At 37.9% G+C, this 71,204-nt stretch overlaps 3 protein-coding genes, 5 long non-coding RNA genes and 2 pseudogenes across 19 annotated transcripts; 2 read left to right on the top strand and 8 right to left on the bottom strand.

Annotated features, from left to right (window-relative positions):
* The first annotated feature begins 527 nt into the window (after positions 1-527).
* LOC112202375 lies at positions 528-5,185 on the top strand (annotated as a pseudogene).
* On the bottom strand, positions 4,912-10,519 carry LOC112202377 (katanin p80 WD40 repeat-containing subunit B1 homolog KTN80.1). Of its 7 annotated transcripts, none has more exons than XM_040507223.1 (15): positions 10,367-10,519; positions 10,071-10,187; positions 9,790-9,976; positions 9,437-9,552; positions 9,131-9,243; positions 8,744-8,807; positions 8,314-8,454; positions 7,900-7,956; positions 7,554-7,815; positions 7,068-7,193; positions 6,635-6,709; positions 6,407-6,519; positions 5,797-5,913; positions 5,643-5,711; positions 4,912-5,037 (listed from the first exon to the last, which is right to left on the bottom strand). In XM_040507223.1, exons 9-15 carry the CDS (start codon positions 7,701-7,703, stop codon positions 4,929-4,931), a joined length of 759 nt encoding a protein of 252 aa, XP_040363157.1. In that variant the 5' UTR covers positions 7,704-7,815; positions 7,900-7,956; positions 8,314-8,454; positions 8,744-8,807; positions 9,131-9,243; positions 9,437-9,552; positions 9,790-9,976; positions 10,071-10,187; positions 10,367-10,519; the 3' UTR covers positions 4,912-4,928. The 7 variants fall into 7 exon arrangements, with proteins under 7 accessions (XP_040363157.1, XP_040363160.1, XP_040363158.1 ...); XM_040507226.1 differs by having other exon boundaries at positions 9,123-9,243; XM_040507224.1 differs by having other exon boundaries at positions 9,384-9,552.
* Positions 10,520-11,285: 766 nt separating this feature from the next.
* Positions 11,286-12,538, bottom strand: LOC121049556. 2 transcript variants are annotated; one of them, XR_005800725.1, is made up of 4 exons: positions 12,418-12,538; positions 12,141-12,294; positions 11,438-11,527; positions 11,286-11,315 (listed from the first exon to the last, which is right to left on the bottom strand). It is a non-coding gene; the product is annotated as an uncharacterized LOC121049556 (long non-coding RNA). The 2 variants fall into 2 exon arrangements; XR_005800724.1 differs by lacking the exons at positions 11,286-11,315; positions 11,438-11,527 and adding an exon at positions 11,665-11,749.
* Positions 12,539-14,697: 2,159 nt separating this feature from the next.
* LOC112202952 lies at positions 14,698-17,571 on the top strand (annotated as a pseudogene).
* A 534-nt stretch (positions 17,572-18,105) lies between these two features.
* Positions 18,106-20,268, bottom strand: LOC112202953 (UDP-rhamnose/UDP-galactose transporter 2-like). 4 transcript variants are annotated; one of them, XM_040507228.1, is made up of 3 exons: positions 19,791-20,024; positions 19,360-19,424; positions 18,106-18,474 (listed from the first exon to the last, which is right to left on the bottom strand). In XM_040507228.1, the coding sequence occupies exons 1-3, from the start codon at positions 19,908-19,910 to the stop codon at positions 18,213-18,215; spliced, it is 447 nt and encodes a 148-aa protein (XP_040363162.1). In that variant the 5' UTR covers positions 19,911-20,024; the 3' UTR covers positions 18,106-18,212. The 4 variants fall into 4 exon arrangements, 1 of the variants encoding a protein (XP_040363162.1); XR_005800718.1 differs by lacking the exons at positions 18,106-18,474; positions 19,791-20,024 and adding exons at positions 18,544-18,945; positions 20,031-20,268; XR_005800719.1 differs by lacking the exon at positions 18,106-18,474 and adding an exon at positions 18,544-18,945.
* A 7,398-nt stretch (positions 20,269-27,666) lies between these two features.
* Positions 27,667-28,912, bottom strand: LOC121049555. The gene is made up of 4 exons (XR_005800723.1): positions 28,825-28,912; positions 28,472-28,587; positions 28,164-28,276; positions 27,667-27,841 (listed from the first exon to the last, which is right to left on the bottom strand). It is a non-coding gene; the product is annotated as an uncharacterized LOC121049555 (long non-coding RNA).
* Positions 28,913-31,056: 2,144 nt separating this feature from the next.
* LOC121049554 lies at positions 31,057-33,789 on the bottom strand. Of its 2 annotated transcripts, none has more exons than XR_005800722.1 (6): positions 33,672-33,789; positions 33,475-33,587; positions 32,930-32,959; positions 32,058-32,236; positions 31,781-31,934; positions 31,057-31,166 (listed from the first exon to the last, which is right to left on the bottom strand). It is a non-coding gene; the product is annotated as an uncharacterized LOC121049554 (long non-coding RNA). The 2 variants fall into 2 exon arrangements; XR_005800721.1 differs by lacking the exon at positions 31,057-31,166 and adding an exon at positions 31,322-31,389.
* A 411-nt stretch (positions 33,790-34,200) lies between these two features.
* On the bottom strand, positions 34,201-36,046 carry LOC112202381. The gene is made up of 2 exons (XR_002937321.2): positions 35,864-36,046; positions 34,201-35,249 (listed from the first exon to the last, which is right to left on the bottom strand). It is a non-coding gene; the product is annotated as an uncharacterized LOC112202381 (long non-coding RNA).
* Positions 36,047-58,008: 21,962 nt separating this feature from the next.
* Positions 58,009-59,128, bottom strand: LOC121049553. Its single transcript, XR_005800720.1, has 2 exons — positions 58,968-59,128; positions 58,009-58,303 (listed from the first exon to the last, which is right to left on the bottom strand). It is a non-coding gene; the product is annotated as an uncharacterized LOC121049553 (long non-coding RNA).
* Positions 59,129-64,608: 5,480 nt separating this feature from the next.
* Positions 64,609-65,955, bottom strand: LOC112202954. Its single transcript, XM_024343996.1, has one exon. The coding sequence runs from the start codon at positions 65,953-65,955 to the stop codon at positions 64,609-64,611; it is 1,347 nt and encodes a 448-aa protein (XP_024199764.1).
* Between the last annotated feature and the right edge of the window lie 5,249 nt (positions 65,956-71,204).

Raw genomic sequence — 71,204 nt, forward strand, 5'->3', positions numbered from 1 at the left:
ATACAAGTTATGGTTAGGTTGCTTGTTGAAAAACATTTTATTTGATAGATTTTTAATAGTGGAACCCACTCATAAGTTGACTATGCATGTCATCTCAACACCACATTATAATAAATAGACCCCATATGAGACACACCAGCCAATAAACGGACTCACTTAACACAAAACTAACAGATTTGCTTGTTGTTTTTTTATTAAATTAGAAAATGAGTAATTGAATTGATTTTAGATCCGAACCACACGATATTAATCAGTATTTAGCCATAATAGCTATCCTCTTTGTTCACGAAACACTCATCTAAGCATGATTAGAGAAATTATGTGGACTCCAAAGTAGATTGTCAGAAAGCAAATGACTGTCCCCAAAAATTCCTCATTTACGCTCCATTTAAGACTAGAGCACAAAGGCCCAAGCCCAGTAAAAAAATAAAAGATAATCCCAAACTGTCGTGCAATGTAACCGCGTTATCCACCTATATAGGGTCATCATAGGGTTACCGAGATACAAGTTCTTTCACTAACCCGATGGAAGGAAGGTGGCGCCTGTGCGAGCTTACTGAGCCTCCTCCTCAGCCCTTGCCTCATCCCGATCAGCCCTTGCCTCATCCTTCTCAGCCCTTGCCTCAGTCCGATCGGTCCGCTCCTCATCTTTCTCAGCCCTAGCCTCAGCCTTCTCAGCCCTTGCCTCCTCCCTGACAGATCAATGAAGGCTGAGGCAAGGGCCGAGAAGGCTGAGGCAAGGCTGAGAGGGATGAGGAGGAGCGGGCCGATCGGGCTGAGGCAAGGGCTGAGAGGGATGAGGAGCGGGCCGATCGGGCTGAGGCAAGGGCTGAGAGGGATGAGGAGCGGGCAGATCGGGCTGAGAGGGATGAGGCGGCTCAGAAAGGATGGTTTGGCTGGGGAAAGCAAGTGGAATAATGCATTAACTGTTGAATGTAGTGTTAGCTGTGCTATTGATTGGTATTCTTTCATTTAATCTTCTTGCAGGTCTGAGAGTGCTTTGAAGTACGGATGGTTTTTCATGTTTCTGGTAATGTTGTCTCAGATTTCTTTGAAGAGGAGGAGGTCAATCTGTTCTCGGTGAGGGTCCGTTTGCAATTTTCTGGTTCTGGTTGTGATGTATTTGGATGCGATGATTTGGTTTTTGAATCTAGTCAAATTTAGATTTGAAGGTAGGTTGACTTGAAAGGTTTTGTGGTTTTTAGATAGTCTTTGCAATTTTTGGCTGCGATTTAGTACATCTTAAGATCTGCGATCCTTTCAGTTTTGGATTCTCAGTGAAATTGAAGTGAATCGTGTTAAGTTTGTAGCTATTCAGTTTGAATTGGTAGAATCTCCATGGATTTGAAGTCTCTGTAATTGAATATGTGTTACAGTAGCTTGCGATAGAAATTTGTGATCTAAATCTCTACGTGTAAAAATAATCAGTCAGGACTTCATCTGAGTTGCTTGTAGAAACTGGTTTTTCTGTGTTCACCACCTTAGGTTTATATTTAGATTGAAAGGAAATGTTACAACATTCATTGGAAGATAGTTTTCTGAATATTTCAGTTTTCATGCTTCTTTCCTTGGTTGTTAGATCGATTTTGGTGAGTCGTAGCATGGAATGTGAAGTCATTAGGCACGGAGAAAGCCGTTGGTTTTGTATGTATAAACATAGAAACTATACCTGTTTGAGCTCTAATGCATTTGTATTGACCAGAATCATGGAAGCGTTGCTCCTGCCAAGAACTCCAGACTATCACCTCTGCCTCCAGAACGTGCTGGTTTCAATTATGGTATTGGTGAAACCGTTGATATACCTATTGATGGAAGTGGGGTGAGTTTAAATTTAAAGGCTGTTAATTAGATTACTTGTATTTGGCATAGTGTTTTTCTAATTTTAGTTGTTATTATTTGATTTAGGATTTGAAAAAGAGGGAGAGGGAACTCCAAGCTAAAGAAGCTGAACTGAGAAAGTGTGAAGAGGTACTTGAAAGAAATTCTAAAGTCTGATTGCATGGAAATTTAATACTCAGCTGTAGAGCACTGATGTTTGTCAACCTGTTTATCAAATTTTTATTTATTTATATATTTTTTTATAAAGAGACTGAAAATTTTCATAACTATCCTGAACATCAAGGATGTAGAGCACTGATGTTTGCCATTATGCATTTTTTTTTGGTGACTCTAGTTACAGATGAATAGGAGTATCTTGTGAGGACTAAATTTTCTGGGAATGATTTCTGAGATATTTACTTGAGTATTCTTAGAGCAGATTTTTTTTGTCTCTTGTTGATCTTTTTCTTACTTTACCTTTCCTACAAAAAAAAAAAAAACATGGCATCAAATGTTCCTGTAAATTTGTATTATAATTCTTTATTGGTCCATACAATACAAATTTCAACATTCATTTTTTTTTTTTGGTGCTTCATGTAGATTGTAAAACAGAAGGAGGATGCTGCAGCACGAGGTATTATGCCTTGCCTTTATTTTGCTGAAATATCAGTAGTCTTCTCATTGTTTGGGGTTAAATGAATGTGTTCAAAACCTTACCTGAAAACTAAGAAAGTGGATGTCCTCTGAAAGTTGATCACCTAGAGTGTTGACATGCTCTGTTTTGTTTTGCAGCTGGAATTGTTCTGGAGGAAAAAAATTGGCCTCCTTTCTTTTCACTCATCCATCATGATTTTGCAAATGAAATACCAATTCATTTACAAAGGGTGATGTATGTTGCATTTACAACATGGTTAGGTATGTCAACTGTTGCTTGATTTATAAATTGTCTGATAACATGTGTCAGGATTGTAATTGCATGCAATTGAAAAAAAATAAAAAAGATGTATACATGCGCTGGCTATAGTTTTCTCTAGTTGAAATCATGGCTGTTGGTGCCATGATGGTTGGCCTTGTAACATGGTGTTGAGGCCTCAATTTTGATGGCCTTAAAACTATAACGGTCAAAGATAATATAACTGATGTTTAACAGTTCTTGTTATTCTGTAATCCATATATCATTGCAAAAACTTGTCTTCTGCTGTCATGATTAGATTGTCAGGTAGACTGTATGAATAAGTTTTTCTACTATATACTGAAGACTTGATATTTATTGATGAATGGTGATGTAATGCAGGAATTGTTGCTTGCCTATTCTGGAATATAGTAGTTGTGACTACTGCCTGGATTAAGGGTGAAGGTGAGTACAGAGATATACTTTGTGTCTGTCCTGCAATTGCTTGAATATTAATTTTGGATCTGCTGTTTCGAGTTCGGTGAAATTGATTATTTCCTCGTATTGGTATAGGGGTGAAAATTTGGTTCCTTGCGGTTATATATTTCATTGCTGGGGCCCCTGGATCTTATGTGTTGTTGTACCGTCCTCTTTACTGCGTGTTCAGGTATTACTTTCTCTTGTTGATAAATTTGGTTGTTGATATCTTTTGTTGTTAACTACCAAGCTCCAGTTTTACTATTCCCCTGTTAAAAAGCCACAAAGAAATTCTCTGAAGCTTGGACATTGTGTTAGAGTATAATGAAGCAACTGTTCTCAGAGTGAACATGTTGCAATATGACACTATGTTCTGTTATTTATGATCAATCAATGTGTTTCAAATAAGTAATACATGCATTGTAGAATTTCCTCTCTCCTGACAATTTATGCTAATGCATGCGTACGTTTTGAAAGCAAGTGGAATAATGCATTAACTGTTGAATAGTGTTAGCTGTGCTATTGATTGGTATTCTTTCATTTAATCTTCTTGCAGGTCTGAGAGTGCTTTGAAGTACCGATGGTTTTTCATGTTTCTGGTAATGTTGTCTCAGATTTCTTTTTGTATTAGGTTTTGTTGTCTCAGATTTCTATTTGATAAAGCTGTCCTACATTTCTTGTTGCAATGTAGGTTTGCAGTTTACTCCAGGAATTTTAGCATAGCCCTTTACTTATATTTTCTTTTCCGTACAGATCCACATTGGCTTCTGCATCTTTGCTGCGGTTGCTCCCCCTATAATGTTCAAAGGAAAATCTCTCATGTATGTCGCTCGAAACATTAATTTGATTACTGAATTGCACAGATTTATACACAATAAAATTATATAACTAGTGGATGCCTAAGGAATTAAAATTGGGAATATGCTTGAACATTGTTTATCTACTTATGATTTACCTGTTGTGTGCTTTTGGAACAGTGGCATTCTGGCTGCAATTGATATTCGAAGTGATCATGCTTTGGTTAGGGTAATACTATAGAAGTCCGCTTATGATCTGACTGTCCATGTACCCTTCACTCATCTCAGATGCCTTCTTTTCTTTTAATGGTGTATAAAACCTATAAGCAGTTGGCAATATAATTTTGTAGTTTTCATATTCGTGTTATAGTATTAAGATCTGATGGCTGATACTGATGAATTTGTTCTGTTTATAGTTCTACTGTATTGGATTCGGCATGTTCTACAGAACCAGTGCTTAGCATCTGGATTATTCAGGTCTTGTTCTCCTTGTCAAACTGTCACGAAATGTTATGCATCATCTTTGGTTCTGTTGCAGCACTTGCTTCTTGATTTCTTTTAACACCTTTTTCTCTTTATATGTGCAGCAAGTATACATTTACGTCCCGGGAAGTGGTAAAGCTGCTAAAATGAAGTGTAAGGGAGCATGACAAGTTGGTGAGGGCAGCAGACAAGTTGGTGAGCAGCAGTATAAGGCAAAATTCTTTAGCTCTAGTATACCAATATTAAGTAATGCCGAAGATGACTCTAGGAAGGGATGACTACTGTCTTCAAGCTCCTCAGGCAAGACTGATATTGCTTTAATCTTTGCCTCACAAAATTCCTGAGCTCTAGTCTATCAATATTAAGTGACTTGGTGTATGACTAGAGGAGGTAGAGAGCATTGAGACAATTGTGATAGGAACTGTAACTTGGGATGAATGTGTATGCAATCCTGTTACACATTATATCAGCCAAGCCACCTTTTTGCAGTTCTGACAGACAGTATCTGTTATGACTCTTAAAGAATTAGATTCAATTCTAGAGCACATCATGCCAGCACGCCCCCCCTTCCTACAAACAAAATAACAGGATAGACTTTCTGAGCGGCCAAATGAAAGTGATATAAGTATGCAGAGATGACCCCCCATATGTTCAATAAACGAATAAGTACCATCTGTACTATCTAATTGAAAAGGAATGGCAACAAATATTTCCTTAAGGTCATTCCACCTCCAAAACTTGCACGTGCACAGAATAAGATCAGAATATCAGAACTTTTATTCAGCAGAAATGAAGGGGTATGGTTTGTTCACTTTTACAAATGCATGATTTCATTAGACAAAAGGGTCATTCCACCTTCAAAATGGGTTGTGTGCATGTGGAGAATTGTGTTTGGAACTTAGTTCTGCTGAATAAATTCTCATACAAGGGCTAGATTTTGCTTGCCATTATACTCACATGGGCTCATAAGTGAACATCCATCCACATGGACATCCTTAAGGCTGGTGGATTGAGGTTACCTTTAGAAGAAGCTGCGGAGTAGTTTTGGCACTTGCACTCCGGTTTGGAAGTAGTTACATGTGGAGTGCAAGTTGGAAAGCCAAAATCACTCTCAAAATTGTATAGAACTATTAGTATAGAAGTCTACTATCACATCACTGGTGTCAGGATCTAACCTTACAAAGACTGGGAGAATTTTCTGGATCTTTTGCAGGTGTACAGAGCATTGGTTGCAGCACTCCAGCCTGTAATCAGATTAAATATTGAATCACAACTTGTTTTACGGTGAGACATTCATTCACGACTTACAAGAAGAGTGTGTGGTAATACCTTTGCTCTGCCTGAAGATTGACTCCGACAGCTGGAGGTGCTGAAATGGTAGACCGTATAACTGGGCCAAAGACTGCTACTAGCTTCAACAGCATCTCCAATGACACATTTGCATGCCTGTACATTTGCAAAATTATAAATTTCTGTAAGAAACACAATCCACCACCAAAAATACCATCATGGGAATTTGACAGACCTTTTATCATGAAGACCATATCAACAGGCACATGATTCAATTCAAGTATTAAACTGCATGACTCTTATTGGTCAGGAAGATTTCAAAATGGTATTTACAATATATCATCAAGAATAAATTCTCCCAAGAAATAGTATAAAAGACAAACTCCTAACAGCCTCATTTTAATATTAGTTTCTTTCAAAGGTAATCTCCCTATAATCATATCATCTAAAAATGTTAGGAAGCTACAATATGACTCCCATATTAAAATGGAGTCGTCCTTAATTATTGGAAACAGTTAGCAGAGTAATTTCGTTCCTCTGTCAGTACTCACTATTAACCATACATAGTAGCAATTCTCATGTGTCAGATTTTTACCACTTCCCCCAAAAATTCCTACACTTAAGAGTATCTCATCCATTAAATAGTTACCTCTCAATTTTGCTATCAAGTAAGCCCAGAAGCACAGGCAGCAAACAAGAAAAGAGATCTAATGTCAGAATATCCATTTTCTCCAGGAGAACACTAATCACATCTGCTTGTACCTGCACCATGATCAGATCATTATTAGAAAACCAAATATGGAGAGAAAAACACCGGACCTTTAAGACCACCGGAATCAGTACAAGTAACACACGAAATTATCCAATAAATACCCACCGAATGATCTGGCAGCTTTCTGATAGCACTGATAGCACCTTTAATATCATTTCGTTCCCAAAAATGCCTCACCACCTGCAGTTTGCACAAAGGGGGCAGCAACAGAGAAATATTCAAGTAATTCAAATATGACTCATTACAGCATAGAAAGATATGCAATACTATGACATTGCACCTATACATTAGCCCAGCGTAAAATCATTACGATAAATGAAGCAATTCACATGCCATTAATAGTACGCATTAGTATAGAATACTAGATTGGAGCAAATCTGAAAACAAAATACAGGCTTCCAACACTTTACAAGCATATGTGGTAAAGTTATCGTTATTAGGTTGCAGTCTCAACAAAACCTGTATTTCAGAAAAGTTTAGTAACAGGTTGTGTCATTACTCATAAATGACACGAACATGCACCAAAAGATATATGTACCTGCAGTTTTGTCAGGCTGGATTGAACGGTACTTAGGAATGCATCATGAGTTTGCATCAGATCTTCAGCAGGATCATTGTTTGCAGATGACATGTGCCTCCCAGAAATTTGAGGTTCTTCTTCTCGCTAACCAAACAAGAAATACAGATCAAGTTCCAGATTGATACAGTAGCGATAAGCACATGACAATTAATATTAAGGTTCTTATTCTTCTGCATTTCTCTAAAGGTCTAAGCTAGTATACTAACTTCATATATTCGATACCATATACGATAGTATTTAATAAACAAACTTTATTATGTTTCAAAAAGATAAAAATAAACAAACTTCATTAATTCATGATCTGACTAAGTGTTCGTTTTCAGCCTAAAGCTTGTATTAGGTGCTTCTTCTATATTAATTAGAAACTGAAACTTCAAATGTTCTCGATGCCACTACCATGGACAGTTGCAGTTTAGAAAAGCGATGTTTAGGAATAGAAGATACCTGCATGGTGAATGCTTTATCCATTTCATGTATCACAGGACTACATATGCTAGTTGCTTGATCATCAGGCATCACAGGACTAGATATGCTACTTGCTTGATCTTCAGGTATCACAGTACGAGATATGCTGGTTGCTTGATATTCAGCCATTCAGGTATCACAGGACCAAATACGCCAGTTGCTTGATCGTCATTGCTACTAAATCTCTCTCTCCTTTCAAATCTCTCAACCAGGGTGCGAGTCCTTCCTGGTACAACGGCAACTGCCAAAAGTGGAATCTTAAGAAATCAAGTTGCATCCACTACTATGTTACATACAACCAGAAGTAAGGTAAGCATTAACAAACCTCCATTGACAACTTTAACGGGGCTCACTTCCTTGCTGTTATTGAGGGATCTATTTCCTGAAACATTAACAAAATAAGTCACTACTCACAATAGAAATGTTAAAAACTCAAAAAATAAAGAATAAAAAACTAAAAAAGAATGAATGAAATAGTAACTGGACTTCACACATAAAATTGGGGAAATTTACAGAGAAAGCAATACTAAGGACCTTAGGAGAATAAAGGCTCCGATAGCAAAACAAACTTCCTGAGGCCAGTTGCATAATATATTGTTCAATCTAGATTGTTAAAATGAGTATAGCTCAAGTAGGCAATGGGCGAATTGTCAGCTAAAGGCTTTGATAAGCAAGAACAGATTAAGATATTTAAGTTTGGTTTCTAAATAGATGACTTTATAAAAGAACCATAACTTACTGGTTTCCTGATCAGAGGGCCCCTTCAGTGATAATACTGCTTCAAATTTCTCTTCTACACTCTTGACTGCAGAATGTTTTTGCTTACAGGCCTCTCTATCACTATCTTCTGATACAGGTTTGATTTGAGAACTGAGACCCACTGCACCATCCAATTGACTCGTCATACTGCTGAAAGTTTCAGATTCAACGGCCAACGGTATCTTATTTTTCAGAAAAAGTTGGAAACTCCTAACAGGCAGTTGGAAGATTTCAAAATGGTATTTATAATATATCATCAAGAACAAATTCTCCCAAGAAGATAGTATAAAAGACTAAAACTAGGCGAAATATCCATTAGTAAATAAATTAGAAAGATAATATTTAGTAGACCTCACTAAGTAACTCAGAGTCTTTCTAAGTCATTTAGATTACAAAGATATGTCTTGTACCGGGCCACAGTTGGCACCATTTGTAATTGTCTTCAAAAAACGAGGGGGATCAGATGCCAAAGAGCTGCAAAGAAAAAGTAAGATTAACCAAAGAAAGTTGCCAATCAATACCAACAATACTTCAAGGACAAAATGAAATCAAATAGTCATGAATCATTAGTACCAGCAGTCAGCAGCCTTTCCTAATCACAAATAATTAGAGGTCGGAACTGAATTCCATATGGGAATATCCACATAAATATGATCTCTTTTTTCTTTTTTGGTCTGACAATGATACAATCTCTTACAAGGCTCAACATATACTGCCACCAGCAACCCTTCTATTGAAAAAATAAGGCAGGGAAAGGGGGGAATCGAAGAAGATATATAAGATCCATACCTACATACCTATACTGAAAATGGCTTTGGAAGACATTCAGCACATGTTCCACTAGTGGAAGTAACATGGTTATTAACTGATCTCTATTCCCCGGCACATTTCCACCATCGTGATATACCTCCTATATAATCAACGAATCAATTAGAAAACAGATGCTTCATGATCAAAAAAATAAAAAATAAAAAAGCATATAATTTTACTACTCCAGAGAGTGTGTGATTTAAATGGTGATAGACATAGAACATATGGCTTCTAACTGACATTAGCTCATTACTTTTGCCGGGGAAAGTTCATGAAGTCGTTCTTCTTCTGACCTTACAAAATTGGCAAAGCTTAATGCTCAAAATATCTAACAGCTAAGCACAAACGGTATCAGGAAAACTATATCCTTCCAAATATTTCGTTCAAGGGGATTTCCATTATCCACAACCTGCAGACATAAAAACAAGTTATTCCTTTCAACATAAAAACAATGAGAAGATAGTGATGTATCATTGTATCCTCTGCGAAGAGTGCTAAAAGGTATCAACCTAACAATGGCAGGTTCATGTTGGTAGGCTACAGGTAGAAGTAAACTAAACATGACCAGAGAGACAAGTTTGAAACAAGTCATGGACTTTGTCTGCTGCTGATTTTCACCTAATCAGAAAAGCTTTTGCACACAAACCTTTTGAAGGACATTCAAATAAGCATCACCCTCTGGGAGTTCCAGTAACATGGCACCAGCAAGGGACTGTTTAAAATTTCTCTTTATAAATTGACAAGCTATCAAACAAGGTGCTCCACCCAACAGAACGAAACACTTTGCCCTGAAGTAACTCCAAAACCATTGCAGCACCTTCTTGACTAGAAGCCTGAAATGAAAGTATGATCATGGACATCAAACTATTTCGTGACAAAGCATGCTTAAAAGTATTAACCAGCTCAAACATGTACGTCTTCACACACCAAGGTACTCAGCATATTCAAGAGAGCCACAAGAGTTTGAAAATTTGTATCGTCCTCTCCAGCAAAGTTCACAAATGTCCACAAGACGTCATTGCCAGACAACTGCTCTGGGTCCTTCTGGAAAAAATTATTTACAAAAGAAAGTACATATGAGGTCCAACGGATAAGCAAAAGCAGAGCCATGGATGGTAAAAAATAAAAAATAAAAGAGCATATAAACTGTTAACTTGAACTAAACTATACAAAACTAGACAGTTCCTCAGCCCTCAGGTATTTAATTTTTAGTTCAAACTTACCCGATAAATTCCACTCACAAACTCCAAAAGAGAGACAAGTGGTAGAGGACCACTTTCAGAGGCTTGTGCAGTTTGGTTACTATCATGCGAAAGCTCATGTGACCCAACCAGGCAGTATGGACTAAGCACGCTCATAGTCCTCTCCTTTAATTCTTTGATTCTTTGACCTGAAAGGAGTTGAAACAGAAAACTAAATTTTGGAAAGGAGGGGGTAGAAGAAAATAATCCAAATACACAGGTAGAACAAATTAATACAAACTAGATTGACTTTATACTGAATGAAAAATATAAACTGACCTTGTCTCTGGCAAGTGGGTGAGTAAGAAGCAGGTGAATAGGTGATCAACTTCTGAAGACAGGCGTTGTACATATTCTGCACATGTTACACCATCCTTACAGGAATGCCAATGAAAAACAATAAAGGGTTGTTTCTATTCAAAAGGAAAACAATGTAGGAAATGCAATACTGTAGATTAACCCCATTTGACACCATCCACTAGAAAAAGTAGCAATCCCCTAAAAGGCGTCAAACAGCCAATTAACCAATCATAGAAAACCAACTTATTCAATGGGACTAGATGTAAGGCTACTTGGGTAACATGCTAGCATTATGACATTGCAACTGGAGCACCGGGGTTAGGATTTAGGTGACAAGAAGACGAAGCAACATGTTAAGCATTTGTCGCAACTATTAAAAAAACAGAATTCAAAGCATAAGCCAACCTCATATGCTGCAGTTTTAAGAAATTTATCTAATATAAACTGGAAGACGTACGTTCTTTGAAAAAAACACTTCCAAGCACAACTGTAGATAACCCAAATCACTTGATGAACCACTTGAAATAGAATCCCTTCCAGTAAGAGCATCTTCTATTAACATCTAGTGTACATCCCAAGCCGGCCTTATGGTAAAGCCCTCAAGATTTGGATCATTTCCGGCTGCCATTACCTGAAGCTCAAATGATGAGCAGCAATGTCCAAACACAAGGTTCATAAACAACAAGAAGAAAAAATCACAATATTTTTTTTTTTTTTTAACAATTTCATGAAATTTATGTCAAAAAGAGGCACCTGGGACAGAACAGATGCTTTATCAGGTGCTGCACTCAGAGTGTCTGGTACGAAAGCGATCACAAAAGAAAAAAGAAGACTGAATGTAATCTGCAAAAAACGTGAAATATATGAATAGCAAACACTAATAGACAAAAACATACTACTTGATAAATGGATACGCATAAAATCGTGTTTGCGAGAAGAGAAGCAGAAGTAAATCATTCAACATAAAGGATGGAACATCCCGCCATTTTATGGTGTCATTAGTCCCACTAAGTTCAGAAGCACTATATTTATAAACGAGAAATTTATCCTTTACATTCTTTGGACCTGCAAACAAGATATAACAAAAGGATATTAACATGAACTGTCTCAACAAAAGACAGCATGGGAAAGTCATTGCTTAGTACCGTCACTATCCTTGGTTTTGTTCAAACAAGCATATAATACATATGATTCCAACAAAAGCTATATATAGCCAATACAACAGAAAACTAATTTAACACAATATACACACACACACACATCGAGTCAATCAAAATGCATCCAAAGTCCTCTATGCAATATGTAATCTAAAAAAGGTCAAGATCTAGCACTGTAGCCATCAATTAGGCAGCATTAAGCATAAAATTGGAACATCCCATCTGTGGAGTCAACTCTTCGAATGTTGTAAAAAAGCAATGCTATACTGTAATAACAAACCCATAAACATGTTGCTTACTTGTCTGCACAACCAGAATAGAAAAAACGAGGCAATGTCCAAGTATGAGCCTTCACAGCTTGTCGTACAACAAAAGCACCTCTAGAATCGAGAACATATCGTTCAGAATGAGGCCCACCCAGGCCATGCCAGCTGGTTCTTCTCGATTAAGTTCCTACAATGAAAACCAATAAAGTTCCTTAAAAGTACATCAAACAATGACAGTAATTGTGAATTTAATCAAAAGAAACTAATCACGGTGACATTTGAGACAAATTCAGAGTTGCTTCCATATTACCATATCAATGATAGAAGAAGATTCCTTTTTGAAAATTGATAAATACTTTTGTGAAGTGATGGAAGAAGATTGGCAGAAGAGTAACAATAAGTTGCCTTTGATAATCTCAGCAATACATAAACGTCAGAAGCAATTGGTAGCATAATTATCATCTCAATTGGGAAAACCCAATGTTAAAGAAAAGACATGACAAGAGACATCAGTACGTTGTCAACATATTCCTCAACTCTAATAAAACTAGAGTAATTCTAGATGTTATGCTAATTTCAATATTTTGACATCCCAGTGCAAGCAGATTGGACTAAATCACAGACACAAGTAAGACACTGTCGAACAAATTCTCGACAGAATATCCAAAACCCAAGACAGAGGGAAAACCATTCCAAACCTTATCTCTAATATTAACCTCTGTCTAAGCCCACGACTGATAAGATTTTCCAAATATATTTGAATGTCAGATACAACCATCAGGTTCAAGTCCCTGACCAAGCACAACAGCCTGTGAAAGCAATAGTATGTTAGGAATAGAATGAAGAGATCAAAGTAATAGGTAAAAGGATAGGTAGGATCAGGAGGGAGATACCCTTAAAAGTGTATAGAGACCTCTTCTCTTAGTGTAGCAGAGCAACACTTGAGCTTCCAACTAGGAATGGATCGATTAATTATGCAGAAATACCTCTGGAGTCTGGACTATAACATGATAAATGATAATATTGGCAGAGTGTGGTCGTCCTGTTCTCTTTTCTACCTTGATTTGATAGTTGAACAACAGCACGGCCACTTAGCAGACTGAACAAATAATATGAAGACCCCTCTATTGATTCAGTTACAGATTGGTTTTCAACAACCATACTTGATCTAATAAGAATGTTTTTTTCTTGTACTCCTCATTTTATTTGCTTTTCCAGTTTACCTCTCTTTTTTCTTTCTTTTGTGACATGAAGAGTGATGTTTTTTTGATCTGGTGAGAGACTTGCAGGAACTTCCACTCACACACAAAACATTTTGCAAAGAAATAGGTGCAGGACCTCCATATGGGACTAATGCTTAAACATTCAGATTCAGTAGTATATAAATAGTGATACTTTAGAGTCTCAAAATAAGACCATTGAAGACATACGGTTACATACATATGCGAATAATGACAACTACTCAGCATATTACATTAGACATACGTGAATAATTACAACTACTCACATATTATTACATTAGATTAAGGGCACCCTTAAAATAAAACAGCAAAATAAATTCACTTGGATGCTTAAGGCCTCTGTTTCTCTTCAGTCTCTTTCCACTCTCCAGAGAAGAAGGCTTCCTCAAACCTGCAATAAAACCAGAAACAATGGTGTAAGTGAGAGAGGGGGGAGGGGGAGAGCAAGAGTTTAAAAAATCAACAGAATATATACAGTTGTTAAGGATTGAGAGCAAGAGTTACAACGCATAAGGTGTCCCATTCATCATATGAAAATCATAGATATTTTGGTCCAAGACTCAAGGTGCCTCATTTATCAATTGACATGATTAAATTTTCAACATAGTAAACGGATTCTTATATGAGAATTAGCAACCCGCTCGGATTGAAGATCGATTGGTCCTAGGGTTGTCCTTCCTTTAATCTTTCCTATTTTCTCGTGAATTTTTTGTTCAGTATTAATTTTGATGGAAGCTAAGTAAACAGTAGCCTAATTTCAATGTCATCAACAGCCAAAATATACGAATACAGAACAACAACAACAACAAGAGGCCACCGCCGAAGAGAGAAAACTAAAGATTGCGTGTGATTACACAAAAATAATAGATCAATTCAGCAGTAAGAAACGATAAAATTGAAAAAACACTAATAATAATTATCAGAAATTCTTAAGGAAAGAGATTTAGATCTAGAATGAATGAATGATAAAGAAGAAATTCTTACTTGGCGACCTCCCTTTCCGTTTTGACGACGCGTACGAGCAAGGGGGTCGTCCCCAAAAAAAAGATGGCAAAAGATGCACAAGTTGCGGCTTTGACAGCGAGTTCCACCTTTGCACGAAAGGAGGGATCCGCCATCGCATAGCCCTCTCTGAGAGAGAAAACTTTTGACCACATCGTCATTCTTGCCAACATCTATCTACTGGGATTTTAGGGTTCCACAACGTTTATATAGCTTCCCACATACCACTCAGATATACTTGGGCCCCAAATCTACAACTACTCCGTTAAAGGGCCCAACACAACTACTTCATTTGTATACCTTTGATATTAAGATTGTTTTGACTGTTAATATGTACTTTCCAGGTGTCGGATGCAACTGCTTTTCTTTCTGAAATTGTATCGGAATACTGTACTGGAGCCAAGGCATTGGTGCCAGAACAGGAAACTTCTACAGGTTAGTGATTCGCTGCCATGTTAAAACTATTTATTAAAACGTGGATGCATGATTAATTGGGTATGGTTAACCTGATAGGATTAGTAAATAGGGTATGGGAAGATCACGTAAATGAGGTTTCTTTTATATCTATAGACGTGGTTATTGCAGGAGAGCGATGTGGAGCCTGGACTTGTAGGAGTTTGGTAAAAGGCACCCTTGATTGATTCATCTTTTTATGTATCTGCTAGTGTTGATTCGTGATCAAGGCATAATTAGGGCCCCTGTTTTGGGATATTCTTAGCATAATGTACATTTTTTATTTATTTTAAAGGTGCTGGTGTATCTGCTTTGAACTTTCATAATGCTCAGTGTCGGCGCTCATCTATAATTTTAATATATTTAGACTGCTGATTTGAGAGTAGATCTATTACTGGTATCTCATACAGACTGGATTGATTTTGCAGGGTAAACGTGGTACCGGAAAACAACCGTTTCAGCTTCCTGATTTCATTGCTGCAACTGGAATTGAGAAAATTAGACAGGTAAATTGGTCATGGGGCTTTTTATTTTGATTACTCGTATTTAGGTCACCTATTTGCTTGTTATATTTAAGTAATTTGTCTGTGTAACTCGTTATAATTAGGTCATCCACACGTGTTCGTACAGCTGCTAGTATCCATTCTAAAAGTTCCCGTAGTCATGAATGGCATTTCTGTTCTGTATTATTTGAACCAATCATGCATAACATTGATCTGTATTATTCTACCTAGATAGGTTTTGAATGCAACATCTAGGCAACTTTGGCATCATGCTAAAATATAATTGTGGTTTCTTTTGTGCTCTTCCTTCTTTTATCTGGCAGGGTTGAACTTTTTAAAGATTCCCACTTCGATATTTGTTTGTCTACTGCAGGCATACATTGAAAAAGAAGATAGTAAGAAGTCGAAGCAAGTGCACCAAGAATGTATGCAGCCAAAGATGGCAAAACAGATATTGATTATCAGGTTTGCCTTTAATATATTTGGCATCAAGTCTTTGGACTCTTATTTTAATGCTCTTCCGTAATGTTTTATTAATAAGATTATGGCTATCTGTGTTTTAGGCTCTTTATGATGCCTTTTTCAAGTACCAAATATGCCAGAGCTCACAACACTTGGTGATCTGTACCATGAAGGGAAAGAGTTTGAGGTATTATCCGTGCTTCAATAATATTCTTGCTCAAGAATATGTCTCTGGTGTTGGTAAAATTTATTACTCGTCTTTTTGCATTCTTATGATGGAGTACTCATGCATAACCAAGTAAATGAAGAAAACACTTCAAGCAAATAATTCCTTTTTCTATAATTGTACTATTTTTCCTTGTGAAACTGCAACTTCATGTTGTTGATTTTGTTCCCTTTTTTCTTTTCTTTTTTTCAGGAAATATTAAGAGCGATGAAGCCAGAATTGCTGTCATATGAACTGAAAGAAGCTCTTCTTCTCTTTAGCTCTGGTTTTTGAACTGTATGTTAATGCTGGGTATTGTATTTCTATTCCAGAGATATGGTCCCCCTCATTATATCCACATTTGAAAATCCCTGGACTGAATGCTCCATCCCCGCCGGAGCTAGCTTTGGTAATCATGTAGGTGGCTGTGGAAAGCCTCTGTTTAAGAAGTTTTTTTAAGTGCTCGGCATTTCTATCATATGTACGGGATCTAAACTTCTTTATTCAATTATTGATTTTTCACTAACAGCTTTTCTTTGGTTTCTTAATACTATGGCCAACCATTGTATGGAGACGTGTTTGGTGTTCAGCAACAAGATCAGCCTAATTATGAGGTATGGCTTGTGATTTGGACAATCAGGTTTCACTAGTGCCTACAAAGTTGTAATTGGCATTAGACTGTATCATTTGCATGTTATATAACGTTACATTTCTGTTCCTTCTGAAATTTAGGAAGAGCCAGTTGATAAGACAAAGCATTTGGGTGATTTGGAGAGAGAGGAAGAAGAGGAAGAACCGATGGAGGGCAAAGATCTAGAAGATGGTATTGAATCTGTAGATAGCCTTTCAAGGTATCCTTGTTTATTTCCCATTTTCATTTTGTTTTAATATCGTTGTAAAGTTCCTTATTTTGTAGTTCCCTTTGTAGTTTAACATGCTGGTAATTTTGAGAGAACTCCTTTTTCCTTGGGTCATTTGCACTTGAGGTAATTTTCTGAGTTGGTTCAATTTTTCTAACAAACTTCCGCACTTCCTTCTCAGTACTCCCACTGGCAATGAGAAACCTGATGTCATTGACCTTCACAAGCAGCAGAGAAAGGAGCCTGAAAGACCTTTATACCAAGTAAGTACGATAGCAGACACTTTCTTTAACGACTAACACGTGTTGTCGGTAGCAATCTAAAAGGATGGATCTTCTGAGAGGTCAGAAAGCATATAAAGTGGATGTTACTACAACCTGAAGAGTTAGAAGCTATGGAGAACGTCTTGCCTGAAAAGTAACTTTGAGTTTCAAATTTTTCCACTTTGAGAACTAGTTTGTGACTTGTAATGTTTTCCACAGGTATGAACAAGCAAGGGGGGAGAAGAAGCTGCGAAGTCAGCGAGAGGATTTCAGTGACATGGTTGCGGAGGTGGTGTGTGCCTCTCGGGTGAGGTTTGTTTTCAGTTACCTTTGTTTTCCATAAAATTATAATAAGATCTTTTAAGTTTGTTTTCAGTCGAAGATGTCATACATGAGATATCTGAGTTCTATCAAGTTTTGCAAGAAGCCAAGCAGATTACAGGTGACGGTTACAAGAATAGCGGGGAAGTGAACAGGTACCAGACGACATTCAGGGATAGATGTAGACGTTTTGGGCAGGGTGTGTTTTGAGATTTATATGGTGTCTGCGTCCTAGTTGTATTAGATAGTAACGAAAATGTGATATTAACCTTTTTGGGGTATGATCTCTAATAACCAGCAGCTAAAGCCCATATTCTATTGACACTACTCAAATAGTTTCAACGAACTTATATTTCTACTGTAAAATTGCGGCAGGTGTGTGATATTTCATCCGTCCAGTACTGCTGTTAAGTTTATTTCCCGCATAGTAGCAATTTGTGTTTTGTGTTTTTTTTTTCTTTTCTCCATAACCTTTCCAGTTGATGTGGTTTCTAGTTTCTACATCTCCTGGCTGTAATTAGTCATTTTTCTTCAAAAGAAGATATAGAGTTAAATCTTTTTCATATGATTCTAAGATGATGGTCACTTTTTTTTCTTCAAAAGAAAATATAGAGTTAAATCTTTTTCATATGATTATAAGATGATGGTCACTCAGCCAAGCTGGGAGGCTCATCCCCACGCCCGACATTTTAATAGAATCATGCATCACCATTCAATGGGATTTCCGCAATTCCCTCATTCAATGGTTTCAGATCTTTTGTGAGAGTGCTTAGCAGGGATGTCCTAGTTTGCTTCTCAGCCTCCAACCCAACTGTAAACTATAATGCCGCCAACTGCAAGAGCCATTCCCATCAAGTTCTTAAATGTGAGCGCTGAATCAAAGAGAAGCCACCCCAATGTCAAGACACAGATAGTCTTCATGTGGCCTAAAATGAATAAAACCTGGAATGACACGGCTGAGAATCTTCCATGCAGAGGTACCGACTGATGTTGCAGAATACTGCTAGGGAGCAAGAGAGCATTATGAATGCAAATGCACCAGACGTCATCTTGTAATCTGTTAAAAGTTTTCCAGTAAGAAAGTAAACAACAAATGGACCAAGAATGAGAAGGGAGATAGCTTGATTTGGAGCCGTCTTTCTAAGCAATCAAAAGAGCCTACTGAGTATTTCTTCTGTAATGAACCTATTGACATTTGTTGTAATGATGTACACAAGATGGCCACAGAAGCACAGAGAAAACCTTTGGCATTAACTTTAACATCGGTGACGGTACATATGCCAACATCTATTATCACCACTGCCACAGCAGTCTTGACTTCCCTTGAGAAATTTTTACCGTGGATAATCCAATCCATCACAGAGACCACCGGACTTCGATATCTGATAAAAGCCGACAGAGTTAAGCATGAGACTCAAGTTCATCCCTGTAATTGAGGCATTGGCTACAAGTGAGAACCAAATAAGTTCCCAAAGAGGAACATGTTTCGATGCTGAGTACCCAGATGCATTCGATATGAAACCAACCACTGCAGTAACAGAGAAGTGGCTCTCAGTCAAAGTTGTAGCAAACAGGGGCGGATCCATTCACAGACTAGGACGGGCTTGAGCCCGTCCGAGATTTTGAAGCCCAAAAAAAAAAAAGATATATGTTTTTTTTTTTTTTAATTGGGGTTTGTCCAGACGTCGCCCAGTCTCGCTGCAAAACCTCGGTCTCATCGAGACATCGAGACATCGCCCACTCTCTCCCGCGACGGACTCTCACTCATCGAGACAAGGCAAAACAGAAAAGAAAAGGAAAAAAAAACTAAATTAAACCAAACATCAGATAGATTTTGATACTTATCCAGACAAGTTTACTGTCTTACACAACATTCCCATAAAATTAGGGTACAAAACAGAACAGTCTAAACTAAGCCATGAGATATCCCCACAACACTTACGTAGTTATAATTACATCAAGCCAGAAGTACTCAGGTTCGTTTGCGAAGCTTACGGATATCCAACGCTGCAAATCAATCAAAAACCAAATGTAAGACAAAGAAGTTAATGTCACATAAGAGTCATATCCTCAATGTTGAAATAGAAACAGGTTGAAGAGAATAAAACAAAAAAAAAATGAAAATAGAAACAGTTGATTAACAAATGAATATGTAAAGACTAGGACTTTTTAACACAAAATTAATCGGACCAACACGTTTGGTACACAAGATAGGATTAGATTAGTTAACCTGTTTGAATAGGATTGGATTTGTAAGAGGTTAAGATAGCTAATTCTAATCTTATCAGTTGTTTGATACAAAATTGGATAAGGATATGTGACAAAATTTAAAAATAAATAATAAAAGAAAGAAAATCAGAGATCGGCTCAGACATCACCGCCGGCCGTCTTAGTCACCACTGCTCTCTCATCGACGGTCAACAACCTAGACCATACATCCCACCACCACTGTTCTCTCTCTCTCTCTCTCTCTCTCATGGCCTCCATCGCCATGAAAGACTCAAAAAGAATTATATCATTACAGTAATCTGGAAAAAAAGAAAAGGAAAAGAAAAATAACAAGGAAATACAAGATATCTGAGATCTGATCTCATCAATCTTTCCCTAACCGACCTCCTTTCAGATCTCTCTCGTTCATATCTACCCAGTCTTTTAGCACGATTCGACCCATATGTGTGCAGAATACAGCGTTGGCTAAAATCACGAATGCGAAAGCGGAGCCTTGGAGAGCAAAGACCGCGTTGTTGGACCATGCCATGATTGTCGCAAATTGGGAATTTTTCTGGAGTTTAGGGTTCGTTATAGCTACGAGGCCTTTATAGAGAAGGAAGTGGGCCGGGGGTGTATTATATTTTTAGAAGCTTAGCTCCGCTTGGAGTGAAACTTTTCTCCTTTTCTTTTGGTATTTAACCTTGGAGTGAAACTTGGTACACTTATAATAATAAGTAGCTCATCATTCTTCTTCTTTTTCTTCCCTTAGTTTCATGCATAATAATTTAAGTACATTTAAATTGAACCTAATGAGAGGCGACCGTGACAGTGATAGTGACCGTGATAGATTGACAAGGAGGAATAAAGAAGAAGATTAGATCACCACTTGGACAATTGGCATAGCAAAATTTCCCTCAAAGGCTCAAAAGCAGGGAAGATGATTTTTTAGTGAAAGCAGTGGCCCGGGCAATACCCCTCATAGGCTCATACGATGACTGTTCTCTTTTTTTTTTGGTAAGTATATGATGAGTGTCTTTATATTGCCAAAACTACCAGGTTTTGGTGGGGAACGGGTGGAGATAAAAAAGGGGATGCATTGGTGCATATGGGAGAAATTGCGCTTTGAGTTTTAGAGATGTTCAATAAAGCTATATTTGCTAGCCAAAACTTTTTGGCTTTTAATGTTTTTCCCCACACTCGTCAGCGGGTTGATCAAAGCAAAACATCTACCAGGAACAAATTGGACGCTCTAGCAAAAAAAAAAAGGGTTTTTGTCTATTTACCCCATTTTAAGAGATTTTTTTCCCACTTACCCCATTAAGTTTTTGAGTTAATTAGATCTAAGTCCAAAATTCATACAGATTATTAGATTTAGTCCGGTTGGTTTTTTTTGTTATTCGCAGTCCTATGACTCAGCTGCCATGTTGGATTCTTTTCCATTTCTATTTTGCTGACTCAACACCGCCAATTTTCATTTTCGTGGATTCCAAATATACCCTTATTTAATACCGTAATAGCTGAAAATAGTATTTTTAAATAGAGGTAACACATTCATGTCTAATCCAATTGAAATTATGACTGCCACAGTTAATTCCATAATTTGAGCGTCTACAATTATGATATAATTTATATATATATATATATACACACACGTACACACACACATATATATGCTACATATGTAAAGATTTCAATCACTCCTTGAATTGAGGTAATCGTTTTATTATTCAGATCTAATTTTTGTCTACCATATAGAAAATTATAATCAAATAGCTTAATCCAAAGTATAATTGAGTGTGGACCGTCTGGAAAAATAAAACATTAGACACAAGTTTCAAACTCAGCAGAACAAAAAAACAAACACATCATCCGATTATGCCCAATTTCAAACTCAATAGATACCCAAACACCTAGACCAGAGGCATAACTGTACACCCGATGAATTCAGACAAGAAAGAACCCAGACCTTACCTCTGACAGCGGTACTTTCAACTTCAAGGCTAGCAGGTAAGTGAAGTAACCTAAATGTGAGGTAACCTAAACAGCTGGTAAGAGTTTAATGAGCTTACCATGACTCTTGATCATAAACTCAGAATGTAAGATTCACTATCCCAGGTGAAGGAGAGAGATGAGGATCAGAGTACAAATGTTATGCCTAGTGGTGAGAAGCAGTTATTTGAAATTGGGACTACAAGCGGTACAAAATCAAGAGAACAAAAACATGCGACTGATTTTGATCCCAACAAGATGTTCCAGCTGTTACCGACCCAATTCTACTTGGAAGAAAGCCAAGAGGGACCTTCAAGCAATGAGGAAGATGTACCTGAATTGGAGAAAAGCGTTCAAGAGTTTGTTGATTTGCTTGAGGTTGAGCGAGCCAAAAATGAGACTCTTAGTGCGGAAAATTTGAAACTATGCATGGAGATAGGATTGTTCAGGCAAGCCATTCCTAAAGACGAGATTCCAAATGTGAATTCAAGGAAGTTGAGGACAAAAGAATAATGCAAAAAACCATCATTCCTTGAAGGTTATATCATTGGCGACATTAGAGCCAAAAGAGGTAAGGAAAAGATCATTGATGAAATAGGTGATGCTGTTGTGGAAGAACCAGCTGTGAAGAAGGGGAAGAAACAGACTGTTGCGCAACAAATAATTGTGAGAAGGTTGAGGGTTGGAAAGTTTATGTCCCAGGTAAATGCAGAAAAGCTCAAGGAATATTTGTCCAAAGCTAGCAGGTAAGTGAAGCCTTGAAGATTGAATTTTATGTTTTATTTTTTGTTCTAATATTGCCTTGCTCATCCTCGGGACTCCGCCCAGTTGTCTTGTCCTGAACCCGTCATCCTCTTTCTTCTTCTTCTTCTGATCTAGGTTAATTTCTTCCCCAATGAGTGTTAAGCCAAACAACTCAGAGATGTCTTTGCTGGTTATAGTACCGGTGAACTCCCCAAAATTAAAACTTTTGTTTTGCTGGTTAAAACACTTCAAGAGAGCCACTATTTCCAAATCAGATTTTTTGCAAGCAGATTCTATTAATGTACCATTGTAATACGCCATAAACAAGCTCCCAAATGGTGTTCTCTGGATCAAAACTAGTTTCTCTTGTGTTATGTCTGCTCTAAGCTCATCCGTCATCACACGTCCAAACTTCAATAAATCACACCTATACTCTAGATAGGGATACTCCTTCTTTGCCATAAATCACCTGCAAAACTTGAAAGTTAAATTGATCCATAATCGGATAAACATTTGATAAAGGCCATACTGAAGAAAAAGAAAACCTTTGATTACCAAAGCAACCTCTGTACCATGCAACAACATTAACAAAATACAAAATAGGTCATTGATTTCCACAAGACCCAATACACCCAAACTACTACCTTTGTTAGTGAAGCTACCTCTGCACCAGGCAAGAAGCAGAACAAAAAAACAAACACATCATCCGATTATGCCCAATTTCAAACTCAATAGATACCCAAACACCTAGACCAGAGGCATAACTGTACACCCGATGAATTCAGACAAGAAAGAACCCAGACCTTACCTCTGACAGCGGTACCCAGATGAATTCCAAAAAGCCCCAGGGGAGGAACTAGGTAGGCGAGTAGGATTTGTTCTGCGGCCATCGTCAAATTAATTTCGAAATGTAAACCGACTCAGTAATTATTGTCCCGTAATCTCTTCTCCGAAATTGAAATCATAACGGTGGCTTGCAATTAGGACGGAGATAGTTTACATTGATGATCAATGGGGTGGCCGGACGTTAGGAAGAAGGGAGATGGCGTGAAATCCTCTTTCCCAGTTTTTGGATACGTTATAAATCCCTAAATTAAAATGGCATGCTCTGTAAATTGCGGGATAAACATAGGTAAAGAATTTGCTTACCTGGCTAGTAGGCTGACTAGGTGGACCACAAATAGTAAAAATTTTGTTAGTGGACTGCATCCAATATTGTAGGGTGGAAATGGACCTATAATCAATTAACTCTAAGTTTTTTTATTCTCTCTTACCCAAAACACTCTAAGGAGGTCTTCCCTAATACCCCATTAAGAAATTTTTTTTTTGTTTTTTAATTTTTTAATTCCATTTTACCCTTATCCCTTTGTTACTTAGAGAAAGAGAGAGAGAAACCATGGGAGACTTCGCCTGAGTACGGTCACCGGCCGCCTGAGTCCGGTCACCAGCTATCGCTCACCGGAATTTGCTGAAAATCTCACTGGAAAGTTTTTTTGCACCCAATAGACATCTATTTCCCCAATAGTCTATTGCCCCCTAATAGACATCTATTGCCCCCAATAAACGACTATCAGCCATGTATTGCCCTCCAACAGACGACTATCAGCCATGTATTGCCCCCCAATGGAACTTTCGGTAGCTGGAATATGAACTAATCTTCCTAAAATTAGACATATAAAACTTTGATTAAAGAAAAAAACGAAGAAATTATATCAATTTTAAAACGTCTATTGCCCCCCAATAGACGTTTCGAGAAAGATAGACGACTATTACCCCATTAGTTCATTACTCATTTAATCATACTTTCTTTTCTTCTTGCCTCGGCCAATGGACTATGGGCATGTCGTATACCATGATCTAACAAGCTACCTAGGTATAGCTGCACAGAAAATCTTAAAATTTCAATCAATTTTGGAAACAAGCTCTTATTCTCTTGACATACAGACACAATTGCTCTATCCTCTTCTCCCAATTTAGATGCCTACCAATGTGGTGGACCTACGCATTAATAGCATTGCCACCCAAAGCAGTCGGAATTGCTTGCATCTGGACAAGTGTGGGCATCTCATAACCTGTAGCCTCTACACCCATCTGAATTTGTCTGCACCATGACAACCATGCAATTCGACTCAAATTGTTCAAATCTAACAAGCAAGGAGTAATTAACAATAACAGATCACCAGAAAATACCATCATAAAGTGAATTTTACCTAAGAATAGTAGCAAACTTTAGATTAGGCTACCTGTTTCGGCGACGGACACAAACCAAGGAACACACTGACGCATCAATGTCATTGTTACCGAACTCGCCGGAGCTCAAAGTCGGCGCCGAAGCTAGATAAATCCAGCGTAGAATGCGCGGATGTCACCGTCTCAAATGTCAAATGCAGGGAGGAGATCGGAGGATTAAGACGAAGAGGTCAAGGTCGTGGACGTCAGGGTTCGGACCTCGTCGGTATCGCTCGAAGAGGAGACGCACCGTTACTGAGAGAGAGGAGAGAGCGAGAGATCTGGGAGTAAGAAAAGAGAGAGTGAATGGCAGTGTGTAATTTTTTAATTAATCATAGCCCAAAATCGACTTTTTGTCTCTAAATGGGTGAATGAGAATAAAAATTTCTTACTGGGTTAAGTGGGAGTATCTTGACCTAAATTTGGGCATTGGGTCAAGGACCCTATTTTTTATTCTTTATTCAAAAAATAAAGAATAAAAAACTAAAAAAAGAATGAATGAAATAGTAACCGGACTTCACACATAAAATTGGGGGAATTTACAGAGAAAGATGAGCTCACTAAGGACCTTAGGAGAATAAAGGCTCCGATAGCAAAACAAACTTCCTGAGGCCAGTTGCATAATATATTGTTTGATCTAGATTGTTAAAATGAGTATAGCTCGAGTAGGCAATGGGCGAATTGTCAGCTAAAGGCTTTTTTTTTTTTTTTTTTGGCAGTGGAAGGATAACCTTTATTGAATAAGCAAAACTTTACAAACAGAAATACAAGACGCAAAGAAAAAGAACAAGATAAACACCAAACACAAGATAGACATAAGAGCAAGTCCACCGGTGTAGTTTTGACCAGGCACCAGCAAGGATTGATGATGTGTTGACCGGGCAAGGGGAAAATCATCCCTCCACCGGTGTAGTTTTGCCCAGCCAAGGTTTGGCTTTCCTTGACCGAGGCCAAGAAAAAAGGCAAAGCCCTGACTAAAATTATGACCAGTCGAATGAGACGCCAGCTCGGCCCAAAGCCGGACGTGGCCGACGTCAGCGATAGACAACCCAGAAATCTACCTTCGAGAATCGACTGCAACTCATTCTGCTTCCCAGAATTTCTTACCGAGACCAGGATGATGATGAACTGGTGATTCTCACGCCAGTAACTCAACAAGCTTCTCAATTGTTGGTATATGTGTGCAGCCCAGCAAGAAATGAAGCCCAGAAAGGCCAGAGAAGTCGTCGGCGTTGAAGAACACGGCGGAGCCGAAACCAACCCAGAAACGGAAATCATTAAAACCTGATCGAATTCGAAAACTAATTAATCATACAGACATATGGAGGATGACGAGAAGATCGATTTTCATACCACATGCAGCCCAAACGGTGGCCGGAGTCGTCGGAATTCGCTGAACCCCCCGGCAAAGTTTCAATGTTCTCACTATCGATTCTCCCTCTATAGCCGACGATTGAGCGAACAGTGACCGAAAACGTGACGGCGACGACCATAGGAAAAGATCGGTGGCAATGGGCCAGCCGGAGGTGGCCTGATGGTGGAGCACCGACCGGATCGCGGCGTCGGGTCGCAGTCTCCCTATTCACCGGTCGAGGCTTCAGGTTGCTTCTGGAGTGATCTGGAGACTTGATCAGATCAAGGGCTATTTATACACAAAGCTTAATTTGCTTCAAGGGCTGAGATTTAGCGGTGAAGGATTGGATGGCTCAGATCGCTACACGTAATTTTCTATTTTCCTTTAATAATTGCCAGTGAAATTGAACAGTGAATAGTCTTGACCAAGAAAGAAAACGGGTGGAAACCCATGTTCAGTGGCAGTGAACAGTAACTTGACTGGTCGACGCCTCGACTTTTCTTGACTACGGGTGAACTTGCTCTAAAGACTAACAACCCATCATAATCCAACAAGGCAGCAAACCCTCCTAGGGAGGAAAGCACAACAAGTGCCAAAACTGCCACATGTCTAAACTTCAGGTGACATAGAGACATCACCCAGTTTGCCGGAATCACAAAGAATGCCCAAAACTGCCCAACGCAAGAACACCACAGCAAGTTCTGCTCAATTGCAGACCCAATGGAGAAGGAAAGAGCTTGTGCCGACACCGCCACAAACTGATCCACCGCGTGACACAGAGACGTCACGAAAACTGCAACCAATAGCTTTGAACAAACCAGATCCCATTCAGACTCCGACAACCAAATCCTTGCCAGACACCTGCCATCAGCAGATTGCCCAGCAAATCCTTGCCAGACAGAATAGTAACCAAAGAAAAAAATAAAAAAGAACGGAATCGAGAAAGGCAGCAGCGGGATCGCCGATGTGCCTTTGTAAGATATACGATACAACACCGATTTCGGAGTACCGAATCGACGAACTTTCGTTGAAAATACTGATTGGTGAGGAAGATGTGCACCTAATGTGTGCGGAATCATAGATTTGAAAATTAAGAGAGAGATAGGGATAGGTAATCTGAGATCGAAAGGGTAGGAAGATATGGGTGATGGGAGAAAGGAAGGAAAGCGAAGGAGAAACAAACCTGCCACCGCCGGGGCAGAGAGCGACCACGAAAGCGGGTCGGGAAGGGTAGAAGACTACTGAGGGATTTGAGGAAAAGGAAAAGAGAAGCGAGAGCCTCTCTCTCCTCGGAAGTTGAGGATCACGTCAGCTAAAGGCTTTGATAAGCAAGAATAGATTAAGATATTTAAGTTTTGTTTCTAAATAGATGACTTTATAAAAGAACCATAACTTACTGGTTTCCTGATCAGAGGGCCTCTTCAGTGATAATACTGCTTCAAATTTCTCTTCCACACTCTTGACTGCAGAATGTTTTTCCTTACTCTCTATCACTATCTTCTGATACAGGTTTGATTTGAGAACTAAGACCCACTGCACCATCCAATTTACTCGTCATACTGCTGAAAGTTTCAGATTCAACGGCCAACGGTGTCTTATTTTTCAGAAAAAGTTGGAAACTCCTAACAGGCAGTTGGAAGATTTCAAAATGGTATTGATAATATATCATCAAGCACAAATTCTCCCAAGAAGATAGTATAAAAGACTATAAAAGACTAAAACTAGGCTAAATATGCATTAGTAAATAAATTACAAAGATAATACTTAGTAGACCTCACTAAGTAACTCAGTCTTTCTAAAGTCTAAATAAGATTACAAAGATATGTCTTGTACCGGGCCACAGTTGGCACCATTTGTAATTGTCTTCAAAGAACGAGGGGGATCAGATGCCAAAGAGCTGCAAAGAAAAAGTAAGATTAACCAAAGAAAGTTGCCAATCAATACCAACATACTTCAAGGACAAAATGAAATCAAATAGTCATGAATCATTAGTACCAGCAGGCAGCAGCCTTTCCTCATCACAAATAATTAGAGGTCGGAACTGAAGTCCATATGGGAATATCTACATAAATATGATCTCTTTTTTGATTTTTGGTCTGACAATGATACAATCTCTTACAAGGCTCAACATACACTGCCACCAGCAACCCTTCTATTGAAAAAATAAGGCAGGGAAAGGGGGGAATCGAAGAAGATATATAAGATCCATACCTACATACCTATACTGAAAATGGCTTTGGAAGACATTCAGCACATGTTCCACTAGTGGAAGTAACATGGTTATTAACTGATCTCTATTCCCCGGCACATTTCCACCATCGTGATATACCTCCTATATAATCAACGAATCAATTAGAAAACAGATGCTTCATGATCAAAAAAATAAAAAATATAAAAGCATATAATTTTACTACTCCAGAGAGTGTGTGTGATTTAAATGGTGATAGACATAGAACATATGGCTTCTAACTGACATTAGCTCATTACTTTTGCCGGGGAAAGTTCATGAAGTCGTTCTTCTTCTGACCTTACAAAATTGGCAAAGCTTAATGCTCAAAATATCTAACAGCTAAGCACAAACGGTATCAGGAAAACTATATCCTTCCAAATATTTCGTTCAAGGGGATTTCCATTTTCCACAACCTGCAGACATAAAAACAAGTTATTCCTTTCAACATAAAAACAATGAGAAGATAGTGATGTATCATTGTATCCTCTGCGAAGAGTGCTAAAAGGTATCAACCTAACAATGGCAGGTTCATGTTGGTAGGCTATAGGTAGAAGTAAACTAAACATGACCAGAGAGACAAGTTTGAAACAAGTCATGGACTTTGTCTGCTGCTGATTTTCACCTAATCAGAAAAGCTTTTGCACACAAACCTTTTGAAGGACATTCAAATAAGAATCACCCTCTGGGAGTTCCAGTAACATGGCGCCAACAAGGGACTGTTTAAAATTTCTCTTTATAAATTGACAAGCTATCAAACAAGGTGCTCCACCCAACAGAACGAAACACTTTGCCCTGAAGTAACTCCAAAACCATTGCAGCACCTTCTTGACTAGAAGCCTGAAATGAAAGTACGATCATGGACATCAAACTATTTCGTGACAAAGCAAGCGTAAAAGTATTAACCAGCTCAAACATGTACGTCTTCACACACCAAGGTACTCAGCATATTCAAGAGAGCCACAAGAGTTTGAAAATTTGTATCGTCCTCTCCAGCAAAGTTCACAAATGTCCACAAGACGTCATTGCCAGACAACTGCTCTGGCTCCTTCAGGAAAAAATTATTTACAAAAGAAAGTAAATATGAGGTCCAACGGATAAGCAAAAGCAGAGCCATGGATGGTAAAAAATAAAAAATAAAAGAGCATATAAACTATTAACTTGAACTAAACTATACAAAACTAGACAGTTCCTCAGCCCTCAGGTATTTAATTTTTAGTTCAAACTTACCCGATAAATTCACTCACAAACTCCAAAAGAGAGACAAATGGTAGAGGACCACTTTCAGAGGCTTGTGCAGTTTGGTTACTATCATGCGAAAGCTCATGTGACCCAACCAGGCAGTATGGACTAAGCACGCTCATAGCCCTCTCCTTTAATTCTTTGATTCTTTGACCTGAAAGGCGTTGAAACAGAAAACTAAATTTTGGAAAGGAGGGGGTAGAAGAAAATAATCCAAATACTGATGTAGGACGAGAATGGACCCAGTTTAGCTGAAAAACCATAAAAGTAAAGAAGCGGTGTAGAATCAAGAAGAGTGATTGGAAAATAGGTAACCCACGCGTAATCAGGTTACTAGCCGCTAGAATATTCAAGAAGATTTGGTTTTGGACTTTTCGGGTTTCTCGTGCGAAAAGTTAAGTTTTGATTTTGAATCAGATTTGACTAACTTTTGGCCAGAATGTCCATTTGAAACGCATGATACCTTTCCAGAATGGGAACGACGAGATCTTCAAGACTCACTTTAGTGAGCCCTATCAGATTTAAGCCAAAATGTATCATCTTAATATTTTTAGACTAGTTTTACATTATTTTTATTTTAGGTTTTCTAGTTTATTTTGGATTTGTTTTGTTTTAATCCGTGGGCTTTAGGGTTTCATTGTTAGTCGCCCTAGGGTTTCTTTTCCCATATATAAGCAACCTTAAACGGCTGCAGAACTATCTTTTATCATATTATCAATCAAAATTGAGAGTTTTCTCTTTTATCTCTGGTGGACTCCAGAATCTTTGTTTTAGGTTTATTGCTGGTAAACCTAGGGTTACTTCCGCCCTCGTCAAATACACAGGTAGAACAAATTAATACAAACTAGATTGACTTTATACTGAATGAAAAATATCAACTGACCTTGTGTATGGCAAGTGGGTGAGTAAGAAGCAGGTAAATAGGTGATCAACTTCTGAAGATAGGCGTCGTACTTATAGCTTATAGCCTCTTCATCATTCTGCACATGTTACAGTGTTACACCATCCTTACAGGAATGCCAATGAAAAACAATAAAGGGTTGTTTCTATTCAAAAGGAAAACAATGTAGGAAATGCAATACTGTAGATTAACCCCATTCAAAGGCCTCAAACAGCCAATTAACCAATCATAGAAAGCCGACTTATTCAATGGGACTAGATGTAAGGCTACTTGGGTAACATACTAACATTATGACATTGCAACTGGAGCACTGGGGTTAGGATTTAGGTGACACGAAGACGAAGCAATGTGTTAAGCATTTGACGCAACTATTAAAAAAACAGAATTCAGAGCATAAGAACCAACCTCATATGCTGCAGTTTTTAAGAACTCTATCTAATATAAACTGGAAGACGTTTTTTGAAAAAAAAAAAAACACTTCCAAGCACAACTGTAGATAACCCAAATCACTCGACGAACCACTTGAAATAGAATCCCTTCCAGTAAGAGCATCTTCTATTAACATCAAGTGTACATCCCAAGCCGGCCTTATGGTAATGACAAAGCCCTCAAGATTTGGATCATTTCCGGCTGCCATTACCTGAAGCTCAAATGATGAGCAGCAATTTCCAAACACAAAATTCATAAACAACAAGAAGGAAAAACTACAATCTTTTTTTTTTTTTTTAACAATTTCATGAAATTTATGTCGAATGGAGGCACCCGGGACAGGACAGATGCTTTATCAGGTGCTGCACTCTGAGTGTCTGGTACGAAAGCGATCACGAAAGAAAAAAGAAGACTGAATGTAATCTGCAAAAAACGTGAAATATATGAATAGTAAACACAAATAGACAAAAACATACTACTTGATAAATGGATACACATAAAATCGTGTTTGCGACAGGAGAAGCAGAAGTAAATCATTCAACATAAAGAATGGAACATCCCTGCCATTTTATGGTGTGATTAGTCCCACTAAGTTCAGAAGCACTATATGTATAAACGAGAAATTTATCCTTTACATTCTTTGGACCTGCAAACAAGATATAACAAAAGGATATTAACATGAACTGTCTCAACAAAAGACAGCATGGGAAAGTCATTGCTTAGTACCGTCACTATCCTTGGTTTTGTTCAAACAAGCATATAATACATATGATTCCAACAAAAGCTATATATAGCCAATACAACAGAAAACTACTTTAACACAATATATACACACACACACATCGAGTCAATCAAAATGCATCCAAAGTCCTCTATGCAATATGTAATCTAAAAAAGGTCAAGATCTAGCACTGTAGCCATCAATTAGGCAGCATTAAGCATAAAATTGGAACATCCCATCTGTGGAGTCAACTCTTCGAATGTTGTAAAAAAGCAATGCTATACTGTAATAACAAACCCATAAACATGTTGCTTACTTGTCTGCACAACCAGAATAGAAAAAACGAGGCAATGTCCAAGTATGAGCCTTCACAGCTTGTCGTACAACAAGAGCACCTCTAGAATCGAGAACATATCGTTCAGAATGAGGCCCACCCAGGCCATGCCAGCTGGTTCTTCTCGATTAAGTTCCTACAATGAAAACCAATAAAGTTCCTTAAAAGTACATCAAACAATGACAGTAATTGTGAATTTAATCAAAAGAAACTAATCACGGTGACATTTGAGACAAATTCAGAGTTGCTTCCATATTACCATATCAATGATAGAAGAAGATTCCTTTTTGAAAATTGATAAATACTTTTGTGAAGTGATGGAAGAAGATTGGCAGAAGAGTAACAATAAGTTGCCTTTGATAATCTCAGCAATACATAAACGTCAGAAGCAATTGGTAGCATAATCATCATCTCAAGGGGAAGTTTTCGATTTATAATCTGCACTTATGGTACAAAAAGAAAAAAACAAGAAGTTGGTGAGTAAGAAGCAGGTGATCAACTTGTGAATGTAGGCGTTGTACATATAGCTTATATCCTCATCATCATTCTGCACATGTTACACCAATCCTTACAGGAATGCCAATGAAAAACAATAGAGGGTTGTTTCTATTCAAAAGGAAAACAATGTAGAAAATGCAATACTGTAGATTAATCCATTTGACACCATCCACTAGCAGAAAAAGTTGCAATCCCCTAAAAGGCCTCAAACAGCCAATTAACCAAGCATAGAAAACCGACTTATTCAATGGGACTAGATGTAAGGCTACTTGGGTAACATTATGACATTGCAACTGGAGCACCGGGGTTAGGATTTAGGTGATACGAAGAAGAAGCAACAGGTTAAGCACTTGACGCAAGTACGCAACTAAAAAAAAAAACAGTATTCAGAGCGTAAGAACCAGCTTCATATGCTGCAGTTTTAAGAATTTTATCTAATATAAACTAGAAAACGTTCTTTGAAAAAACCACTTCTAAGCGCAACTGTAGATAACCCCAATCACTTGTTGAACCACTTGAAATAGAATCCCTTCCAATAAGAGCATCTTGTATTAACATCAAGTGTGCAGCCCAGGCAGGCCTTATGGTAATGATAAAGCCCTTAACATTTGGATCATTTCCGGCTGCCATTACCTGAAGCTGAAATGATGAGCAGCAATTTTCCTACAATGAAAACCAATAAAATTCCTTAAAAGTGCATCAAACAATGACAGTAATTGTGAACTTTATCAAAAGAAACTAATCACGGTGACATTTGAGACAAATTTAGAGTTGCTTCAATAGTACCATATCAATGATAGAAGAAGATTCCTGTTTGAAAAATGATAAATATTTTTGTGAAGTCATGGAAGAAGACTGGCAGAAGAGTAACAATAAGATGCCTTTGATAATCTCAGCATGCAATACATAAACGTCAGAAGCAATTGGTAGCATAATCATCATCTCAATTGGGAAAACAAAATGTTAAAGAAAAGACATGACAAGAGACATCAGTACGTTGTCAACATTTTCCTTAACTCTAATAAAACTAGAGTAATTCTAGATCTTATGCTAATTTCAATATTTTGACATCCCAGTGCAAGCAGATTGGACTAAATCACAGACACAAGTAAGACACTCTCGAACAAATTCTCGACAGAATATCCAAAACCCAAGACAGAGGGAAAACCATTCCAAACCTTATATCTCTAATATTAACCTCTGTCTAAGCCCACGATTGATAAGATTTTCCAAATATATTTGAATGTCAGATACAACCATCAGGTTCAAGTCCCTGACCAAGCACAACAGCCTGTGAAAGCAATAGTATGTTAGGAATAGAATGAAGAGATCAAAGTAATAGGTAAAAGGATAGGTAGGATCAGGAGGGAGATACCCTTAAAAGTGTATAGAGACCTCTTCTCTCAGTGTAGCAGAGCAACACTTGTACCCGCTCTCTTCCAACTAGGAATGGATCGATTAATTGTGCAGAAATACCTCTGGACTTATCATGTTATAAATGATAATATTGGCAGTGTGGTGCTCCTGTTCTCTTTTCTACCTTGATCGATAGTTGAACAACAGCACTGCTACTTAGCAGATTGAACAAAGGTGTTATTATGAAGAAGACCCCTCTATTGATTCAGTTACAGATTGGTTTGCAACAACCATACTTGATTTAATGAGAATGTTCTTTTCTTGTACTCCTCATTTTATTTGCTTTTCCAGTTTACCTCTCTTTTTTCTTTCTTTTGTGACATGAATAGTGATGTTTTTTTTTATCTGGTGAGACTTGCAGGAACTTCCATTCACACAAAACATTTTGCAAAGAAATAGGTGCAGGACCTCCATATGGGACTAATGCTTAAACATTCAGATTCAGTAATATATAAATAGTGATACTTTAGAGTCTCAAAATAAGACCATTAAAGACATACGGTTACATACGAATAATTACAACTACTCGCATATTACATTAGACAGTTAACATACAAACGTGAACAATTACAACTACTCACATATTACATTTTTTTTGAGAGCAGGACGAAAGAAGTTTTATTACTCAGAGAGTTCAAATGTTACAATAGGAAGCAACAAGACTTCCCAAATCTGGAGGAATAGCTCCCTGCCAGTGAGCAAATAAACCTGACAACATGGCTTGCTTAGCCATTCTATGTGCAGCCGTGTTAGATTCACGGTAAGCATGTTGAAAGAAGGAACCCGGTAGGCCACAAAGTTGAGCCTGAATATCCTCAATCACCCTTCCTAAATGGGATGTATCTTCATCACCTGAGTTTATAGAATTGACCAAAGAGAGACAGTCACTCTCAAAAATAACAGGCGATTGATTAAACTCTAATGCCCATGCACACGCTGCTCTGCCTGCAAGTGCTTCCACAATGTCGGGGGAGTACACTACATCAACGCTAAAGCATGAACCCCTACAACAGACCCATCCGGGTCACGAACAATTATCCCAACACTTCCCTTCTTCGCCCTATCATCAAAGGCTCAATCAAGGTTCACTTTGATCCACCCCGCAGGAGGAGGTACCCAAGCAACTGCTGCACGCTGACCTTTGAAACCCTTCAATGGTTGAAGAGATACAAACAAGGAGAAACTAGAAAAAGCTTGGAAGTAGACGTGGTGTAGAGAAAAGGCCCTAGACTCCCACACTCTCTGATTTCTTTCTTTCCAGACCACCCAAATAAGGTAGAGTAAAAAATCAAACAGGTCATGTGAAAGAACCTGGATACAGTAAGTCACCCAATCAAGAAAAGAAGCATGACGCTCTGAACTGGAAGGCAATACCCCAGTTTACTCACATATTACATTAGATTAAGGGCACCCTTAAATTAAAGGTTATATAAGCAGCAAAATAAAATTCACTTGGATGCTTAAGGCCTCTGTTTCTCTTCCCTCAGTTTCCTCCTCTTCACTCAGTTTCCATTTCAAATAATAGGCTGGCCCGGACCTGCAATAAAACCAGAAACAATGGTAAGAAGGGGGGAGGGAGGGAGGGAGGGAGAGAGAGCAACAGTTTAAAAATCAACAGAATTGATACAGTTGCTAAGGATTGAGAGCAAGAGTTACATCGCATAAGGTGTCTCTCATTCATCATATGAAAATTATAGCTATTTTGTACTGTTTCCAAGACTCAAGGTGTCTCATTTATCAATTGACATGATTAAATTTTCAACATAGTAAATGGATTCCTTTTTGAGCCTTAGCAACCTACTCGGATTGAAGATCGATTGGTCCTAGGGTTGTCCCTTCCTTTAATCATTCCTATTTTCTCTTAAACTTTTTTGTTCAGTATTAATCTTGATGGAAGCTAAGTAAAACAGTAACCCAATTTCAATGTCATCAACAGCCAAAATATATGAATACAGAACAACAACAACAACAACAAGAGGCCACCGCTGAAGAGAGAAAACTAAAGATTGCGTGTGATTACACAAAAATAATAGATCAATTCAGCAGTAAGCTAGAAACGATAAAATTGAAAAAACACTGATAATTATCAGAAATTCTAAAGGAAAGAGATTTAGATCTAGAATGAATGAATGATAAAGAAGAAATTCATACTTGGTGATCTCCCTTTCCGTTTTGACGACGCGTACGATCAACGGGACCGTCCCACAAAAGAAGTAGGCAAAAGATGCACAAGTTGCGGCTTTCACAGCGAGTTGCACCTTTGCCTGAAAGGAGGGATCCGCCACCGCACGGGCCTCTGACAGAGAGAGAAATTTTGACCACATTGTCATTCTTGCCAACATCTATTGGGATTTTAAACATTTATTATTTATATATAGATGCCCCCACATACCTTAGATGTACTTGGGCCTTTCCTTATTATGCCCAAATCTACAACTAATCCGTTAAAGTGGCATAAAAAAAAGGGTTAACTACAAAGCACTACCAGACAACATATTTTTTGACAACTAAGTCCACAACCTTTTCCACTATACAATTAAGGACAGACACTATTCTCCTTTTACCTTCTTTGCTTTTTACATAGTATCAGCTACAGTACACAGTATCAGCCTATTTCTTTTCCAAACTAACACAGTATCAGCCTAAGGACTAGCCTTCAACATGCCACAATTTCACCTAACGACTTCCTGTCTAAGCGGCTACTACCAGGGCGGAATCACTGCTGCCTTAGTATGATAGGGGTCATTTTTTTATAGAAAGACTGCTACTGCTTACTGACTGCTACTGCTACCAAAACATAGATGCAAAAACAGTAAAATATTTTTGTGACAGAGTACTGGGCACAAACTGAATTTATTTATTCAAACATAAATACAGATACAGAACCCAGAGCCTCACTCTTGGGCAAACAGCTAGAAGCTGTTTTAGCTACTCATAACTGATTTACAAACACTTACTTGTAATAGAAAGCACACTGTGTCCACAGACGGACTGCTACTGCTACTGAGATATGCTGATCTTAGAGATTTTCGAATATAGAACTAATGCCTTTTTCTTCGAATGCCTTCTAAGGGAAGCTAAAGCTCCTTATATAGGGAGCGGAACTCAAATTACAATTCAAAACAACAAAATGTACAGAACGACTCCGTGATTTCCTGCTTTCCTTAGTGCTCCTGCTGGTGGAGGTCGATCGGGGAAAAAGCAGATTCCTTTAGGTGAAATGTTTTTCACCTGCTTTTTGAAAAGCAAAAGTCACTTTTAGGAAAAATCCAAAAGGACTTTCGGTGTTTTCTACACCTGCTGCTTCACATGTTCTCGTCGGTTTCTGAATTGTGACCAAGGACAAACGAGTCGTTATCTGCCTGGGCCATCCTTACTGTTGTTGCATTGTCTTCGACATCTGTATCAACATACATCTTGTAGTGGTTGTCAGTTTCAAGTTTTTCCACCCATCGTAAGCATGCCAGTGTCGAATCTATCTCTTTTCTGGTAAGAGATAGAAACAAGTCACTGCTGACTACGTCAGGATGATCGTAAGCAGTGATGATAGTTTTCTCTCCTGCTGCCAGGAAGGTATTGTAGGTATCCTCAGAGATGATCTTTTTGATATATTCTAGAGTCATGGCTTTCATCCAAGGGATGCTTGAGTTTGGTTGGCCATTGTACCCTACACAGGCTGGTTGAAGATATTTCCTTTGAATAATTCTTACATAATGATAAGGAGGAATATATTCAACTTCACCGTTTGCCTTCTGGATCCATTCTGGAGGAGTGGATCTGAACTTCAGTCTAAGCATACAGTCATTTTTTCTTACATTTTTGACTGTATTAACAATGATAGGCGGCAAACCTTTTAGATCATCATTTGTTTTAGTCCACAGATTATGGACAAAACCATTTTCAACAAGCCAGAGCTTGTGTTCTTGAGGATGTTCACTCTGAACATTAACCAGGTATCTTCCAACATAAGGACCTGAAACAATAAAGAGAGTTGGAGGAACTAGGTCTTCTGGATTATGTCTTCCTATCAGACTGTGGAATTCATGCCAGTCTGATTCATTAAGTGCCATGACAGGAACTCTAGCACTTTCTGGACTTTCAAGGAAGAGAATTTTTTCTTTTCTTACAGCACTCTGCTGTATATGACTTTCTTCAAATTGTGGTCTGGCGTTCTCATATAGTTCTTCAGCTAGTGCAAAGAGTGCCGGGAACATTAGACCACTGCTTCTTTCTTGGAAAGCAAATAAGAGATTATCTAAGATTGCCTTCTGGTGATAAGCTAGTCTCCTGCCAGTTCTGAACACAGGAGTGTCAAAAGTTCTTAATTCATAATTAAAAACATTTATGACTCCAGTTGGAGTTGGTCTGCTTTTTGGCAAAGCAGCAGCCGTCAACGGTCTTGATGAGCCTTTACCGTCTGCCGTTTGAGACGGGCTAGCCAATCCTTTACCCTGGGATTGATCAGTTGAGGCTAGTCCTTTAGGACTTAGCAGAAACCTTTTAAGAACTTTTTCTTTGGTTTCCATAGGATCTTCTTGATGCTCATGTTCTTTCCCAGTCCTTCTGCTTCTGGGATTACGACCTTCGTCGTCTTCTCTTTGGCTAAACATTGCCATTTCCCTGGTCAATGCGTCTGGAAGATAATTCTTGTTTCCTGCAATTAATTCAACATTATAATCATATTGGTTAAGAAATAATTGCCAGTTTGCTAATCTTCCTCTATCAGCAGCTTTATCAAGTTTAAAATTTTTGAAATTCTTTACTCTGGCACAATCGGTGCGGACAGTAAAGGTTTTTCCAAGAAAAGCTGGTGAATTTAAAATCGTTTTCTTGACAGCCAAAATTTCTTTTTCCCCTGTGGGATAATTCAGTTCTGCAGGGCTGAACTTGCCACTACAAAATTTGCAGATCTTTTCAATGTTAGTTCCAGGCGCTCTTGCCAGAACAACACCGGACCAGTAATTATCGCTCGCATCTGTCTGGAGGATAATTTCATCATTCTCTTCTGGTTGTTGGAGAGGAGGGAGGTTTTTGCAGAGATTTTTTATCTGCTTCACAATCTTTTCATCATCTTCTGTGAAGTTCCATTTTCTTTTGGAACTTGTCTTAGGAGATAACATCGCTGTTAACCCTGAGATTTTAGGGATGAAATCTCTCCCATAATTTATGACACCAAGGAATCTCTCTAGACTCTTAGCATCAGGAATTTTGTCTGGGAACTTCCAGATCTTTTCAAGAATATGAGGTTGGAGTTTTATTACTCCATTTTTGATGTTTATCCCTAGGAAATCAACTTCATCAAGGATAAAGAAAATTTTCTTTTCACCTAGGATGATTCCATGCTGAACTATCAGCTTTACTACCTCATGGAGGTGTTTCATGTGTTCTTCTTTGTTTTTGGAGAAGACTAGGATGTCATCTATGTAGACGACGCAAAACTCTGCCACATGCTTGAAGATGTTGTCCATCTTTCTTTGGAAGATTGAGGGAGCTTGCTTTAGACCAAAAGGCATTACTAACCATTCATAATGGCCTTGTGGTGTTCCAAATGCAGTGAGAGGTATGCTCTCAGGATGCATCTTGACTTGCCAGAAACCCGACTTTGCATCGAATTTCGAAAAGACTTTGGCTCCTCTGAGCTGGTTGATCAGTACTCTTACTTGAGCAATTTGATAACCATCTTTGACAGTCTTCTTGTTGACATCTCTGTAGTCAATCACCATTCTAGCTTTTCCTCTTAGAGTTTCTGCATGATTTCTCACGTAGAATGCTGGAGCATGATGAGGGCTAGTGGAAGGTTGAATCAATCTCTTGTTCAGGAGATCTTCAATATCTTTTCTGAATTCCTTTTGATCTTCTTCTTTGTAATGAGGAATGGCTTTGACATGGCAGATAGCATTCATGTCATGCAATTTCAATTCACAGACCACTGGGTCTTTTTCCCAAAACTTTTGAGGATTTGTATCCACATTCTGCTCGAGTAGTTTCTTGATTTTTTCAAGAGTGGGAATTTGCTGAGACTCAAGCTTATTCTGAAAGTGCTTGAGGTTGTGTTCATGGATGAAACTAGCTTCTTCATCTTCACTGGCTTCTTCTTCTTCTTCTTCTGAAGATTCTTCAACAAGCAATTCTTCTTGTTGTTTGATTTGGAGTATGGGCTCGAATTTGGGTTTGTAGGGGGGAAGATCACCACTATTCTGTTGCGATCTCTGATAGTGAGTAGTAAAACCGGGACCTACCACACTGAATGCATGTGTGAGTCGGTCTGCCCAGAACACCCGTCCTCCTTTCCTGAAGCCTATCGCTTCTTCATCCTGAATAAATCTTTGTTGGAGAATAAAATCATTTCCTAACAGGAAATCAGATCCTTGGCCTTCTGACTGCCAAACATTCTGGATGATAAATGTTCCTCCACCAATGGTGATATGAACATTTTTTGCTACTTTCTTCATGGTGAGATGGCTTCCATCAAATGTAACACCAGTAGCTGACTTTTTCTTATCTTCTTTCCAGAGTTCATCTGGAATTGCAAATCTCTTTGCAACAGTAAAACCTGATCCATTATCTACAAAGGCATGTAGATGATATTTCCTGTGATCAGGGAATTTGAGTCCGATCTCTATGTAGTTGCTGTATCTACTTGTAGAGACGACTTTCGATTGGTGAGGCTCATTTTCTTGAGTTTGCTCTTTTGGAATGAATGGTTTACATTCTTCTGAAACATTTTCCTGCATGGGTGATTTATCTTCACTATCATCCCAGTTTGTAGGAATTATCTCTTTGATGTCTGGATCACTGAACCAGGACGGAGGATCATATCTGACTTTATAATCATACTTGCCAGAAGGTTGGCCAAGTAGATCCCATGTGTCAGTAGCCTCTTGTCTTTCTAAGAGATGTACCGTTTCTGGTGGTTTTACCAGTTCTACATTTTCTGGTATTTCAACCAGTTCAATATCTTCATCGACTTTTTCTTTATCGACGATTTCTTCCTTTTTCGAGGAAGACGGTTCCATGGTTTCCTGGAAAAGAGTTTCAATTTCTTTTGCCTTTTGCTCGGCAAAATACTCTTCATATTCTTGCTTAACCAATTGGCTGACAAGACCATTCTTGGTTTTTCTTCTCGCTTCAGCTATGAAGCATTCTTTGTGATAAGTCTTCTTAGACTCTTCACAAAACATTGGGAGACCATTCTTTTCGTGACAAAAGCAGTAGTCACAAACGAATGTACCAGGGTTCACCTGATAAGAAGACATGAAGGATTCTGTCTTGCTTTCTTCCCAGTTTTTTATTCTCAAAACATTCAGTTGTCTAGATTCGAAGTACTCTACTTCAGAATCAATCTCAGACTCTTCTGATGAACTTTCTTCTTCTCCAGACCAGGCAGAGTAGACTGACCTGTCGTCATCTTCATCATCAGAATAGGCTATTTCGTAGCCTTTCATGTTTGCTACCTCTACTATTTGCTCATATTCTTCAAAGAGAGCCTTAGTAGATCTTTTACCCTTTTCCGGACATTCATTTGCATAGTGTCCTTCAGCTTTACACAACCAACATCTGCAAGCTTTCTTGCTAGGCTGTTTATGCTGATGAGTATTCTTCTTTTTGAAGAATTTCTTTTTAGGATCTTCATCCTGTTGCTTTTTGTAATTGGAACTTCTCTTGAATTTCCAATTCTTCTTCTGATTATTCTTTTTAAATTTTTTAGAGTAATATTTTTCTTTTTCTTCTTTCTGTGGAATTTGGAGTCATGGCATCCCCAGTTTGTGGGCATATCTAATATTCCATAACAGAAATTTTCAACTCCTTTGAGTTGTTTCTTGGCCATCTTAGCTCTAAGATTGGCTTTGCATTGCTCTTTCAGTAATTGCCGGATTCTGTCGGCAATCCCTCCAACTGAAAATCTTTCAATTGGTTTTTCAGCTATGCTTTCTCTCACAGCTGTTCTCCATGGTTCAGGGAGTTTTCTGTGCAACAGATTAACTAGATCAGTATTTTCTAGTTCACCAATTGTACAGTAGTACTCTTGAAACTCATTCAAGTATTCTTCGAAATATCTCATGTCACAGATTTTAAGAGCATAGATATTCGATTTTGCCGTTTCTTTGGCTTTTTCACTCAGATTTGAAAGATCTCCACAGAACTGATCATACAGTGGTACTGCAAAATCATACGGAGATTTTGAATTTTTGATTTCTTCCAGCCAGTCTTTTCCTCTGGCAGTTTCTTTGAAAGATAGGTAGTACTTTTTTGCTACTCCAGTGAGAGTAGTTTCATAGTACACCTGCAGATCTGGTGCTTCAAATTTGCCAAGGGTGAGTGCAGAAGCCATCATCAGGCTATCTACCCATTGGTCAATGGTTTTTCTTTTGTCTAGACTCTTGTCTAGATTTAACCATATGCCATAGTTCGTGATCGGAACTCTAGGCAGATTGTCCTCTGGGACAAATCTTTGAGAATTTCTTTCTCCTTTTTTACCCGTGGGGGCTTTCTGAAATGGGAGTTTTATTTCTTTTTTTTCTCTGCTAATGAAAGTTCTAGAGCTTTCTCCTTCTTCCATTTCAATATCTTGATAAGGAAAGACTTTTCTTGTCTTTCTGAATTTGTATTCTTTCATTTCTTCGATTAGTTTTTCTAATCGTTCAGGATTTTCGCAATTCCCAGCTTCTTCATAAAGATCATAGAGCTTCTTAGTTCTGAACATATGGACTGGTCTGTTCAGATCAGCTTCCAATTCTTCTTCAGAAATTGGCTCTTCAATAGTGGGTTTTATACCACTGACACTAGCTTCTCTAGTGCTGTAGCTTCTTCTTAGAAGATTGTTCTTGTTTATCCTGAGATTCTCAGGACTGACATCACTTCTTCTGTGATTGTCAAAATTAAGACTAATTTCTCCAGTCTTTCTACTCTCGTAGATCTTTGCTTTTGCTCTTTCCGGCTGCTTCTTTGGACCGGATAATTTCCATTCAAGAGGAAAAGTTACTTCATTCCAAGTAACTTTGTGGATTTGTTGTGAATGGTTCTTCTGATTGGTGAGGAATCCAGTAGTAAGACCTGGGATATTTGTTATCCTTGTCTTAGGGGCTACTGTAGTACTCATCAATTTATAGTATATTCTATATACTATAGCAAGTTCTTGCATATCTTCTTTCATGGATATACCATCTGTCTTGACTCTCAGTCTGAGACAATGAGCTGCATCTTTCAAGCTGGTGGTGAAGTTGGGGAAGCAGTTGAAATATGCTACTTGGTCGCATAAGGATGCTTCGAGTGTTCCCAACAGACTAGCTTGGAAGTCTATTAACCTGTTGTCCTGTAGGACACATAGGACCGAACAGTTTATGCCTTCACGTGCAAGCAGATTTATGCCTACTTGGACAGCTCCAATATGCATAAATTGATATTTTTTTGCTTGAGCTCTAGCAACTTCTGAAGGAGTGATTAATAGAAGATCAGTCTCTCCTCCTGCTGTAGTTGGAGTTGTAATTTCCAGAAGTTTAAAATAATGGCTATCCATTAAATCAAACTTTCCCCTTTTGTAGATTTGTTTAAAATCTAACTTTGGGATTGAGGAATTTTTTACCTCTTGTTCGATTTCGTTGAATTCGAATTCTTCAGCATTTAGGAGCTGTACTCCCTTCTTTTTCCCAAAGATGCTTAACATCTTCATTTCTCTATTTTCCGGATTTTCATACCGGATACTAGTCTGACTAGTAGATGGTTCCAGAAAAATCATATTTGGAATACGATTTGTGTCTGGTTTTTCTAACGGTTTGAATCCATTAGTTTTCTTTTTTACTGTAGGCACTTTCTTGTCCTTCAGTATATTTTTCATGATATCCAGCGTTTTTTGCTGTTCATTGACTTTTCTACTGACAACTGTCAGCTTTTCTTCTTCCACTTTTGGAAGTTCTTTGATATAATCCAGTTTGTTTTCCAATCTTTCTAATTGGTGGATTATAGCAGGTAATTTTTCTAGATGAGTTTGACATCTAGATATTTCTAGTAACAACTTCTGATATTTCTCATCAGAAGATTTCAATAGAGAATTTATTTTTTCTAATAACAATTCTGACATTGTCCCCATTAAGGAGGGGTTCTCCTTGAGCTATTTTACAAGCTCTGATACCAGTGATGTGCGGATCTAACCAATGCTCAAATAATCAAGAGGTTTTTGTTCCTCTTCCAGAACTTCTAAGAGATTATCTATCTCCTCTTCTATTCTATATATTCTAGTCTGTAGTCTATAGATAATATCCCAGTAATTGGGAGAATCTCTACTAAGATTATCTCTATAGGTTTTTAATTTTCTCAATTTCTCTCTCTCCTTTTGCAGTTCCTTAGTAGTAATTTTGCAAATAGCAATCAACTCAAGTCTATCAATAATCGAAATTATGAATGGTGAAAATAACCGTTTACCTTCGAGTATAGAGGATGGATTTATACCTGCAATATGGTTAAACAAACAAATTCAAAAGCATGGGCCCACTACGCTCCGTCAATTTTATTTTTACCCAAGGAAGAGATAACTATTAAGGAAAGTAAAAGACTTACTAAAGACAAAATGTCCTTAAGTGTAAACTTTTGTCCTTAGATGTATAAAATCAAAAGTGGAGGAGTTATTTGTGTTTTGGACTTCTACTAGGGGGGTCTTTGTAGTTTGCTATAAAAAAAAACTGCTCCGTTAAAGTCTTCAATTATTTGGATGAATTGGCATGCCACGTAACAATTGTTATTATGAGGGTACTGAAATGTAAAATGGTTTTATTTTTGCTGATGGGGTTCACTTTTTAAAGAATTTTCTGGAAGCTGCTACTAGGTTGTGAATTCAACAACTAGGCAACTTTGGCATACATGCTAGAATATAATTGTGGTTTCTTTTGTGCTTTTCCTTTCTTTCTCTGGTAGGGTTGAACTTTTTAAGGACGCTAACTTCGATATTTGTTTGTAAGGAAGATAGTAAGAAGTCGAAGCAAAAGTAACGAGAATGTATGCAGCCAAAGATGGGCAAATTAAACAGATATTGATTACCAGGTTTGCCTTTAATATATATATTTGGCATCATGGTCTCTTATTTTAATGCTCTTATGTAATGTTTTATTAATGAGACTATGGCTATCTGTGTTTTAGGTTCTTCATGATGCCTTTTTTAAGTACCGAACCATGCCAGAGCTCACGTACAACACTTGGTGATCTGTACCATAAAGGGAAAGAGTTTGAGGTATTATTCGTGCTTCAATAGTATTAATCTTGCTCAAGAATATACCTCTGGTGTTGGTAACCAATGTTTTAAACTTCTTTTATTCAATTATTGGTTCTTTTACTCAATTAATTCTACTAACCACTTTTCTTTGGTTTCTTAATACTATGGCCAACAGTTGTATGGCGACGTGTTTGGTGTTCAGCAACAAGATCAGCCTAATTATATGAGGTATGGCTTGTGATTAGAACAATCAGGTTTCACTTGTAGAATGCCGCCTACGAAGTTGTAATTGTCATTAGATGTATCATTCACGTAACATTTCTGTTCCTTCTAAAATTTAGGAAGAGCCAGTTGATAAGACAAATTATTAGGGTGATTTGGAGAGAGAGAGAGAGAGAGAGGAAGAAGAGAAAGAACCGATGGAGGACGAAGATCTAGAGGATGGTATTGAATCTGTAGATAGCCTTTCAAGGGTATATCTTTGTTTATTTCCCATTTTCAATTCAGTTTGTTTTAATATCCTTGTAAAGTTCCTTATTTTGTAGTTCCCTTTCTAGTTTAAGAACAATTCTTAGGTTCACCCCTAGGGTGAATGAGCTCATTCACACTCTCTTGCAATTAACGCATAATAATTTTATAATTTTCTAATCCAACCATTCATGTTTTATAACGTAATATAAAGATTAGCTTTGTAAAAAATCAATTAAATTGAAGACTTTTTAGTTATTCATTTCTATGAAATACATGGACGGTTCATCATAGTCGTAGTAAGTGTTGTTAGAACCATCCAATTGTTTGATTTAATTAGATAATTAAATGATTTCCGATTCGATTGATTTTTTACAGAAATGATCTTTAAATGATAATTTAAGATATAGACCGTTAAATTATAAATTTATTAAGTAAAAATATGTTAATCGACAACGGGGGTGAATATGCTCATTCACCCTATAGGGGTGAATCTAAGAATTGTTCGTAGTTTAATATGCTGCCAGTTTTGAGAGAACTCTTTTTCCTTGGGTCTTTTTGCACTTAAAATTAATTTTCTGAGTTCTATTTTTCTAACAAACTTCCACACTTCCACACTTTCTAACAATACCAATTAATATGCTATAAATAGATGGGTAAAGTCAAATTTATTGATTTTCAATTTCGGTTGCTTAGATCGCACAAAATCCTTATATGTCTACTTATGTGGTCCAACTTGTTTATTAGTTGTATCAAATATTATACCTTCCATGAGGAACAATGTGGAGGAAATAGATTATATCAAAATCGACCGAATGATGTTATCATGATAAGAATAAATGGTTATAGTCAAAATTTCAGCTATTTTCGTCGTCGTTTGAGCCTCGATCAATTAGGTCAACCCTAAATCCTAAATATCATATAAAACTACTATGCTCATAGTCGCTCATTCGTAACTTTTTTTTTAGATTTGTCAGCTATCACAATCTTGTGGGTATGAGTTATATTCCTTTAGGGAAATATAAGCATATCAAGGGTTGACCGCTTTATTTGATGTCAAAATGAGGGCGGATCAAATTAATTTTTGTACACAATACTTATGAATACGCTATAAATAGATCGGCAATGTCAAATCTATCCATTTTTAATTTCAATTTTTTGGATCGCACAAAATCTTTTTATTAATTACACCTTTCAAATGGCAAGATTGTCAATGGATACAATGCATGGAAAAACAACCGTTGGATATGAAAATTACATTATTTTAGGTTTCAAGTCCAAAGTTGATCCAATTTCATCTATGTTTCAGCATCGATTCCCTACGTCAACTGAATAAGGCTTTATAACCCATTTTTATTTACTACACTCTTCAGAGGACAAGACAGTCAACGGAAACAACTTTTGAGACACTGACTGTTGGATATAAGAATTACATTATTTTAAACTTCTTGTCCAATTTTGTTCTAGTTTGGTCTATGTTTCGATCTCGATCCCTTAGGTCAAACAAATAAGACTTTGTGCCCTATTTTTATTAACTACACATTTCAAAGGTAGGGTGGACTTCTAGACACCCAAAAACTGAAAACAGGCCAAACTGGCACTGAAATGCCACAAAAAGACTGGAACCGGGCCGAACCGGTCGGTTAGTGTCACTAACAGCATTGAACTGGTCACTTCGGTGTCGGCTCACGGTTTTACCTTTTAAAAAACCGAGCTGAACCGAACCGGTTTTCTCTTATCCTATTGGTCGTATGGATTTTACCGTAGGCTGCTTGCACACATGATTACAATCCCTTCATTTAATTGAGTTGTTAGCTCATGATTGGACTAAAAACTTCCATCCTAGGCTTGCACACACTAACTCCTAACCTATCCTTATCTTTTCTTGTACTGTCTCTCCACGTCTCATCCACATCTTTAATTACCTTTTAATTTCCTTCTCTTCTTCCTGCGAGAACGCAGTGATCAGTTCTACCTGCAAAAGTCTTATGTGGAAAAGATCTTTGATTGGGTATGTGTTTAGGTGCAAGAAAACGAATGAAATTCATGTCCATAGATATGAAAACAGAAAGGTTTTTATGTTCTTCTTCAATTGATTTGTGCTAAATCTGACAAAAATCATCTATGAACTTTTTCTTCTTCGATGAATTTGAAAGCATCTCAACAGACAACCAGTTTCATAATTTGTCAGCAACCGAACCGACACCGACGCCGGTTAAACCGAACATATCGATGCTAGAAAATTCCGGCCGGTTTCGGGGGTGAAAATCTGCATAGCCGAGGCAGTTTCGGTAATCAGAGGCAAGAAATTGAAAATATGTATGCAGATGTAAACCCAATATGCAAATAAATCTCCACCATAAGAACCAATTCAGAGGATCAATCAAGCTTCCATCAAACCCAATACCCAGACAAAGTTCATAAAAAGTTGAAGACAAAATGAAGGATTTAAATTTCTATTTCTCTGTTTCCTTGGATTCGATGGAACTCTACTTCATGATTAAATTAGCAAAGAAGTCTTAAATTCATTAAACATAAAACTGCAATTTGTATTAGGATACTTATATATTTGATTAGTAAAGAAAGAGATGGGAAGGGAAGAACTGAAGAAGAAAATGCACAGAAAGAAAGAGAGGGAAAACAACAAAATAAGGGTCCTTGAAAAGCCAACTGTGGGACCTAGCTTCTTCCTCCAACTTTAACAACAGGTTACCGGGTCTACTTTAATGAGCGGTTAGTATTGAAGCATCGATTTGTGCGGCCAAGATGGTGCTGCTGTGGCCGAGCACTCCATCCTCGGAACATGGCAGAATTTTCCCTCATAATGGTGCTCATAAAACGCTTAGGCTTAGTTTGGGATTGTTGTGCTGTGAGAGGAAGCACTTCTGAACCTGCTGTGAGAGGAAGCACTTCAGAACTTGCTGTGAGAATAAGCAGCTAAGGTGTTTGGTAAACTGTTTTTAAAAGTGCTGTGAGAACGAAAAGCAATTTCTAGGTGTTTGGTAAGTTGTAAAGCAAAAATGCTTTGCCTGGGTATAATTACCAAAATGGTCATACATTATAAGATATGCTATTAAAGTACATAATTTTGTTTTGTGCTTATGTAACCATACTAAATAAAAAAATTTCTCATGTATTATCATTGTACCCTTGCTTGGACTGAATAAAAGATTTACTTTAAACCCTTCAATATGCATATTATGTTTTACTATTACACAAAATAAGTCCAAAATGTTTGGTATCAGTTTCTGCTCCACAAAATTGCACAACAAAGCTAGTACCATGTTCCGCAAATATTATAAATTGACGAATATCAAAATACAATATCCATCATTCTTACAACCTGTCGACAACAATTTTCCGTGGTGTGAATGAACCATGGTTTTTATGAACATTCATTGTCTGTTTGAGATTCAAAAGTCAGTTTTTATTTTATAACCGTCGTGTCTATTGTATACATAAAACAATTCTTTTGAGCCATTTGTTGTCTCTTTGTAATTAACAAATCAGTTCTTATTTTGTAATTGTTGTGCATATTTTATTCATATGACAGTTCTTTTTGATAGAAAGTGCGGTGCGAAGACTGAAAATTATATGTACGTGTTGCAATATCAAATTAACTCAAATCTCATGCATCAAAACTAGGCTTGTTTTATTCAAACATAAAGCATTTATATACTGAAGCATGTATTCTATTCTTTTAAGGGTTTAAACATGAACCCAATTGAATGCTTATGCTGCTGTTTCTGCTGGCTTTGGTTTTGATAGTTTGAATGCTTTTTCCCAAGAATTTCAAAACAGATGCACACGCGTTGACTAAAAGCTTTACAAGAGTTCCCAAGAAAGCCTTCTTCTTGATTCTCCTGCTCATCCTCAGTTGGAATCAGTGGTGGCACGACGGATTTCAGAGGCTTTTGGTATGGGCTTGATGGTAATCTAGGCTTGGTTGGGATGTTATCCTTCAAAAGAAATATATGAGCTAATGACATGTTACATGCTCTCATCTTCACTTGGTCCAATCCCCCCTGCAAGTGTTGTAACCCCTACAAGTACAAATTCATCTTATATTCATCAAGTGCTACAGGGATAAAAAGAAGCACAAAAGTACCACAAACTAAACAAAGGCAAAGGCAGAGTTATGCTTCACTCGTCACTTTTGGTGAGCTTGCTGACCATTTACACAAAACAAAATTAAATTAAATAAACAAATAAGAATACTATATCTATACATATGAAAAAGAGAATATCAATTTGTTAACAGATACAAGTATAGAAACGGAGAAGGTGCCAAGAAGGTGCCAAAGGCACTAAGTAACATTGTATTATAATGCTCATTTAACATGGATTAAGAAGGTGCAATGAAAAAATGTGAAAGGACTGAATAAGATGAACAGATACATAGCCTTATCCACTAAATCTGTAACAAAACAAGTAAAAGAAGATAGAAACTTCAACTCACTCTCTGTGCTCATGCGGTGGGTTACCATGACAGTGATGACAGTAGTTCGGTTGATCATTACTGTGTCTAGTGCCTCCTGCACAATTCTCTCAGATTTTGTGTCAAGAGCGCTTGTGGCTTCATCTAAAAGTAGAATTTTTGGCTATTATTTCTTTCCCAAAATGCTACAATCAAGTTTAACACAAACAAGCTCAAACACTCACAAAACCCATACACATGCATAAACCCCCAAAAGGATTGAAATTTAAAACGTTACCTTGTAAACCAGTCCAGCACTACTCAGGTTGGTCTTAAACAACATGTCTTTATCGGATTGAACTTTGCATCAGTAAGTAGATTCTAAATTAAATACATCAAAATCAATACCCAGAAAAAAGATCAAAATTATGTGAAGTAAATAAGTTATATAGAAGTAAATATGTACAATCAAACAACAATCAAGAAGACGAAGGTTTCCCACACAAATAGCAGTCGAAAAGTATGAGGGAGAATGTCAACTTGTTTCAAGTTTAGGGCATTCTTGTTATCCAAATGCACCCCAAAAATAAGAAAAAACCCACACGGTTTCAGAATGGAGATTTGAACAAAAACCCAGATAGCATCATAATCAACGAAACTAATTTGTGAATCTTGCCCAAAATCTACCAAACAGGTTGAAGTTTACCTTCAGAATCTGGAGACGTGCTCGATGTTTCTGAGAGACGTCGCTGCTATATCAACTTTATGAGGACGATTAATGCTGGAACCATTCAGTGATCATGGAGAGGGAAGGAGTGCGCGATATGTTCTTGACGGCAAACAGAGAGAGGAGGCTGAAAATGGATAAGCGCCTCTCACCTTGACTCAACGGAATTTTCAGAAAAGGATGAGGACATAATAGGTAATTTGGTATAATTCATTAAAGATATACTGTTGCTCCGTGTTTTTCACAGAAGCAGCTCCAAAAGCAACCAAATCATAGCTTCTCATTATCAGTTTCCTAGAGAAGCTATTTGGACCAAAAGCAGCTTTTAGAGAATTTTACCAAACACTACATCATAAGCCCAAAAGCAGAAGCAGCCCCAAAAGCAGCTCTAAAATCAATCCCAAACTAAGCCTTAATCTCCTCAGGAAACTCTTCCAAACAGTACTCAACAAACATAGGAATCAAAAACTTAACTGCATCATCAGATGGACCCAGGGCCACCGCATACTTGGCAACATCATCAGAACACTTCTTGAAGAAGAAGTCTTGAAACTTGTACGCAGCGGTAGGAAACAATGACTTGCCAATGTATATTGCAAGAGCCTGATCGGTTGCCCACCCCGTATTTTCCAAAGTACCGAAATGTTTCCACAGCAAAACCCTAAAGCTAGATATGCTTTCTCAGAACCATAAATTCGAAACAACCAACTTAAAGGGCCTGTGACCATTTCCACAACACTTGAATAAAACTCAGAGCAACTCTAACAGCATCATACAAGTCACAAATCAAACTTGAATTGGAGTAAAGAACCAAGAAATTTGGGAACAATTTCAAGCAAATAAGAGATTTGGTTATAAGGAGCACACCTGAGACATGAAAAAATAACTGACTTGTCACTTGAGAGCAATGGTGGTGGCCTGGCTTAACCCAGCTAAAACCCTATAAACCCTTTTGGGTTAAGGCTGATGAGACGTCGTTTTCAAAAACCTCAACAGTCAGATTCAAACCTTTCCCTCTCTTTTCTTTATCAAAAGAAAGAGGATTTCCCTCTATATTTCTATAAAGACCTGTCCTTTAATGTAATTTCCGTATGAACATTATTGTTGTAAGTACAGAATGGGTATATATTCCCCAACTAATGAAAATGAGTCAATGTGTCAATAACTTTAGGAATCAGACTTAGGAGTGCAGGCTAGTTCGCATCCTAAACTAGGATTGCAGTATAACTTGAATCCTAATTGAAACTGCAGATCGATTTCAATATCTCTAATGATGCTATGACTTTTTTGAATTACCAAACCATCAACAGAAACTAAAACATCACACACAAACACCAAATCTGTTGACGCAGTAAAACCCTTAGAAAAGAGAAACAACTGCTGGCACTATGCCGGTAACAAATCCATTAAAGAAATCAGTACATAAAGAACTTACAGACACTCAATCTTCCTAGACCCAATCTAGAAGGCAGCTCTGTCTCTGCTTTGCCACTAATTCTAAATGATGGATATGAACCTCCTTCATCAATCTTCAGATGGCACAACTCTCCATATAGTCGTCAATCATCTCAAGGCACAAAGGCATGTATGCAACACACATGAAGACATACACAGATAGTGTTTAAAGGTATGGTTTTCTGGGTTTGACAATCCTTTGGAAGCTAGACATGGAATAGCTTACCAAAACACTCTCAAAGAAGATTTTTGGCTCGGTGCATTTCTAGAGAGATATGAGGATAATGGAAACTGAAGAATAGTGCTCTCTCAATGCGAGTGTGTGGCTAGCTGAGTGTGAGAACCTATTTATATGGAAAGACTCGAGCTAGGGCTAACTGGATATGTGTAATAAAGATAACTCACTTGTTTAAGGTCAGATACATTAAATAAAGCAAAGCTTAGAACAAACTGCCAGCTCAGCTTAGACACACAGGATTGAAACGCAAGTCTCATCCTAAGCTAGGATAGATAAGAAACTTCAGTCCTAAAACAGCAAGCAATGTGAATGCAATTTATACCTGATGATGAAGTATTGAGATGAGACGCATAAGAAGCCTTGAAGTAGTTCATACTTATGAAGTCCCAAGAGATGAACAAATCCTAGTTATAATGACTCTTGATTGTTGAGCTAGGAAATGCCAATTCTACAATATTTTGCGCTAACAATTGTGTAGCTTTGAATTTTGGTCCAGGAATCTGATTTCTTGATTCTCTCTTCTTCTGGTGTCAGCAGTTTATCTTGGTGCTGGTGTAACCTTCCTGAAAATGGCAAAGATGCCTTTGTAAGATCAAGTCCACCGGTTCCTCTTTGACCAGGCAAAGCATGGATTTGGTGAGGTGGCAGTCATCAAAGTTGAAATTGTGGCTTCCACCGGTTTGTCCTTGACCAGCCAAGATTTAGCTTTTCTTGACCGAGTCCAAGAAATAGGGCAATGGGTTGACATAATTCTTGCCCATTCTTGCCAGTCGAAGAAGCTGCCAGCTTGGCCCAAGAAGCAATGTGGGTGACGTCAGCCGAAGGAGGGGAGAGGCTGAATGGTGCAGATGCGCGTGAAGGAGCAGTTTTTTTGTCGCTTAGCTCCAATGGGAGGGACAGCTGCAGGGACGTGGCAGTCATCTGTTGGGCTTTTGGAATTTTAAAACCAACGGTCAATTAATCTTGGCCGTTGGTTGCAATTGATGTGAAGATCTGATGGTATATAATTAATATGTATGATTATATAGGTAACAATAAAAAAAAATGAACAGTGAAAAAATCAATGAACAATAAAAATGAACAGTGAAGAAATCGATGAACAGTGAAAAATGAACAGTCTTGACCGGTCAAGAAAAAAAACGGGTGGAAACTCATGTCCAGTGGCAGTGAATAGTTACTTGACTGGTCGATTTCTTGACTTTTCGACCTTGACATTTCTTGACTACGGGTGAACTTGCTCTAAGATAGATAATGACTCCATGCCTCCATTAGTGAAACATTCACATGGGATAGTGACTTAGTGAGACCACCTAACTCTTCTCTTTCATTTAACTCGACCCTGGTTAAGTTGAGTTACCTCACCCCCCCTTTAAGTACCTACTGCTACCCTGCACTTCTCCACTCAAAACCCAACCCTCAACAAGAGATCATCTTCAGAGGTATTTTCTCAAAGCTTTTCTCTTTCTTCATTATTTTAATCACCGTGCATTTGTATTTGAACTGTCTGGAACTAGTTTGTGAGAATTTTTTTTATTCTTGTCATTTTTAGTGAAAACATGTGTAGTGGCTAATGGATGGTCTTAGCTTTTTGTTCTTTACATAAAAAAATTGGAGTGTATTTGATGACCACCAGGTGCTTGAGAACTTTTTTTGGTGTTATTGAAGGCCTTTTTGAGTTTCTCATGAAGACCACTGAGATTTTGGGATGGATCTTGAGTATTAACTCATTCAAATCAAGAAAAACTTTTTTTGGTGTTATTGAAGGCCTTTCTGAGTTTCTCGTGAAGACCACTGAGATTTTGGGATGGATCTTGAGTATTAACTCATTCAAATCAAGAAGAGAAGTAGATATTAGGCAAGGTTTTAGCTTTGATCTTTAAGAGATTCAGATATTCAGATCAGAAAAGAAAAATTAGACTAGGAGTTAGGCTTAGGAGGTGTAATTAGCTAGTTTACTATAGACCAAAGATGAGTTCACTGTTCATAGGACAGTGACAGTGACAGTGACAGTTACAGTGACAATGACAGTGAAGTGATAGTTACAGTGACAATGACAGTGAAGTGACAGTTCTGTCCTCCCTTTTCTGTAGGCTGTACACTCAGGGTACTATTCATAGGACAGTGAAGTGACGATTTTGCCCTCCTTTGAATTTTTTTTCCTCTGCTGTGTATCGATCTTATCTTCTTTTCTCTTCTCTTCTACTGTCAGCTATTGCTATATATCGATTTCAGCTTCTTCTCTACTCACCAATCCTCAAAAGAACAACAACCCAAAGGCAAAAACAAACAGAGAGAAATACAGAAAGAGAGACCTGAAGCCCCTCTTTTTTTCTCCGTCATTATTCTACAAGCTTCTCATTCCATTGTTGCCATCAAAATAATCTTGAGAGAGAGAGAGAGAGAGAGAGAGAGAGAGAGAGAGAGAGAGAGAGAGAGAGAGTGTTTGTTTGCTTTGTGCGAAGAGATAGAAAGAAACCGAAACAGCAATCAATATCCAGATCTAGTTGTATATTCAGACCACACTGAAAATTAACAGAATTGTATACATGTGTTCTTTGATGCAATATCTCCTTTGACATCTTTGTTAAGCACTATCCTCCTCTTTGCACAGTAAAGTGAGCATTATGTCATACTCGCCTGGTGGACATACTTATAAACAATCACCTCTATAATAATTGATTTTCATGTATTGGAATTTCTAAGCAATTTTTGCTGCGCATATAATCATATTCCAAAAACCAACCTAATAAATTCAAAATCCTTGATGAATTGAATTACATACAGGATGAAAAGAGGTACTTTATAGGTTAATGGGGAAAGAAATTTCTAAACTATTAAATGTGCAAAACAATTTGCTCGTAGCAATGCATAATATTATGTAAATCAAATCGAAACAAACGAACTACAACTAACCTATACTTTTGATTAGGTCCTCGTTGAAACTTTTCCACACTTCTATCTTGTCTCGAGCGTGATCTGCGAAGAATACAACGACTCCAATTTGCAGGGTTGCAAGAGCCAAGTTTTCCAGAGCATAGAACCAAGCCATCGAGAATTATGTGTGTCGGTTGTGGGATTTTTGTTTTATGGGGATTCTGATTTTAGGGTTCAATTCAATTCGCTAGCATATAAACTCCTTTATTGTTGAATATATTTGTAAAATTTTGATTGCTTCTACTTTGTATTTGAACAAAATATAATCGAAACCACAACTTGTTGATTCGATTAATTTGCAGTAGCAAATGAAACATGAACAGATCAACTTAACCCAGCAAACTTGTGTACTTGAGTTTCTGAACTTGTTCACTCTTTTACATCAATCAACACTTCCCTTATATAGGGTTCAAGGTTAACCTACAAAATATCTAAGATAAAAGCATATTAAACTAGATTAAAAGTATATTAGATACAAAATATCTAGCTTAATTTGAGTGGAGCAAACAGTAATGCAAGTGGTTGTAAAATATTTTTCACTGCAACATGTTTCGCGACAGCGAACAGACTTAGTTATTTTGCGAACACTAGTTCTCAGCGAACTCACTTCCTACTGTTCACTGCAGTGACGTCATCCTCGTGAACGCACTTTTAGAGAACATTTGCGGCGAACTCACTTTGCGAAATTTTCTCTGCGATGACTTTATCTCACGAACACACTCATCTCGCGAAAGCACTTTAGCGAACATTCGCGAATGGAGCAGGAAAGCATTAATTCTATCATTTATATACATACTTGAGCTGTGTTGAGCCCTTTTTACACGTCTTGGGTCGTCTTTTAGTTTCCCAGTGAGTTTTTGTGTCTATTTATTTCAACTTAATTCTTTAGGGAGTCCTATTCCAATATAGAGAAGGGGATCGACGGTGAGGATATTGTTGATAAGGGATTATTCATCCGTAGTTTCTTGATTGTAAAGTAATTTTTAAAACAAATGCATCGATGTTCTAATGGTTTTTGTAAAGACTATAGTTAATTTATGGAGAAACCCATCGATGTTGTAGCAGTAATAATGGACCTACCTAAAGATCGCACCCTCAACATCCTAGTGAGACTGTCAGTCTGTTGCATCCAAAACATCTTTCAACATGACTCGATGATCAAGGTGGTATTGAAGGTGGTTTTTTTTTGTATGGGAATTTCAATTATAGTAGGGTAAAATCCTCAAATGGTACCCGAACTATTACAAAATGCACATTTTTGGTACCTATAAATTTTTAGAGAGTCTAGTGGTACCTGCACTATTCCTCCATTAGCCCTTATAGTACTTCCATCTATTATTCCGTTAAAAAAGCCTACGTGGTGGCCATGTGAGTAAAATAATAAGGGTAAAATGGTATTTTCATTCATATATAGCATTATGGTATATAGTATATTGAAGGTCTATAATTAAAAAATAATTTGACACATAAAAAAATTAAAATAATACCCAATCCGTTCTTCACTATTCTCGGGTTACTTGGGGTAATTAATTTAAGTATTTTGTTTGTGTTTAGTTATTTTTTATAAAAATTTAATATATATTCATTTGGTCAACTAATGAGATAATTTTTTCTCAAACAATTAATAGGATTAACCAATGGAAGTAGTAAGTAAATGTAGATATTCACTAATTAAATTCAATTCTAGCTTCTTTTTTTTTTTAACCAAGTTTAATTTAGTTTTATAAAATATTTGTAAAAAAAAATATATAAAAAATAGGGTTTTTACGATTTTATCCTTACTTTATCAGAATAATTGACGGAAGTACTAAAATGGCTAACGAAGAGATACTACATGTACCACTAGACTCTCTGAAAATTTGTAGGTACAAAAAAGTGCATTTCGTGATAGTTCGGATACCATTTGAGGATTTTACCAATTATAGTATGGGTGAGACAAGGTGTTGATGGATTCTAATATTCTAATTAGTTTTATGAGAACAAATGTAACCAGGTTGATCGAAATGATATGAGAGAGAGAGAGAGATTTATATGCGAACCATAACTGAGATAACATGCAGGGTTAAATTGAGTTAATCTTCCTAATAATAGTATAGAGGGTTCTCTTTGATATAAAAAGGAAATAGCAGAGGGGCCTCTCTCTCTCTCTCTACTATGTTTGGGTCGGGTTTTCTGTCGACTAAATCTTATAAGGAAATAGTAGAGCCCCCCCCCCCCCCCCCCCAAATGTTTGGGTTGGGTTTACTATCCATTATAAAATACAGGTTCATATCTCCAAAATTTCTTACAAAAATGTTTTCGTTTTATTTTATTTTTATCAAAGGAAATCACCATTTATATCAACTTCATGACGCATTTCGGCCTAATTGAAATACAATAGAGATCAACATTCTTCTTCACGATGAATTTAGCTATTTCTTGAACTACCTTGTTGCATTTATTTTGTTACAAAATTTTCATGGTTGGCCGCAACTAAAAATTCATTGTTACTCATCTACACATCATTGAACCTAAATGCGAAAAAATTGTTTAAAGTAAGCAAGGATGCAAGCGTAATTTTTGTTCCCGGGTTTGATGTCTCCCATCATTGAACCTCCATGACATGCTTATAAAGGTAAAAGATCTTAGGGTGGGTAAGGGTATAATTGTTTTTGCCAGACGTGAGAGATCCGAGTTCTGTCAAGTTCTGCAAGAAGCCGAGTGTGAATTGAGATTTATAGAGGGTAAGGGTATAATTACTCCATATTATTATTGATTGTAAATATCTTTTGCATATATAAAAATACATGGAACAAAATAAACCATATTAAACCAAACATCAGATAACATAAATAGATTTTGACAAAATACTTGATTTAATGAGAACGACTGAATGAGAATGACTAATTTTTGAGTCTCAAAACACAGAGACACTAAGGCATGCAAAAGATGACAATGATCCACATTTAGACGTAGCAAAAACACCCGCATATATAGACGTAGATAAATACATAGCAAGGTCTTGAAGAGACGGCCATATCCTAACACACGACACCCATTGCTATTACGTTACATGCACCCGTAAGGACGCTACTCTAAACTAAATTAGATAGGGAACCCTTCAATTAAAGTCTTCGCCTCTGTTTCTCATCAGAAACTGTGACATTAGTCTGCAATAAACCAAAAACCACAGTTAAGACAAGAATCTGCAAAAATACTTATAAGGAACAGTAGAGCAAAGAAAGACAAATGAAGATAGGAAAGACTACGAATCTAATTGCTGATGCAAACAATGGTAATGGGGTGAAATAGAAACAGGAGGTTACGAATCTAATTGCTGATGCAAACAATAGTAATGGGGTGAAATAGAAACAGGAGGATTAAATCCAGGTCGCATCTTGAGTACACACCCTAAACACTAGTTGAATTGAATTTAGTTGGGCAATTTCCACTAGCCAAAACACAATTTGAAGATGGCAAAACTATATGAATACAGAAAGGCTACCACCAAAGAGCTTTGAACGAAATTGAAGATTAAAATGGAGGGTTTTTATCCCCATTAGGGCGGATGAGGATTTTTTTTTTGTATGCTAAGATATTTGCTGTTACCTTTAGCAACACCCTTATATTTTTGCTGATCACAAAAATAGATCAATTCAAACGAAATTGCAAATAATAAAAGAGTGAACGGATGTCCAAAATTGCAGATAACAATTACAATAACACAACGGATCAGGAGGAAAAAAAAAAAACAATTAGGACAATGTATTTTATTTAGGCAGATTCATAACTCATTCAGGTAGAAGGAGATGTAGATGATAAAGAAACTCATACTTCTTACGCTTGCTGTCCGTTTTGGAGGCGCTTACGAACGATGGGACCGTCTGGAATAAAAAGTAGGCTACAGATGCATAACCCACAACTCGAAGAACCTGATTTGCCTTTGCCCGAAAGGCCATGGCCTCCGAGACAGAGGAAAATTTTGACAACGACATTTTTGCGAGATCGATTTGATTTTGCTGATTTTAGTTCGATGACCTTTATATAGCTGCCCTGATAAAGAGTTGGGCCTTATATCTTAAGATTTAAGTTGGGCCTTCCGTTAAAGAGTCTTCAATTATTTTCAGGAGCCCAACACATACATGTAGAAAGGGCCCAACACAAGTCCACAAAAGCCTCTATTCCAAGTGCATTTTAGTGCCGGGATCCACTTCTTGCTGCAGGGCTTACCAAGACTCTCTTGGTAGGACTATCTTCCTTTCAGCCCATTTTTGTCGTAGCCTGATTGTCCGAATGAGTCACTGTATAACGTTATCTATATTTATTATTAATGAATTGATTCCCTTTTTTTTGAGGTGGTTTTGGGGTGATCAAGGTGGTTTTTTAAGGTTGTTCGTTTGTTTTTGTTGTTTATGGGAAAACTCAATTATAGTATGCGTGAGACGAGGTGTTGACGGATTCTAGTATTCTAATAAGGTTGATGAGATTAAACGTTAGCCAGGTTGAAATGAAAATGAGAGAGAGGGATTTATATACAAACCAGAACTTGAGACGACATGCGGGGTTAAATTGGGTTGATCTTCCTAACAATACAATAGAGGGACCACTTTTCAAAAAAATATATATATAAATAGAGGGACCACTTTTTTTTTTGATTAAATAGAAACATTGCATTAAAAGGCAACAGCCCATAAATGGTACAAGGTCCATAAAGGACAAGCTCCCGAAGGAGTTACAAAAATAACCATAAAACTAGGAAACGTAGTGTTACAAATAGAGGCCCAACACATAGGCCGAAAACCGAGCCCAGTCCATGACCACCAAGCTGAAGCTAGAATCCACCGACAACAACTGTGAGAGGCAGCAGCCAAAATCTGCAAGAATGATTCATATGTCGAGATCAAGACTCCAAAGATCTTTGGTAAGCAAATCGAGATCTCCATCTCTGTACCCCCATAAACGTAAATCGGGTATCCCAGCAAGAGGCTGAACTGAGAAACTCAAACTGAGTTCTCGTCGTCGAGGTTCCCGCCGAAGTACTCCATGAAAGAGATTCGGATCAAGCTAGCAGCCAAGTATTCTTCCTTGTCCCAAAAGGAGGGAAACTGCTACAAGAGAAGGAATAGGAGAAGATTTACAGCCATTCACCAAGAAAAACGATATTGCCAATAAACCAGATGAAAAGGAAAAGAAAAACAAAGGTGAGGGAGGTATAGGGATGACCATGGAAGGAGAGCAGCAAGGATCATGGCCTCATTGTTGGAAGATTCAAACTGAAGAGATGAACTGAGCTAAAACCAGAAAATTAAAACAATGGAAAACGAAAAAAGAAAAAAAAAACGGGAAAACAGGGACAGCGCCCAAACAGAGGGGCCGCCCCCAACTCTCAAGCCTTGGATCTTAATCCAGAAGGATCAAGATCTGAGCTAGAGAGGAGGGGGAGGGAAACGGGTTTCAGATCTGTCACTTAGAGAGAGAAGCTCTGCCTCAAACGTGGCCCTAATGAGCATCATCGTAGAGGGACATCCTCTCACTCTCTCTCTCTACTATGTTTAGGTCGGGTTTACTGTCGACTATAAAATACAGGTTCCTATCTCCAAAATTTCTTACAAAAATGTTTTCGTTTTATTTTATTTTTATCAAAGAAAATCACCATTTAAATCGACTTCATGACGCATTTCAGCCTAAATAAAATACAATAGAGATCAACATTCTTCTTCACAATGAATTTAGCTATTTCTTGAACTACCTTAAGGCATTTATTTTGTTACAAAATTTTCATGGTTGCCCGCGATTAAAAATTCATTGTCACTCTTACTCACTTTCTCATCTAGTCATCATTGAACCTAAATGCAAAAGAATTGTTTAAACAAGCAAGGATGCGGCGTAATTTTTGTTTCCGGGTTTGATGTCTCCGTCATTGAACCTCTATGAGTAGGGTGGGTTAGGGTATAATTGTTTTTGCCAAACGTGAGAGACTCAAGTTATGCAAGAAGCCGAGTGTGATTTGAGATTTATAGAGGGCCATCTTAGTTGTATTGGATGACATATATATTGAGGGCCGTCATACATGAAAATACATGGAACCAAAGAAACTATATTAAACAAAACATCAGATAACATAAATAGATTTTGACAAGTTCATTCTCTTAGGCAGCATTCCCATTCAATTAAGGTACAGAACAGTCTCAACAAACATTAAAAATCCTCACTACATTAGTTATAATTACGTTAGCCAAAAGTACTCTCAAAGATTCACATTATGATGGGTTCATCTGTTCCGATTTAGGCCTACAAATCAATCAAAAACCAAAGAAAAGACAAAGAAGTTAATGTCACATAAGAATCTTGCAACAATTTTCAGAGCAGCACATCAAACACAAGCTAGCTTTATGTCAAATCTTGCAAATCAACCAAGAAGAAGAAACTGGAACAACAATCAATATCCAGATTTAGCTGTATATTCAGAACACACCGAAAATTAACAGAATTGTATACCTGTGTTCCTTGATGCAATATCTCCTTAGAAATCGTTGTTAAGCATTCTCCTCCTCTCTGCACAGTACAGTGAGCATTTTGTTATACGCGCCTGGTGGGCATACTTATAAACAATCACGTCTGTAATAATTGTTTAGTATTGGAATTTCAAAGCAATATTTGCTGCACATATATTCATATTCATATTCCACAAACCAACCTAATAAATTCAAAATACTTGATGAATTGAATACAGGATGAAAAGAGGTACTTTGTAGGTTAAATGGGGAAATCTAAACTATTAAATGTGAGGAACAATTTGCTCGTAGCAATGCATAATATTATGTAAATCAAATCGAAACAAACAAACTAGAACTAACCTATTATCTCGATTATGCCCTCATTGACTTCTTTCCACACTTGTATCTTGTCTCGAGTGAGATCCGCCAAAACCACAGCAGCTCCAACTTGCAGGGCTGCAAGAAAGGAGAATTCGAGAGCATAGAACCAAGACATCGAGAATTCTGAGTGTGGGTTGCGCGATTTTTGTTTTTTGGGTTCAATTCATATTCGCTAGCATAGAGCATCCTTTATATACTTACTTGAGATGTGTTGGGCCCTTTTTACAGGTCTTGGGCCGTGTTTTAGTTTCCCGATGAGTCTTTGAGTCTCTTTTTTTCGGCCCAATTCTTTAAGGAGTCTTATTTCAACATAGAGAAGGAAGTGGGCCGAGGGGGCCCAAAAAAGAATTAAAAAAGAATTATTTTCTCTTTATGAGGAACGACTACTTTATCATATTTGCACAATAATAAGTAATCATAGACCTAGTGCTCTTGAACTTGAACGTTGAGCGTAGAGAAAATTGTCATAAAAGCAAATGCACCAGCATACCAATTGGATGACCAATTGGAGAGAAAGAAGGAAAAGTGGAATGCAGCGGCAATAAATTGCCGGACTGATTTGCAGTTTGTTGGGGGCCCCACCTGCCCAGGCAATTGGATGACCAAGGATCAGCAAATGGATTGCCCGACCGTTGGTGGTGGGCTCCACACCCACATGGGCCTGCTGCCAACGGTTGTTTTTTTTTTTTTTTTAAACTTTCCTTTGTGCAACGGTCACTTAATTGTGGCTGTTGGATCATGTGATCCAATGGCTGCAATTAATTGACAACGGTAAGATTTTTTCCACCCTAAAAAATAATCTGAATGGGGTAAAAAAATAATCAGAAATTTTTTTTTCAAAAATTCTATAAATACCTAGTTCACACCTTAATTTCTCACACCAAAATTTTCAACAATTTTACCTCTCCATCTTCTTCCTCCATCAATCTTCTCTTCATTTCTTTCAATTATCATCCAGCAATGGGAGATTCGGGTACCAATTGGTCTACCGACGAGCAAATTCAATTGTGTGATTCATGGGCACGTAAGACTGTGTGTCCGATCACCGGAAAACATATAACCTCCTCCAAGTTATGGGAAAAGGTTCATGCTGATTATGTGCAAAATTGGCAAGGTCCACCTACAAGCCGAACTCCTCAAGCTCTCCAATCTCAGTTTCGAGTGTTGAAAAAAATTCTCAAAGATTGGCACAATGCACAAATGACCTCCCGTAATCGTATAGATAGCGGCACCAGTAAGATGGACGAGGTATTGATTTTTCCCCCAATACTATTAATTTTTATATTATTATTATTATTTATGTTTTTAAGTTAAATTTGTCTCTTACAAGTATTTTATTTCTATTGGTTGATTTTTATTGCTTCATTGTCATTGTTTAGATGAATCAAACTCAAGGGATCTTCATGAAAAAATATCCCAAGGTATTTGATAAATTTGAATGTTGGGAGAAAGTTAAGTACCACCCGTATTTTGTTGATCCACCATCTAATCCTCAACCACCGGCATCATATTCGACAGCTACTGCCTCCGAAAATGAGTCTCCAATTGAGTTGGATGATGATATCGTTTCGGAGACACCATCAAGCTCCATGCCAAGACCAATGGGACAAAAGAGAGCCAAAGAAGCAAAAAAGAAAGGAAAGAAGGCGCAAGATGCAGCTGAAAGTATGGCTCTTGCTATTCAAGCCATGGCCGAATCAACCCAAGCTTCTGTTGAGCTAGTGAAGAAAAGAAACGAAGAAATGGCTGCTCACACAAAGAAGGTATTTGAATTTGAAGAGGAGAAAGAAGATGCAAGAATTATGGCCATGGATACTAATTTCATGACACCACAATCAAAGGCTTGGTGGAAAAAGAAGAAGGGTGATATCGTAGCAAAAACAATGTCCGATGGTGGTAGTAGCGGTTGCTACATACCCCAATTCGACTAAATTTAAATGTTGTTTAGGAAATCAAGTTTTATTTTTTAATGAAATTTAAATTTCACTTATGTAATTTTAATTTTATGGTCAGTTACTTGGTCAGTGACATGGTCAGTTACATGGTCAGTTACGTGACTAGTTACAGTTACTTGGTCAGTGACATGGTCAGTTACATGACCAATTACAGTTACTTGGTCAGTGACATGGTCAGTTACATGACCAGTTACAGTTGCTTGGTCAGTGACATGGTCAGTTACATGGTCAGTTACGTGACCAATTACAGTTACTTGGTCAGTGACATGGTCAGTTACGTGACCAGTTACATGACCAGTTACAGTTACTTGGTCAGTGACATGGTCAGTTACATGATCAGTTACGTGACCAGTTATAGTTACTTGGTCAGTGACATGGTCAGTTACATGGTCAGTTACGTGACCAGTTACAATTACTTGGTCAGTGACATGGTCAGTTACGTGACCAGTTACAGTTACTTGATGTGTTTCAAAAATTCTAGGTGAATGATGAGCAGAATATAATTTATAACCTTTAGATTTATCTTTAAAATTACAAAGAAAACCAAACATATTAATAAAACACACAAACATAAAATACATTATTTAAAATTACAAACCACCATTTATTCAAATCTAATTAATAAATTGTGGTGGTTCATACTCAGTTACCATCCATGTTCCAGTTGTGCATCACCAAATCATCTTGTAGGCATTTGTGGAGGTAGGCCGACTCTACCTGAAATTCACGATCCATGAATGAAGGAAGATTCTGTCTATCTCTCCCCACTGGTTCAAAAGGAATAGCCTCTCCAGTATTAGGATGCACAGGCCGATCATAGACGGTTGCCATTGCTGGATTCATTAGATCATCTTCTTCAGGCTCCGCAAATTCTTCCTCATCAAACTCACCCTCCACAATCATGTTATGAAGAATGATACAACTTATCATGATGGCTCGAAGATTCTCTAATTTAAACAGCCTAGCACCATGACGCAGTATGGCCCATTGAAATTGGAGGATACCAAAACACCTTTCCACATCTTTGCGGTAAGCCTCTTGTTTTTTGCAAAAGTGTTTCTCCTCTTCTGTTCTGGGGTTCGATATTGTTTTGACAAAAGTTGACCACCTCGGGTATATTCCATCAGCAAGGTAATAACCATTAGTATACCTTTTGTTATTGACCTCAAACTCAACCAGAGGAGCAGTTCCACCTATGACACGCTCGAACACATTAGATGCACCAAGAACCTTGAGGTCATTTTGAGCTCCAGGGGTTCCAAAGAATGCATGCCATATATGCGTATCGTAAGACGCCACAGCTTCAAGAATAATAGTTGGTCTACCCTTTCGACCAGAGAAAGCTCTAGCCCAGCCAGTTGGGCAATTCTTCCACTCCCAATGCATGCAATCGATGCTCCCAATCATGCCTGGAAACCCACGGCGTTGTCCTCTATTGAGAAGCCTATATAAGTCAGCAGGATTTGGAGGACGAAGGAACCACCCAGAGTAAAGAAACTCGACTTGCCTACAGAACTTCTTCAGACATTTCAGAGCTGTAGAAGCTCCCATTCTAGTGATTTCATCACATTGATCAGCAGCTGCACCGTACGCAAGCATTCTCAGGGCACCTGTCATTTTTTGTTCGGGAAGCAATCCCATTTTTCCAGTGGCATCTGATTTTTGCCCCCAAAAACTATCAAGGTTGCAAAGATCCTCCATTATGCGTTGGAAGACATGTGTTTGCATTCTATACCTCCTTCGAAAGCCTGCTTCATCGTACACTGGACGTTCGACAAAATAATCCTCCAGGAGAAAATGACCTCGGACTTCTCTATGTCTTTCGACATTTGGGGCACGGCCAGGTCTTGAACCACGTCCTCTAGGTGTCTCTGATAATTGATATTGCGCCACCATAGCAGCCGCTTGAGAGTTTGTAGCTTGAATCCTCTCGAGCTCTTCCATATTTTCACGCTCCCTTTCTAACAACCATTTGTTCAATTCTTCCATCGGAAAAAGGAGAAATGAAATGGATGATAGATTTCAAAAGAAATGTAGGTGTAGAATGAGAGGAATGTGTGAGTAGAGAATGGAGTCTGAAGCTTATTTATTACCAATATTGAAAGATAAAAAGTTAGGATAAGTACACGTGTCACATTTATATAGGTTGAAAATCTTATCACATATCCTAGATATATTTTCAGAAGATAACGATATCTGACGTTGACATGTGTCCAATGAAGATTGGGCGATTATCTGATCAGAAATCATATATATTTTTTTTATAAGAAAAAGGTATCTAAAGTCAACACATGGCAAATGAAGATTGGTCGATAATCTTATCAATTGTCTTAGATATATTTTTTTTTATCATAACAATAACTTAATTTTTTTTTCAGGGAACGATATTTATACAACAAATACAATTTTATTTGTTTTTAAAACTTATGCATTAATTTTTTATTAAATTAACATTGCATGATTAATCTAATTGTTAATTGTTTAGTTAATTAAATTATAAGTTTAATGAATTATTCAAATTTGAAGTGTGAATAGTGGATTGGCAGACAAATTGCCTTTCATTGGTGCATTGTATAAGCTGAAGGCAATTGCTAATTTGAGATGAATAGTGGATTGGTAGTACCAATTTGGTTAGCAAATCAGCAATTGCCCTTGGTTCATGGGTGCATTTGCTCTAATAATGTTTTAGATTAACGATTTTCATTTTACTGAGAGCTACAAATTATTTTTCTGTACGTGTGCTCTATATATTCACAACAAGAGTTAAGCAATCTCATATAGTATTACACTGTGTGTATCACATGCTTTTCTTTTGTTATATATAACTACTTTTCATTAAATTCTAAATCAACTCAAATACTAACAATTCTTTGTTGCTTGTATCGTGTTCACTAATCCACTGGTCGTTAGTGAACTTATTGAGTTTATTCGTACTGTAGAACATATGACTACTTGTGGTGTAAAGGCATTAGGCATTGCAACTATTAAGAGGAATCCTCTTACTATATTTTCACGTACTGGTTGTTGATACTCATTTAAGGTGCATACAAGGAATCTCCAAAAAAAGGATGTTGGTTAAAACGTAAACGCGCTATATTGCAACACACGGATACAATATTCCCCTATTTGTATAGTGAGAGATCTGCTTCTTATCCTTTTGCCAATGAGATGAATCAAACAGTGCGACATGATGTTAGTGGTCGTGGTGGTATGCCATTCCCTAGATATCCTGAAAGAGCAGATCTTTAAGTAAGGGTTTAGTCTAATATATATTTTTGATGGGTTAACCACAATAATGTCTCATTGATATTCCAAAGTTTAGACAATTGTGTGTGTGTATATATATATATATATTTTTTTTTTTCTTCTGAATTTATGTTATCTGACTAGCAAATTTGTGGATTTCTATATATGCACCTTTCGACGTTCTAAACGAACAAAATATTCAACACACGGACCAAACACAATTGGAGGTCGACATGTTGAATTGTAGAAGATCTGAAATTGAAATTAGTAATAACAACCCTCCCATTAAGAAAATGCTAAATGAAAAACAAGGGTCAAAAGAGAAATCGAAAAATCTGAATTATTTTGAAATATGATCTTAATAATGAAACACTCGTGTTTATTGGAATTGTTTATTGGCCAAATTTGGAATTCTTATTCTGAAATAGAAAAACTATTTACTAATTTTTCTTCACTGGTCAACACTCTGTAGTTGAGCAACTAACTGAGACTGCACTTGCTATCACCAACCAAGGACCAACAACGTCACATTCCTACTACATTTTAGCACGATCTTACCATAGTGTTAGGGGCTGCACTTGTAATGCTGCAAGCAACCATGTCCAAGGTCATTAGTCAAGCCTTTGGTTGGTTTGCTTGTGTGCTAGGGATGTTTTGGTAATTTACAAATTATGTAATTTATTTTATTTTAGCATTAGTCTCCTTGGCCTTTTTCATGTTTCCTCCTGTTATGTTCATGTAAGGCCGATATGCTCTTTGGGGAGGAGTTCCTAGTCGGCATAGTTTGGACTTTGGACTAGTGAACTAGTATAGGTAAGCACATATACTTTTGGCTCCCTTGCCGTCTTACCATCAATAAAAGAGGAATTATTCAATCATCTGTGTCTCGTGAGATTGCCCTTTGATCTTTCCTTTCGATTGTTTATTGTTCTTCGCGGTTGCCTAACGTTTATATAATTGTGTTCTTGCTCGTTGCTAGCACTGTTTTAATATCGTGTGGCTTTCATTGTTCCTTGCAAGGTACTCACTTGGCTGACTTGCTTGCTAGCAAGTGCCGCACGGTCCGCTTTGCGCATTGCAAAGTTTGGCCGGTGACAGTTGGTATCAGAGCCAACTCGGCTCAAGGAGCTCACTACGATGACAGGCAAGATGACAAACCAACAAAGATTCGATTGGTATGACCAGCAACTCGAAGAACTTGCGAGGGTGCCCGATAGGTTGATTGATATCACTAAGGTGTTGGACCGCGTCGACCTAGATGAGTTGGCGGCGCGGATGATAGAGGTGGAGAGACTAAAGGATCGAGTTGTGGCCCGTGAAAAATATAAAGCTCGAGGAAGTGGGAGAGAGAGAAATGAGGAAGAAACTCCCATTCCAGACGAGCAAATGGGGGCAATGAGTGATGCCCTTGACACACTCCAGGTGATGGTGGACAATATGGCAGAAGATGTCTGAGCCACCATTGATGCATTCAGGAACGAGCTGGTGGAGATGAGTACCAAGCTCAACCTGACCATCCGTGCGATGGGAAACCAACCTGTGACGGACTACAGGAAGGTAAAGATACCAGAACCTCAAGCATTTAGAGGGGCGCGAGATGCCAAGGAGCTTGAAAATTACTTGTTTGATATGGAGCAATACTTCCGAGCAGTGAAGCCAGACTCGGAAGAGGTGAAGGTGAACATGGCAACAATGTATTTGTCGGGAGATGCAAAACTATGGTGGAGAACCAAGTATAATGACATCCAAATGGGAGTATGCACCATTGACACTTGGGAAGACCTTAAGAAGGAGCTCAAAGCTCAGTTCTTCCCTGAGAATGTTGAATACATTGCCAGACGGCAACTAAGGGAGCTCAAGCACACCAACAACATCCGAGACTTTGTGAACAAGTTCTCTGTGCTCATGCTTGACATCCCGGAAATGTCAGAGAAGGATCGGCTGTTCTATTTCCTTGAAGGCTTAAAGCCATGGGCGAGGACAGAACTTCAGCGGCAGAGGGTCCAAGATTTGGCCTCCGCACAAGCTGCTGCTGAAAGGTTGACGGACTACACATTCGAAGAGAACTCTTCTAAGAAGACTCAGCCGTTTTCGAATGAGAATGTCAACAGAAATGTAAGGCCCGGACCAAGTAAAAGTGGGGGAGCGGAGTCCAAATTTTCCAACTCAGGAGGAGGGGACAGGAGAACAGTGAACGCGAGGGACACGGCAACTTCCAAGCCTGTTGCCTCAACAGGGGTCTTCACCCCTCGACCTTTTAATCCCTCGGGCTATGCTCCAAAGCCTCTAGTATGCTTCATATGCAGAGGACCTCTGTTGAGAGAAAATCTGCACACAGTGAGCGTAAATGTCACCCAACATAATTTCACTCGTATTCATTTAGTGAATAGAGTTTTTATTATTTTGGGTTCGACCCATTCAAGACAGAATGTGTCTCTTAATTACAATCCCTTGTTACAGGGAAACACCCTTTGATTCCATTTATGAAGAAACCAATTGATGGGATGTGTGTTTGTTTGTTTTTGCGGCTGCACCCGGATATTTGAATGGGTTGCCTACGTACCCTTGGAGAGGGATCAAGCCACTCGTAGTTCAAGAGTTCCAATGAGTGGATGACTCATTGGAGGCTTTTGATTTTGGAATGAGAGTAGTGTTTAAGATGAATTTGGTGTAAGTGAACCAGGGATTCGATTTTGTGTTTAGGACGCGGTTGCATCTAGATAAATTTGGTTCTAGATTGCCTACATACCCTTTGCGGGATCAAACCACATGTAGTTCCGGCATTTGAGATTTAAATGAGTAGATGACCCATTTATTTTGGATTTGTGTTTGAGAGATTTGAAAGGTTTAGAGCCTTTAAACTTTGTGTGATTTGGGAATGATTTGATTTTCTGGTGCTGGAAGAATTTGACTGGAGTCAGTGATTCATTTGGGACTGGCTGAATTTGACTGGTGGAGTCAGGGATTCTGTTTGGAGTTGCGGTTGCATCTAGTGGGTCTCTAGACTGCCTACATACCCTGTGAGGGATCAAACCACTGTAGTTCATTAGGAATTGATATTTCGGTTTTGTACCGACTTTTTATCCGACGGATGTGTGTATGTTTTTTTGAACCCGTCAAATGTATTTCTTTGGGACACCTAATTTGGTAGAGTGTCTGTTGATTTGACCCAGACCTGATGTACTGAGATTTGCAGTGAGCCTTGTGATTTGGAATGGGCTTTAGGCTGCAAATTAATCGGGCTCGAGCTTTAAAGTGCTCTGGAGACCCATATTTATCCTCAGGATTTAGTTTCATCAACGCCAGGTGGAAAAGTGATCTGGGCATCATAATGGGCCTTGGATTTTGCAATGGGCTTTGTGTCGCCTTCTTCACTTATCGGCGAATCATATTACGGAACCATAGTGATCTACTTCAAGTGAGTGATTTGCTTCAAGTGATTTGGACATGCATCTTGAGTTCTTGACTAGCTTTGAAATGGGCTTGCTTCCCGATTTTTTTTTCATAGGAGGCCCGGCTAGTTTGAGAGAGAATTTGTCTCGAGGCTCTGAGCATATCACCGCTTCACCGTTTTATAGACAAAGTGTGAGAAAGCCAAAGCTTAATTGTTCATGGTTTTGATTCTTCCAAACACCTGGACGTGGCCATGTTCCTTGTCACTTTGCCATTTAATTCCCATTTCAGAAGAAAACTACAACAGCACCATGGTTTGACAATTATGCTTAATTGCATATGGAATTTTTGTCTCGATGTGTACCGAATGGTTTCCACTGCTAATCCCTTTTAAAAGAAGGCATGATCATGGCCCTTATTTGGTTTCTTTAATCATTGTTCCACTACCTTATGATGATATGATCACCGTGAGAGAGAGAAGTGACAAAGCTTAATTAAAGCTTGTTGCTCTTTATGGTCTGGCCCATATTCAAAGAAAGTTTGCAGCATTTGTCTTTAGGTGTAGGTGGGTCTTGCACATTCCTCCATCATCTAGCTTA

This window comes from Rosa chinensis, chromosome 5 (genome assembly GCF_002994745.2).
Source record: "Rosa chinensis cultivar Old Blush chromosome 5, RchiOBHm-V2, whole genome shotgun sequence".
Taxonomy (NCBI): Eukaryota; Viridiplantae; Streptophyta; class Magnoliopsida; order Rosales; family Rosaceae; genus Rosa; species Rosa chinensis.

What these genes read in the sequence shown, in the direction of transcription:
- LOC112202377 (XM_040507223.1), bottom strand. Translation starts at nt 7,703, where the DNA reads ATGGCTGAATATCAAGCAACCAGCATATCTCGTACTGTGATACCTGAA. An exon ending in ATAAAGCATTCACCATGCAG is followed by an intron (nt 7,194 to 7,553) that starts GTATCTTCTATT and finishes TTGTTTGGTTAG; the next exon opens with CGAGAAGAAGAACCTCAAAT. An exon ending in GAAAGCTGCCAGATCATTCG is followed by an intron (nt 6,520 to 6,634) that starts GTGGGTATTTAT and finishes ATCATGGTGCAG; the next exon opens with GTACAAGCAGATGTGATTAG.
- LOC112202953 (XM_040507228.1), bottom strand. Translation starts at nt 19,910, where the DNA reads ATGGCGATGGAGGCCATGAGAGAGAGAGAGAGAGAGAGAGAACAGTGG. An exon ending in CTAAGACGGCCGGCGGTGAT is followed by an intron (nt 19,425 to 19,790) that starts GTCTGAGCCGAT and finishes ATTGATTTGCAG; the next exon opens with CGTTGGATATCCGTAAGCTT. An exon ending in CTTGATGTAATTATAACTAC is followed by an intron (nt 18,475 to 19,359) that starts GTAAGTGTTGTG and finishes AACTTTTAACAG; the next exon opens with ATTACAAGATGACGTCTGGT.
- LOC112202954 (XM_024343996.1), bottom strand. Translation starts at nt 65,955, where the DNA reads ATGGAAGAATTGAACAAATGGTTGTTAGAAAGGGAGCGTGAAAATATG.